The sequence below is a fragment of the Panthera onca genome, chromosome B2, assembly GCF_046562875.1.
Source record: "Panthera onca isolate mPanOnc1 chromosome B2, mPanOnc1 haplotype 2, whole genome shotgun sequence".
NCBI lineage: Eukaryota > Metazoa > Chordata > Mammalia > Carnivora > Felidae > Panthera > Panthera onca.
The window spans coordinates 17832937-17894326 of NC_138343.1; the positions used below are offsets into that span (position 1 = coordinate 17832937).

General features: G+C 43.0%; 3 protein-coding genes across 4 annotated transcripts; 1 reads left to right on the top strand and 2 right to left on the bottom strand.

Moving 5' to 3' along the window:
- Window positions 1-4731: 4731 nt before the first annotated feature.
- TMEM14C (transmembrane protein 14C) lies at window positions 4732-11840 on the bottom strand. Of its 2 annotated transcripts, none has more exons than XM_060614811.2 (6): window positions 11733-11840; window positions 10673-10735; window positions 10278-10354; window positions 9333-9434; window positions 6156-6243; window positions 4732-5229 (listed from the first exon to the last, which is right to left on the bottom strand). In XM_060614811.2, exons 2-6 carry the CDS (start codon window positions 10693-10695, stop codon window positions 5175-5177), a joined length of 345 nt encoding a protein of 114 aa, XP_060470794.1. In that variant the 5' UTR covers window positions 10696-10735; window positions 11733-11840; the 3' UTR covers window positions 4732-5174. The 2 variants fall into 2 exon arrangements, with proteins under 2 accessions (XP_060470794.1, XP_060470795.1); XM_060614812.2 differs by having other exon boundaries at window positions 11728-11822.
- A 7131-nt stretch (window positions 11841-18971) lies between these two features.
- PAK1IP1 (PAK1 interacting protein 1) lies at window positions 18972-31589 on the bottom strand. Its single transcript, XM_078446642.1, has 10 exons — window positions 31436-31589; window positions 29017-29182; window positions 25383-25503; window positions 25233-25307; window positions 24645-24697; window positions 24102-24247; window positions 23910-24007; window positions 21664-21763; window positions 20308-20428; window positions 18972-19938 (listed from the first exon to the last, which is right to left on the bottom strand). Exons 1-10 carry the CDS (start codon window positions 31517-31519, stop codon window positions 19739-19741), a joined length of 1164 nt encoding a protein of 387 aa, XP_078302768.1. The 5' UTR covers window positions 31520-31589; the 3' UTR covers window positions 18972-19738.
- A 5523-nt stretch (window positions 31590-37112) lies between these two features.
- On the top strand, window positions 37113-46424 carry CB2H6orf52 (chromosome B2 C6orf52 homolog). The gene is made up of 4 exons (XM_078446655.1): window positions 37113-37194; window positions 37415-37592; window positions 42794-42839; window positions 46088-46424. Exons 1-4 carry the CDS (start codon window positions 37124-37126, stop codon window positions 46234-46236), a joined length of 444 nt encoding a protein of 147 aa, XP_078302781.1. The 5' UTR covers window positions 37113-37123; the 3' UTR covers window positions 46237-46424.
- The last annotated feature ends 14966 nt before the right edge of the window (window positions 46425-61390 follow it).

Here is a 61390-nt window from a genome sequence, read left to right on the forward strand (position 1 = left end):
ATTCCTCCAAAATTTACCAATAATTTAGTGCAATCATACCAAAAATCCCAAGTAAATTTTAAAAATAAAGAGGTAATTCTAGGGGCACCTGGCTGGCTCAGTCAGAAGAGCATGCGACTCTTGACTATGAGGTCGTGAGTTCGAACCCCATGTTGGGTGTAGAGATTATTCAAAACTAAAATCTTTTTTAAAAAAAGCTAATTCCAGATTTATCTGGAAAAATTATATATTAATATGTCAAAGAAAATCTGAAGAGGAACAAAGACAGACGTGCACTACCAAGTATCAAAATATATATAAATCTATAGTGATGAATATAATTTGGCACTGAGACAGAGATAAGTAAATCTATGAAACATACTAGAAACAGAATCAGTCTCAAATATGGAAATTCAGTACAAGGTAAAGGTGGCATTTCAAAGCAACGAGAGAAGGATATATCACCTGAATAAACAATATTGAGGGTAATGTGTTTTTTTGGAGAACAGAATTCAGAAAGATCCCTAATTTGAAACATCACACAAAAGTAAATTCTAAGGGCAACAAAAATAGAAACCTAAGAAATAAAACTATGGAAGTAACAAATGAAAATAAGAACAAGCTTTTTTTTTCAAAAATGTTTAAACATTTATTCATTTTTGAGAGAAAGAGAGCTTCAGCAGGGGAGGGGCAGAGAGAGAGAGAGACACACACACACACACACACACACACACACAGAATCTGAAGCAGATTCCTGGCTCTAAGCTGTCAACACAGAGCCTGATGCGGGGTTGAACCAACGAACCATGAGATCATGACCTGAGCCAAAGTCGGACGCTTAACCGACTGAGCCACCCGGGTGCTCCGAAAACAAGAACAAGCTTTTTTACTATATAGAGTCACATGCCAAGAGAAAAAGAAACAAAAACAGGAACAAAAAACAGAAAGAGCAGCTCACAGAAAAAATACATTATCACTGGTCAATAAACATGAAAAAATGTTTCATAACTTATTAATAATTTAAATAATTAGATATTTTTGGCTTGGATCAAGGGGTTGGCAAACTATGGCTAGTGAGTCAAATTTGGTCCATTGTGCCCATTTTTATGCAGCCAGCATGCTAACAATATTTTTGTTTTCAATCAAAATAGCATGGCTGAAAAAAATAAGATTACTATTTCATGATATATGAAAATCATATGAAATCCAAATTTCAGGGTCTATAGAGTAAACAGCCATGTTCGTTTACATATGGTTTCTGGCGGGTCTTACTCTACAATGGCAGAACTGGGTAGCTAGGGCAGAGACAGTATGGCCCACAAAGCCTAAAATACTTACTATCTGGCCATTTACAGATTCCTAATTTAACCTGCCAAAGCTTAAAATTCTCACAAGACATGATATTAGCAAATATGGGGAAACAAAATCTTACAACCATTGTTGTTCCAACTCTTCTGAGGACAATTAAAATTTTAAATGCTCATCTGCTTGGACTCAGCTTTTAGAGATGTCACCTATATACATTCATTTGCACGGTGCACTGTGATTTAGATGGTAATGTACCTTGGCTCAGCATGAACAGCAAAAGACTTTTTTAAACAAAGTACTTTTCTATCAGTAGGGGAAAGGTAAACTAGGTAGGTCTCTATGTCCAGATAAGAAAAGCTTTGTTAAACATAGTCCAGTGCAGCAAAGAGTGTAGTATTTCTGCTGTGCGCTGATTTACGTCAACCATAAGCAAAAAAGGATACATTTATATGATAATATAACACAGGAAATAATAATCTATCCAGGGAATTCCTGGGCCAATAAATAAGGCATAACAATGGTTACCCCTTACACTGAGAGATTAAGGGTCTGAGATGAGAAAAAGACAATTTTACAGTTTACCTTTCTGTCCTGAATGCATTTTTTTCAATGTTTATTTATTTTTGAGAGAGACAGAGACAGAGTGCGAGCTGGGGAGGGGCAGAGAGAGAGCCACACACAGAATCCAAAGCAGGCTCCAGGCTCTGAGCTGGGCTCGAACTCACAAACTGCAAGATCATGACTTAAGCCAAAGTCAGCCACTTAACCGACTGAGCCACCCAGGTGCCCTACATCCATTTTTTTATCACAAGCATATCTTGCTTCAATTTTAAGTAACTTTGTTAACTACCTAATACCTAATTTGTATAATTTTGGAGAAAGGGCTTTATAAAGCAAATTAACAGATCTGAATACGCAAAAATGTACAGACACTATAAACAAAGCTAAACAATAAGTAATAGCCTGGGGGGAAAACACAATACACAACAAAGAATTAGTACCCATCAAAAATAGAGAGCTTCCACAAATAAGAAGCAAAACTAAAAGAAAAAAAAAAAAAGAAGACAAAAATGGTTTCCGTCCAAATTATTTGGTCTAGGATACCAAGGTCATCTAGATATGACCTCTGCCTTTCAGTCTCCTGTCCTGCTGTCCTGGTCATAACCACACGACTTGCTGTTGCCCAACTGTGCCAGATAGCGTCATGCCTCTGAGGCACTGTGCATATTTTCCCTTCCTGCAACATTTGTCAGTCCTTGTTTATGAATTCCTCATTTTTCAAGGCGTGGCTCAACCATCAACTCTTCTAGAGTCCTTCAACAGAACTGACCATTCCCTTTTTTTGTGCTCTGGCTGCAGTATCCATCTATCTCTATTAAGCATTTATTCCTATTATTGCCTCTGGTGGTTTAGATTTCAGTCTTCTCCACTAGATTCCAAGAAGGCAAGTCATCGCTTGTTCTTTTCCTTCTAGGACCCAGCACAATCTTAGGACAGTAAGTACTGGGGAAACTCTGCAAGGAAGGGGCAACAGAAACTTGACAAGGGCACTACCTGGGCGGCTAGGCATTGAAGACCATCCCACCCACCCTCTAACCCCAGTCTGTGGACAGCCTTAAACCTTTCGGAGCTGACCACTGGGATCAAACAGTTACACGGGGGATCTACTGTGGACCTAAATAAATTCCCACCTCCAGGGACCCCTGTTTTCAGAGTTTGATGCTAGAACTGAAGGTGACCAAAATTGGTGCCTTTGGAAACACTCCACAACAGATGAACTGAGGCCAACACGGTGATTCAAAATCCTATCTATGAAAGCCTGGATGGATGGCAGCTTTGGGTGGCCCCATGCACATGTCACTGGCGTACGTGCATATGTGGCTGGGCTCGGATGGAGAAGACAGAAAATATAGATGAGGATTACTAAATGGATCTAACCATATTTCAAGAAGCTATTTATCAAAATGATCATAGAAAGGCTAGCTTGGAACCCAAAATGTGTCTGATGAATAAATACAGAATGAGTATTGGGGGTTTTTTTTGTTAGTGGTTTTGTTTTTTTTTTTTTTTTTTTTTAGAATAATCTTTTTTCTGTGCTTCTGCTCTTATACTTCATAGGATTCAAACACCTGGGGAACAAGTCCACCTGGCCCTCACATAGCAGGGTTTTGGGGAAAAAAGCACTGAAGATGAAGGTTAGCTCTATGAACGTATACAATACACACACAGCTCTTTGCTGCTCAAGAGAACACCCAGCTCTGATCTTTGTAACACTAACTACAAACAGTTGTTTCTTTTCTCCCCAACACATTTCCATAAAAATCCATTCTTAAGATATCAAAAACATAATGCAATGTTCTACCTACCTGATTTTATCTGTTTTCCTCTTAGACCATAAAAGACTAATGTTTGAGAACAGTTCATAATAATCTGATCCACCAGGGCATGAAATCCTATCACACACCAATGAACTATTTGTAAATGGATTTGTCTTTATAATTTAAAGCATGAATTTGGTAGCACTACAGGATAAAAGGCAATTACTGACTATGCCAGGAATTAATGGGGCATTGTAATTTAATCAATGTATTTGCAAGTATGTGACATCAAGCAATAACCCCTTCTGATCTGTGAGTAGTTATTAATAGCAGCCTGCAAGAAAAGGGCCTGAAGTCTCAGTAGACCAAAAGCGTAATGAGTCACTGCTGTGATGGGGCTGTCCAAAAATCTTATTTTGATCCCAGCTGCATTAACAGAAATGCAGAGTCTCAGACACAGTACCTTGGTCGCACCCAACTTGTGCAGAGCTCCAGGCATTACGACTGAAGAGCAGGCCCAGGCAGAAATGTCAAAACCATGTTACATAAAACGAGAATGAGAAAACCAGGACTCCTTTCAGAGTTTAAGGAGACACATGATACTGATCAGTAAGTGCCTGAATTACACTATAAATACAACCAACAGCAGTTAGGGAGGAGGGAAGCCGCAAATATCCCTTTTTTTCGAAAGAGGGGGAAGCTAAAGTAAGAAGGACCAGATGGGAGTTAATTCTCAATGCTGAAAAAAGGAAAGTGAAGTGAAAATGTGTCAGTACCCAGTTAATGTGTGTAGAGACCAAATTAGATAACTCAAGTTTCCCACAGGTCTTTTCGTTTCACATTTATAGGTTAGCTAATTAACCACAATTTCATTTTTTTTTTCATTCTGTTGCTGTTGTTACACAGTCCTAACCATAGAAATCCTCACTAAAGATCACCTTTAAAACAAGCTGCGATGCAATGTACAATCAAGTCATACATAGCTTTCCTTGGTTTTTAAATTATTCAAAATACATAATTACTAAATAAAACATTAACAGAACACTTCCACGTTCCCATAGCTTCCTGCCATTCACATCCCAGTCTATGTTCTAGACAACTCTGGCAACGAAGACACCATAGAAAATATTAATGGTAAATTTTATTTTCATTGATATTTCATTTAACATAATTTCAAAGTAGGTCTGTGCTCTAAGATGAGCCAAAAAACAGAAACCCTAAAGCTCATAAGAGACGTTTTTCACACTGTTCTGAGTAGGGCATGGGGTTTGGGGGTCCCCAAAGTTGATACCTAACGTTTTACCCTTTGAGGTTTTACCTATAGACACAAAAAGAAGAGAGAACATCAACACACAAGAATCAAAGTGTAATAAGGAGCTCTTGGGTTACAAACTACCACCTCTTTAAGGCTGTAGTGAAATGAATGATTTCTTCTGCAAAGTTCAATGTCATTTTTTTTTTTTTAAGTAAAATGTCAGAATATGTGAAAATGCTGCACTTGTTTCTCTTAATACACTGATATTGGAGAAGTTTGTAAAATCTTCATGAGTCCAAGCTGGGACATGACTACTACTGATGGGGTCTATTCAACACACTAATTCCAAGTTTGGCGACCATCAGCAAACTGTTCAAAAGAAACACATAAACAAAAACACATCAGGTAAAGAACACAACAGGTACTCGACTGTTTTTTTTTTTTCTTTTTTAAGAAACTAAGACTACAGGCCCTTCGCAACTACATGAGGAGACGCCGAGGCCGAGCAGGCAGAGGTGGAGACTTCATTCTTGGAAACACGAAAGTAGTAACATGCCAAGGGGCAGTCTTGCCCTGCACCCGCCTCAAAATGGTACGTGTGAATTGGGAGTTCCTAATCTCACTGCCAATAATTCAAAGAGATGAGCAAACTGAAGGCTGAAAGACCAAGGTCTCTCCGGGGTCACTGAGCTAGTTAATGGTAGATTTCCAGTCTCCCAGTTTACTGCTCTTGACCTTGGTGTACACGGACTATAAAGCATTATGCCTGACAGCATAACTATGACTGAAGTCAGGTTAGTGATCTTCTTTCGAACAGATTTTTAAAAATCCTGTCCTCAGAGTATCTTTATCACACGTAAGGAAAACTTTTTTAAAAACAATCTGGTCTGAGTTTTGTAACTCAAGTTAGCCAGCAGGATTCAATCAAAACTCCCTTTTAACAAAATGGTCAGTGATAAAGGACACGCACACGTCTAAGAAATCTGGAATGCACGCTGAAAGTCGCAGAAAGAGCCGCTGTCAGGGCTTTGCCTGAAGCTCCTTCTGAAGGAGGCAGGAGCCAGGATGGACCAGACTGCAAACGTGACAGCAAAGCCATGAACTTACTTACTTCATTTTGACATCAAATCAACTACTGTTTTTGCAGCCTCTCCTATTTGTGTGTAAATTAAATCATTTCGGTTGATGTCCAGCATCAGGTGTACCAACACAAGTAAATTCTGGAATATACAGTGTATCTGGGGCCCTAAACTCAACTCCATCCCGGTGACGAACGGCAAGGGAACAGAAAATACCTGGCACCCGCGATTAAGCCCGCAGGCAGAAATTTCCCAGAGTGGTAGAATCTCATCCCCATAATGCCAGCTAAGGTTCCAGATGTAGCTGAGGGGAAAGACAGAAAGAATCGAATATCATTACATCTTCTATACGGGAGAACCAATGTCCCACCCACCTTTCAAGGGCCAGATCCCCTCTCATACCATCTCCTCCACGCTGGGGGAGCGCTGGGGGTGCTCCGTGGCCACCCGCGCCCTGTAGGACTAAGTACAAAGACTGGAATATAAGGCCCTCACCATCTGGGCCAAACCTGCCTTTCCGGCCTCACTACCCACCATTCTTCCACCATAGTTTTCTCCACATTTGCGGTAGGTCTTCTTCTATTCCCTGTTGATGTATTTACCTTAACTGTATGCTCTGCTAGTCAGCATGTGAAGACCTATTACATGTATTCCCATGCACTCACTGCACTAGGTGCTGGAGGGCAAAACTACCATCATAAAAGGCCTCTAAGAGGGTTCCGCCTATTCGGGAAAATGAGGAAAGGATTTGCTGAGGAAACGAAGACCAAAAAGCCAAGATCTGAAAAGGAGTGAAGAGCTAAAAGGGGGAAGAAAGCACATTCCAAGAGAGGGGATAATAATGGTGGGGCCTTGTGGTGAGAGGGAACCGAAGGCTCAACTGTGGCCAGTGAGGAAGAGGGGCCAGAGCACAGAGCCCTGACAGCCCTACTGAGGACTATGTTCTTCGGCCCAAGAGCAATGAGAAGCCATCAAAGCATACCAAGCAGAGGGATACGTGAACATAAGAGGACTGTAAAATCAGAACTCGAGCTGCTCCATGGAGAACAATCCGGAGGGAAACCAGAGCATGTCGGGATACCACTGAAGAACTTCCTCAAGAATGCAGGTCAGATAAGGGGTACTGGGATGAGAACGGTGGCCATGGAGACACAGAAGGAGACACTTCAGGGTATGGGCTGGAGGTAGTGCAAATAGGGACTGACTGCTGAAGGAGACAGAAAGATGGGAGGAGGACAAGATCCAAATGGATGGAAAACACCGGCACCAAACACATCTGTAAGGACATGAGGTTACGTTTGGGCAGATGCCTGGAGACAAGATTTCAAGCACACAACCTTTACTTATGAGTAAAGCTTGGAGGAGTGATGCCTTTCTGAATCAATTTTCCGTTTCAATGGTAATTTAAGGCCTAGACCCCAATAACACTGCCAAGCAAGACGGTATAAAGAAGATACGGGGCGCCTGGGTGGCTCAGTCGGTTAAGTGTCCGACTTCGGCTCAGGTCATGATCTCAAGGTCCCGGAGTTCGAGCCCCGCATCGGGCTCTGTGCTGACAGCTCAGAGCCTGGAGCCTGCTTCGGATTCTGTCTCCCTCTCCCTCTGCCCCTCCCCCGATCATGCTCTATCTCTGTCTTAAAAATAAACATTAAAAAAATTAAAAACAAACAAAAAAAATATACAAAGAGCCAGGTCTTAAGAACTTAAATATTTAATGGCCAAGAAGAAAGATGGGTCAACAAAAGAGAACGAGAAAATAAGAAGGAAAACAGGAGAGTGGAAAATGGCTTGGTCTCCTATGCTGAAAAAGCTAAAAGGCCAACTAGAATGAGGATTAAAAAATGTACAGTCGGGTTGCCTGGGTGGCTCAGCTGGTTAAACATCTGAGTCTTGATTCCAGCTCAGGTCATGATCCCAGGGTCATGGGATTGAACCCCGTGTCGGACTCCACACTGAGCATGGAGCTTGCTTGGGATTCGCTCTCTCGCTCTCTCTCTTGCTCTTCCCCAGCTCAGGCACACGCTCTTTCTAATAAGTAAATAAACATTAAAAGTATATACACTGGATTTTGAAAATCTAGGTCACTGACAGGCTCAAGGAAAGCTATTTCCATGGACAAAGGACACAAAAAGGGGGGTCGAGAATGTGAGAGGTGAAGAAGTAAAAACAGGGAGTAGAACGGATTGTTTTAGGGAAGTTGCTGAAGGGGAAGAAGAAGGGCAGGCAACTGGAGAAGGAAGTGGGGTCACGAGAGGTCCTTTCTTTTTTAATGGGTAAGAGAGGACACCTTTGAACATGAGTGGGAGGGATTCACCCGCAGGGCAGAACACAAATAAGAGATGACATCTCTGGCAGCGTAACACCCCAAGAAGGTGGGGAGAAGAGACCCAAAGCATGGGTGGAGGGATTGGCCTTTGAGAGAGAAACAGCACAGTGCAAGGCCTGGGTGATGATGGCATGCTGGAGCCTCCGTGTGATGACTGCTGTTTTCCTTTACGTAGGCAGTGAGGGCAGTTGCTGAGAGCAGGAGTAGAATCAGACATGAGGATAAAGGAAGCCTAAAAGTCATTCAGGAGCTTGAGCGAGGGAGCTGGGAGGCAGAGCTGAGAGCGGGGCGCCTCCTCCTTCCACGGGCATGCCCCAAATCAGCCGCCACGACCTCCCTTCCCAACCCGTGCCAGCTTGCACGAGCCACTCGGTCAACACACTTGTTCTCCCCACCACTCTTCTAAGGGCCGGCACTGCACGTGTTCCCACTCTGCGTATCTGGGGAGACGGCGAGATGTCCACGCTCCCGGCAGAATGGCTGATGTGTGGGGAGAGCTCAGTGAAAATGCACCCCAGGCCACGCTGATAAGAAGTGATCTTCCTCCCCGGTGCTGCTGTTTGGGCTGCTCACGGGGCACTTCAGCAGCCCCGCAGTCACCCCAACAGCATCAGTTAATGTAAAGGCTCCTCGAAGGCAAGGCCTATGCCAGACATTCAGCTTAGTTTTAAAGGGCTAACACGTGATTTGCAAAGGCAAACAAACGCACTATTGAGGCAAACCTCACCCAGGCACGTGATCCTCCGGTAACGGTCAAGCACATGCTCTTCAGTGGGCAGACATAATGATTACGAGACGTCTACTTGCCTCGTACAAGCTTAACACTAATTCCATTGGCTATACCTAAATTGTGAGGCATGAAAACCTTTCCGTATTCTGTACGTAGAAAGTAAACAGAAATCAGCACCACTCTCCCCACTCCCAATTTTAAAACTTCCCCAGCACTTGGGCAGAAGTAGTAAAACTGTCTTCATGTGAAGATCCTGCCACATGCCACCGAACCAGAGCCTTTGGGTAGAATGTTCTGGATACATAACTGTACCAGAGAGACAGGGAAGCGGACGTACCTAGGAAAACCCAAATGTTCCTCGGATCCTGAGACAGCTGATAGGCACCCAGGCCTGCTAAACTTCCGAAAAGAAGGCCAGCAGCCAGTGACGGGACGCTACCTGCAGAGAAGCAAACACAGTCCTGCATTATAATGTCAGACACTCATCAACAGAAGTCACCAGATTTCCTTTCCCTCCAGGGGAAAACAGCCAAGAGAATTTCTCTCAACACAGCTCATAACCAAGGAGCTCTCAAGCAGGCAAATGTGTGCGGCATTTGCTATTTTACGGAGAAGTCGGGGTTACGTCACATTATTCCTCTCCTTTTTAATATTCAGACACTTGCATCTGGGGAGCAAAGAAGGGCTCCTAACCAGGCCTGATGAACCTGTCAAGCGTTGGAACTGTCCACAGGCAGAACCTCAGGCAAATCCCCAAAGGAGAAGGAAGTAGGGGCAGTGAATTAAAACAAAACAAAACCTGGAGAGTAAGAATTCTGGGGTGTGTGTGTGTGTGTGTGTGTGTGTGTGTGTGTGTGTGTTGGGGTGGGGTGGGGAATGCAGGCTAGGAAAGAGGTAGAAACAGCAGGTTTGCTGATAGAACTATGCCTGATGAGAAAAGAGGTTTCTGCCTACTCCAAAGAGCAGAGAGATAATAACACCCTGGGGTCAAGGCAGATGTGTGGTAGTCGATGATAATAACAATCTACTACCACTCCTGCCCGGCATCTTAGATAAAGACACCAAGAACAAGGGAGTAGACAAGAAGCTTGACTTAGGTCAGCCAGATAATGGGAAAGCAAGTGCAGGGGCAGCTACGGGACTGAAAAGGAGCCTGTACCCCAGCTAGAGGGCTTCAAACAAACCTGACTCAAACAAGACTGAACTCTGGGGACCCCGGGGACTCACTCTTTACCAGCAACAACGTGAAGATCTTAAGAGGTCAGGTAGCTACAAACCATACCTGCTTTCGCATAGCCAATGATCCCACCAGAAGCGACCAGTGCTGCATAGCCAAAGCCAATCCAGTGTAAAGGCACTCTGAAAATGAAAGAGTAAGAAACCAGTGCCAACCATGTCTAAAAAATAAAAACCACAATCACAGGATGGGACTAAAACGTCATCATTCCAGAACAGTCATATCACTGTACAAATGAAAATAAAGCCTAGAGGTTAGAGGACTTGCCTGGAGACAGTGACGGAGCCGGGACTCAAACTCAGGTTCCCGGCCTACATGGCCAATGCTCCGATACCCCAGGCTGTCCGGCACTCTACGCTTAGTGCACTTTTCAGATCAGGAAAGAAGCTCTGGTTTTGAGAAGTTCTTGGCTATTCTACTCCCATTCACTGTGTACTTACAGCGGGCCAGAGTCCTTCTGCATTGTTCTCTTTCACTCCAACAGAAGAGTACACCTGCTGCACCTGGGAACGAGGGACTGGATCAGAGGTGGTAAACAGCACGTCTCTCTAGCAGTCAGAAAGAAGTGGATCCTAGTTCCAGCTCCACTCCTTAGCAGCTAAGAAGTAATGGACAAACTCCCAACCTCTCTAAGCCTCAGTTTCCTTCATTGTACCATGAGGATAAGAATGGTACAAATTTCCTACAGCTGCTGTGGGCATTAAACAAAATAATAAGTAAACGTGCTCAGCCGCTAGTAAATGCTGAGCAGATACCAACCATTTTGGTAATAACCTCCATTCCAATAGCACAGGACTACAGGAAACAGCAAAATTCAGGGACCAGCTCTGTCCAGGTGATAAGTTTACCTTTTCACCAGCTAACCAAATTATTACTGAATCGGAAACTAAGTATCTCCTGTAACCTTAATTCAACTATTTCAGTTACCCCTTTCCACTCCTGCCCAAAGAACTGAATTCTTTCAAAACTCAACACGTGCAAAACTTTCAGACAGCTATTTAATTTTGCATCCAATTCCTAACTCTTGTTAGACTGGGGACGGTGAGGGGGGGTAAAATACAGGAAAGTCCAAATCATAATTAACGTGGAACACTTCGCTCTTGGCAAAGAAATGCATCTGGTATGGTTTAACTTGAAAGCAATACAACCTTTTGTTTAAATTTTTAATTGTCGGGCAGGGGCTACTTGGAATTGTGCCAGTCATTAATTGCAAATAGCACTCAGCGAGATTTTCAAGCAGCAAGAGCAATAAAACCCCCAGGAAACTAATCACCGCTACGCTACACTGGTAAGCACTGGCCTCCAGAGCTCAGGGGTTCTGCAAGATTCACGACTACCTTAAGGAAAGCAGAAAATGCACGACTAGAAAGGAAACTGTGACGCAGCCTAAAGCCCCTGCCTGGATCTGGGGGACAACGAGTAGGCGGCAGCAAAGCCTCTTATATAACCCCAAACAAGTCAAAATGATATAAAATAGTAATTAATTCCCAAGCACCGAACCTCTTTCCCCTACGACTGCACCGGTCGACCGCGGGGTACCAGCGGCGAGGCGTGGGAGTCCGGGCCCCGCCGGAAACGTCGCGACGCGCTCTGCGTCCCGAGGGCAAGGCGGAACGAGGGGTGGGGCGGAGCATGGGGCGGGGCTTGAGGGGGAGGTGTCGCGGCGCGCGCATGCGTTCCAGGCACGGGAGGCGCCTGGGGCGGGGCTTGAGAGGAAGCGTCCAGGCTAGCGCTCTGCGTCCGGGAGGTGGGGCGGAGAGTCGCGGCTCGAGCCCGGAGTCCCTACGCCGGTGTTCCAATCGCCGATCCGGCCGTGCTGACCGGCCTTCGAAGCTCGGCTCGCCAGCAGCCCGCCTGAAACCCAGAATTTGAGTCGGGTCTTTCCAAGTGGCTTCGCGAGCTGGGCCAGGTTAACCTGGTGTAAACCAAAGGCATGCCATCCGGGAGGATTCTCACTTGCCGAATCACGGTTTTTGCCTGCCATGGTTAAGAACTACTTTCTTCCTGCAGAGCTGGTGGCCACAAGCCAGACAATAATGTGGCTTTATTGTTATCTGAGAAGCAACTTAAAGGAAGGGAGAGGATAAGTGAAATATAATTTCCTACTACCGCAGTATGCGCCAGTGTCCACGAAACATCATCTCCACTCCCTCTCCAGATTGCGTCTCTTCCCTGCGTTTCCTGCGCGACCACTCAATCGCTGTAAACCAGAATTTGGATGTTATCCTTGACGTCTCTCTCCCCCTCATCCCCTGTAAGGATCAACGTAGATAAATCTTATAAATACAGTCTTCAGTGAAAAAAAGGAGATCGCAGCTCCCGCATCTTCCAAAACAAAAACTTGTCACTTGCAACATCTCTTAACCTTTCAGATACCCAAACTGAACCCTGTGGTTACCATCGCTGATTCTTACCAGCCAAAGCAGATAAGGACTAAGAAGAACCATTGGTAATTCTAGTAGGCCAGATCCTCACCAAATTACTGGAAGACTCCGCTTAACAACCAACAACGGGACCTATCTTAACCACCTCGGAATGGACTTACGGATGCACGCCTCCCGATACAGGTGTATACGTAAACCTTAGTTATCACCACCATGATCTTACCCCTGCCCTTTAGACTTAAATTGAACCACAGAGGATTAAGTTAATTACCTACAACTGTAGTACTTGGTAGAGCTGTTATTTGAAGTAAGGTCTTTCAAAACCTACACCCTCACCTTTATGTTGTATTGCCTCTGTCATTCCTCAACCCGTAGCACACCCCATTTCTCTGTGTGTAGTCCCAAAATTTATTGTCAAATACATTGGCTCTCTGCTCTGTTTCAGTTAGTTACAGAGTAAACCAAATTAACGATTTGTGTTCAGTAATGTTTCTCATTGGCATTAACATATTTTAGGAGATAGCTCAGTTCTCAGCTAGGAACCCCTGAGCCACAAATGTGTCAATGGAGTGTGACCAAGATCGTGTGAGGGAGAAGTTTTTAGTCCTCTGGTCACTGGGGCTTCTTAACAGGTTGTTTCTGTTTGTTTCTTTCACAGAGGCCTAGGGTCCAGACCATGTTCGGTAGACAGACAAACGTAGCCACGCACATAACCAGAGCAGTAAAGTCCGTCGGCCAAAACGGAAGAGCTTGTGAAGAAGAAGGAATAGTGCCTCAGTTTCAGCATTATTTGACCCTTTTTGGAACCTCATTCATGTGTGACTTCACACATTAAGAAATCCCAAAACAAAAATGTCAAAAACAAATTCCCGGTTGCAGTGTTTCACCTGACGTCTACTGAGGATCTACAATGCCAGTTTCTAGGTGTTCAGGATGTATTTTGTAGCTTTGAAGAGGACCATCATCCATCAATAAAACCTTTCCCCAGGAAATTGATGAGTGAGGTTATGAAAAAATATTGCCTGCGTTCTCAACCCACCCTATCTGCCACATGCTTCTGGGACCTCATTTATCAGAAAGAAAACATGCGGCGTGTTAATTGTAAGCCAGACACTGCATGAAGTGCTTTCCGTAGATGAACTCGTCTAATCTTCATACTAACCCTTGGACTAGAGACTCTTATTATCTCTTGCTTTCAAACACAAGAGGAGAAAGAGGTTACCTAATAGGGACATGGCCACTGGCCTTAATAAATGGCAGAGCTGCCCTAACTCCTTTCGTCTGTTCTCAATACAGTGACCAGAGCACTCCTGTTATGAGTCAGTTGTGGATACATATGCTCAAATCCCTCCAATGGCCCCCTTTCTCGCGCCCACCTCTGAGCACCTGCACGTGCTGCTTCATCAGCCCAGAGCTTCTCCCCAGATCATCTCCCAGCTCACTTCCTCACCTCCTTTGTCTTCATTCGAAGGTCACCCGCTCAGTGAGGCCTTCCCGGATTATCTGGGTTAAAACTGCAATCCCTCCGCAGTTCCCTCCACGGCTTATTTTTCTCCATGACGCTTACCTCCATACACAGTATGCTGTAAAACTTACTGACTGCACAATCATCCTCCCACCCAGCACGTAAGTTCCTTGAGAAGGATGTTTATGCGGCGCTTGGAACGGTGCTTGGCACACAACGGCTGCTCAGTGAGCATGGACTGAGTGAGAACAGATGTGGAGTAAGAGAGGCTGGTCTGCAGAGAGAAGCGTGAAGACAACGCGTGGAGTTGGAGACAAGGTGGAGAGACCGCCCTGACTGCACCCTCTCCCTTTCTGAGCTCTGGTTCTCTTCTGTCCGACGCACCTGTGTCTTTGTTAAAACTCCAGCCCCGTGCCCTCTGTTTAGAATAGCCAGAGCAGCTTTTTTGTGTCTCGCAGCTAAGTCTCTCTTAGCTGAGACAGCACCCCATTTCCTCTGCCAGAAATGCCCTTTTATCCTTGTCTAAAAACTCACATCTCCTTTTTTTTATTAAAGTCCTCAGTCAAGCGGCCCCTGACCATCCCAGGCCATTACAGGTGTTCTGCGAAAGGGAGGTGAATGTCAAAAGACCTCCAAAGACCAAAGGAGCCGCTAGACCAAACAGAAAGGCCGACGAGTCTAGCTTGACAAGAAATGGCCCCTTAGTAGGGGGCTTGTGGACGGAGTGTTCCTTTGGCTGCCACAAGACAAGTAGGTCTCTTGGATCCCACTCGCCCTAAGACTTGCTTTTCGAGTGCCAGGGGCAGGGAGTATGATAGGAAAAGATAGGATTCAGTAGGCAGAGAGGGAAAGGTGAGGACCGGAGGTCCCTGGGTGTGGAAACACATATTTTGGGACAATGCTGGGAGCATCTGACCACAGAAAAACTCCCTCCGGGGTACGGTTCCTCTTAAGAATGTAATAGTCACCACCTCCTCCCTCTCAGGTTCCCCTCAGGAATTTCACAAAAGGTCTTTTGTGACAGACAGACCATAAAAGGTATGACCCACAAGGAATGATATGGCCACATAGCACCCACAATGGAATCGAGCCAATAAGGAATGGACAACCCAGCACCTAGAGTTCTCTCACCGATAAGAGGAGGACCTAAGAAGGAACCCGGGGGAAGGGAAGGGAGGGCTGACCAGAATTATAAAACAAAGATCCTTACCTAGTGTTGTGGGTATTCACCTCCAAATGCCCCCGTCTATAAAGAGACATTTCATACTATTTTTTTTAACTTTTTTTAACTTTTATTTTTGAGGGACAGAGCGTGAGCAGGGGAGGGGCAGAAAGAGAGGGAGACACAGAATCTGAAGCAGGCTCCAGGCTCCGAGCCGTCAGTAGCCGTCAGCAGAGAGAGACCGACGCGGGGCTCAAATTCACAAACTGCGAGATCATGACCTGAGCCACCCAGGCGCCCCCTAGTCTTACTTTCTAATCTTCTACGCGAATAAACTTTTGCCTGCTGCTCATTTTGTGTCCACTTCTTCATTCTTCAAAGCGCCGAGACAACAAACCCCGGGGTATTGAGGCCAAAAAAAAAAAAAAAAAAAAAAAAAAAAAAATCCTGCAACAGAGTATGTGCTGAGGGACCACCCAAGAGGAGGATGTTAAAGACTAGGTATGTTTCTTAAATTCCACATATGAGTGAAATCATATCTTTGCCTTTCTGACTTATTTCACTTACAAACATAGGCGAAAGGAAGGAAAAAAATAAAAACAGAGGGAGGCAAACCGTAAGACACTTTTAAATACGGAGAACAAACAGGGTTGCTTGGGGATGTTGGGAAGATGGGCTAAATGGGCGATGGACAAGAAGGAGGGCACTTGTGATGAGCACTGGGTGTTATTGTAAGTGATGAATCACTAAATCCTACTCCTGAAACCATTATTATACTGTATATTAACTTGGATTTAAATTTTAAGTAACTGGGTGCCTGGGCAGCTCAGTCAGTTAAACATCCAACTCTTGATTTAGGCTCAGGTCATAATCTCACGATTCATGGATTCGAGCCCCACGCTGGGCTCTGCGCTGACCCTGTTTGGGATTCTCTCTCTCTGCCCTTGCCCTGCTCGCACACTCTCTCTCTTAAAATCAGTAAACTTAAGCTTAAAAAAAAAAAAAGAATAGGTATGTGTCAGTCATATTTGCAGGGCAGATCAAGGATGTTATGCACCGAGGGTATACTTAAGGGTGTGGTTCAACAAAAGGAAAGAAGGGAGGGGTGCTCAAAAAGGCTTCAGGCTATAGGAGAGTCATCCAGGCAGATCTGTTCACGTAATGTGTAATTATTTACCAACTTTCGTCCTTTAGGCTGGGATCACACTTTTCCTTTCAGCACCCAGAATCTAGGGTAGCGCCTGGCACAGGGCTAGTGAACAAAGGAGGGGGAGATATAGGTGACATGGTGCATTCTGAATTGGGAAAGAGTGAATCTGGGAAAAGAATCTGCTCAGACACCAGTATCAAAGTGGATAATTCGACATGTACATGGCCAAGACTATGTGCAGACTGTACATAGAGGGGAAGGACAAGTAGATCAACAGAACAGAATAGAGGGCCCAGAAATAGACCACCACAAATATAGATGACTTTTGAACAGCTCAGTTATGGGCCCTGACCCTTCAGGCAGTCAAAAAATCTGCATATTAACTTTTGTCTCTCCTCAAAGTTAATTAAAAGTCTACTGCTGACCAGAAGCCTTACTGATAACACAGTTGATTAACACATATTTTGTATGTTATATGTGAATTATATATGTGTTCTTACAATAAAGCTAGAGAAAAGAACATGCTAAGAAAACACAAGAGAAAATGCATTTACAATACTGTATTTATTGAAAAAAAAATCGGTAAATGGACCCATACAGTTCAAACCCACATTGTCCAAGAGTCAACTGTACAACCAACTGATTTTTGACAAAGGAGCAGAGACAATACTACAAAACAAAAATAGTCTCTTCAACAAATGGTGAACTGAACATCTATGTGTAAAAAAAAAAAAAAAAAATCTAGACACAGACCTAACATCTTTCACAAAACTTAACTCAGGATGGATCACAGACCTAAATGGAAAATGCAAAACTGTAAAACTCCCATAAAGAAACTTAAGAGAAAACTTAGATGACATTCGAGGATGGTGAAGCCTTTTTAGATACATCAAAAATATGACCCGTGAAAGAAATAATTGATTAGCTAGGCTTCATTAACATTAAAAACTTCTGCAAAATATTATCAAGAGAATGAGAAGACAAGCTACTGACAAGGAAAAAAATATTTCCAAAGACACATCTGATAAAGGATTGCTATCCAAAATACAAAGAACTCGTGCGTGTGTGTGTGTACATACATATGCACAATTTTTATTTATTTTTGAGACAGAAACAGAGCATAAGTGGAGGAGGGCCAGAGAGAGAGGGAGACACAGAATCTGAAGCAGGCTCTAGGCTGTCAGCACAGAGCCTGATGCGGGACTAGAACCCACGAACTGTGAGACCATGACCTGAGCTGAAGTCGGACACTTAACCAACTGAGCCATCCAGGCGCCCCTAAAGTACAAAGAACTCTTAAAACTCAATAGTAAGGAAACTATTTAACTAAAAAATAGGCCAAGTAGCTTGACGCTTTACCAAAGATATCCAGATGGCACACAAGCATAGGAAAAGCTCCACGTAGGTCCTCAGGGAAATGCAAATTAAAATAACGAGATCCCACTAGACACAAGATTGGCCAAGATCCAGAACACTGACAAATGTTCTGGACTGAAAAATGGTACAGCTACTTTGGAAGGCAGGATGGCCGTTCCTCACAAACCTACACATACACTCACCATACAGTCCATCAGTCACACTACTTAGTATTTACCCAAAGGAGTTGAAAACACATCCACCCCAAAACTTGCAGATGTTTACGGCAAGTTCGTAACTGCCAAAACTTGGGAGGCAACCAAGATGTCCTCCAGCAGTGAATGAGTGGTAATGTGTGACACATACGATGGAATACTATTGAGCATTAAAAAGAAATGAGCTATCAAGCTATGAAAAGACACAGAAGAGACTTAAATGCATATTCCTAAGTGAAAGAAGCCAATCTGAAAAGGATACAGTACTGTAGGATTCTAAGTACGTGCCATTCTGGACAAGGCGAAACTATGGAGGCAATAAAAAGATCAGTGATCGTGGAAGGTTGGGTAGGGGAGAGATGAACAGGCAGAACACAAGAGTTGTTGCAGAGCAGTGGAAATGCTCTGTGCATTATAATAGGTCATTCTTCCAAACCCATCCAGTGTTCAGCACCAAGAGTGATCCCTAAGGTAAGCCATGAACTTTGGGTGAATCGATCGCGTCAGTGTAGGTTCATCCCTGGTAAAAAGTGTACCATTCTGATGAGTGATGTGGATATCGGGTGTGGCTGTGCATGGTAGAGGCAGTGGGTACATGGGAAATCTCTGCACCTTCTCCCTTTTGTTATAAACCTCAAACTGCTCTAAAAAATATTAAATATTTAAACAAGAACATTAACAAAAAACCCAAATCTATATTCATCTTTGTTTGTAGGTCTGAAGTTAACGAGGAGGTAGCCTGAAATGTCAGACACGGATTCTGGCTCACTTCCTAGATGATTTCCTCCTGTGAAGTGAGTGGCAATTCCAGTGTCCAAATGCTTGATGTTTTAATTAGCCTGAACAGGAGGGATTCCCCTGTCAGCTTTAGGTATTTGACATCTGGTCAGCTAATTCACATCTATGAATCCTCTATTAATGTGTCTTTTCAAAATACCCAGGAATCTACTGGGGGGGGGGAGGGGTGGGCAAGGAAGAGAGAGATGACAAGATTATAATTAACAGGCTGAATTTAAGATTATCTTTATTGGATTAACTAAATGACTGTTTTTGTTGGCCTGAAACAGATGGGGGAAAAAAAATAACATACCCTGAAAATGTCATTTTCCAAACCTTCAATTATCTTCTCATCCACAGCGTGGAAGCAGAGTAGTCTGATAAGGTTTGGCAATCTAAGAACCTTAAGGACATAGCCCTGAATTTAAGCATACACTTTATGCATACATATTTTACGTGTCCATGAGTTTTGAGTTGGTCTTAATAATATATACTTACTGGTATGAAAATCTTTTTATACCTTGGTTACGAAAAGGATCAAAATCTGCATTAAAAGTACTAGAACCATCTGAAGAAGCCAAAGGAAGGCTAAGTTTTATTCTTCCCCCATTTAGGAGAAAAAATCTGAAAAACAACTTTTTTATCCATCTCTGGTAAAGAACGTGTTCAAAACTGTGCATATTTTAAACTAAATATTTTAAGATCTTTATTTGCTTTATACAATGGTAAAAATTATATATTACACATTAACATACTGTATATCACGATATATAATATATAATAGAACACTGCCTACCAAAAATTGTTTTACCATTGTTAAAAATAAAAAACAAAAATAGAAAACATCTAAATGTGTTTGTTTTTTTAAGCTGTACATCTTCTCCAAAAGAAGAAATTTCTAGCTTTTACTCGTGGAGGGGAGGCAGGCACATTTGAAAAGAATGCTTCCATCTAGTAAGTTTTTCTCATAGAAGGAATGTGGGATTGACTGTATCACTTATATTTTCTTTTTTCTCTTCTTTTTTTCCAACATTTCTACCATTTTCCTCTTCTTGGTTGACACCAGGCTATTTCCTTTCGTTGGCTTATTACTGTCATCAGTTAAACCACATTTCTTCGTATTAGGTTTGGACTGCCTTTCTTCTTCCTGCACTACATTGCCAGCTTCCTTTTTGATTTTGGACTCTTCTTTACTTACTAAAACACAAGAGACAGTGCATTTATTTTATTTTTAATATTTTATTTACGTTTGAGAGACAGAGAGAAACAGAGCACAAGCAAGGGAGGGGCAGAGAAGAGGGACACAGAATCCGAAGCAAGCTCCAGGCTCTGAGCTGTCAGCACACAGCCCGACGCGGGGCTCGAACTCATGAATCGTGAGATCATGACCTGAGCCAAAGTCGGATGCTTAACCGACTGAGCCACCCAGGTGCCCCGAGACAGTGCATTTAAAGACTGCTTTTTCCTTCTTGAAATAAACACAACCTGATGATAAAGTGAAGTTATCTGAATGTCCTCCACCTCAACAATTCAAGAGCTAATTAAAAAACAATCACTTTCACTTACCAGAAGGCTCTGCAGCCGGAGGAAGGCTTTCTTTTGTGTCTGTCACTCTGTCTAGCCACACTCCAAGGCATGTCAGCCTGGCATTAGTTTTTACTTCACAGAGTAAAGATGGAGGAACTTTCTAAAACAGAAGAAAGAAGAATTCTTAACATGGGGGAATTTTAAATACTTTTCTTTTTCCATAATCAAGTGAACTTTTTTTCAAAGGTTTTATTTTACATTTTTAAGTAATCTCTACACCCAACGTGAGGCTCAAACTTACAACCCCAAGACCAAGAGTCACATTCTGTACTGACTGAGTCAGTCAGGCACCCCTGAGTGAACTTAATTCAAAACTTACTATATTTTCTTGAGAATAAAATACACTGTTTAGAAGAATTCTATTATCTTGATCCATGTTTGGTCTGACTATGCCCTTCGCAAGGCACTTTCTGAATATTCAGAAATTGTAAATTCACCAAGGAAAAGGATCATGTCTCGTTCATTTCTAGGTTTTAACAAAGAATCTTGCACAAAGCACACACTCGACAAACCACATTTGTAGAATGGGTTTATAAGAGAACCAAGCAAAACAAGTAAAAACAAGAAAATCTGTTAAGAGTGAGACCACTAAAGGGATTTAATTTTCCACTTATCTGGTTCAAAACTATTCTAAGATTACTGATCAGGAATTTTCGAGTTTTTAGTAATGGCAGTATTTTTTTTTTAAATAGGCTCCACACCCAATATGCGGCTTAAACTCACAACCCTGAGATCAAGAGTCACGTGTTTTACCGACCAGCCAGGCACCCCAGTAATGGCAGCATTTTTATCTAACAAAATCTTACAGAGAACACCAATCTATACACAAAAGAGAAGAAAGCAGCATTTCTCTGATTGAAAAAGCACGAGTTCTCGTATCCTGCCAGCTGAGACTCACAACACCAACCCCCACCGTGGCTCTTGGAACCCTAACTTTAAAACTATGAGTATCCGGGGGCGCCTGGGTGGCTCAGTCGGTTAAGCGTCCGACTTCGGCTCAGGTCATGATCTCGCAGTCCGTGAGTTCAAGCCCCGCGTCGGGCTCTGTGCTGATGGCTCAGAGCCTGGGACCTGCTTCACATTTTGTGTCTCCCTCTCTCTCTGACCCTCCCCTGTTCATGCTCTGTCTCTCTCTGTCTCTAAAATAAATAAACGTTAAAAAAAAATTTTTTTTTTTAAACTATGAGTATCAATCACGCGTGGAAGAGATTTCAGGTTTTTTTAAAGATCTCTGCCTTATGACCTTTGGAAAATATTCCACCTCACTTCACTCAAAACAATACCGATAGTAAAGACTTGCATTAAAGCACATTCACATTGTGCTGAGACACCAACCTTATTCTGCTTAAGCTTCCACATTTTGACGAAACCATCACTTGATGCTGTAACAATAACATGATGCTCTGGAATTTCAAAACTGAACATGTCCTTTATCCTAAAATAGAAATATTAACACCATAAAGGATCCTTTCTTCCAGATAGTACAATACCATTGTAGAGCTTCTACGCACACAATCTCTCGATTTTTCAATGTTTCAAGTGCTTCCAAACTGCTCAAGGAACGGTGCTAAAATAGAACTGTGCTTCACACCCCCATCAGTCAGTGCGCCATTTTCAGGGTCTAAGTTCTAAGATAAAGTGGATTATTAACGATATGTTAAGAAAAAGTGGAAAAGATGATCACGATAACCATAAGTAATTAGGTTATCACAAATGACATAAAGATACTGAAAGTCCTTCACCTCAAGATACTCCAAGATCAGTATGAAGAGCCAAGTAAGACAACGAAGACGAACCACGGGCTTCCTCCTACGCACCTGTTTCTACCCCCCCTCCAATGCCACCACCCTAGTCTAAGCCACTACCCCTGTTCTTCTGGATTACTAGCGAGCCTAACTCGTCTCTCTGCTTCCATTTTTGCTAACAATTTTTTAAAACTATCAATCAAATCATGTTACTCCCAGGCTTAAAATCCTACAAAACTAGGATCTTTTTTAAAATAACACAGGATAAGGGTGTCTGGGTGGATCTCGCGGTTTGTGGTTTCAAGCCCCGTGTCGGGCTCTGTGCTGACACCTCGCAGCCTGGAGCCTGCTTCGGATTCTGTGTCTCCCTCTCTCTGCCCCTCCCCCACTCATGGCTTTGGTTCTTTCTCTCTCTCTCAAAAATAAATAGACATTAAAAAAAATTTTTTTTTAAACAACACAGGAGAGGAGGAAGGGTCTGGGGGTATATATAAAGCATGTCTGGCCATAAACTGACAACTGCTGAAGCTGGGTGGTGGGTCTATGGGGGTTGCTTCCTTAAACTGGTCTATTGGCCTTTACATTTTTCCACAGTAAGAAACAAAAAATCTACAAAGGCCCTTAGCTAAAATCTAAACTCTTCACCAGTCTACAAGGCCATGTACCATTTGGCTCACTCTGATCTAGTCACAAAGTTCTTCCATCTCTTGTTAAAATATATCCAGCTCTTTCCTCCCTCAGGTGACTGCGTGTCATCGCTTGTCTCTTCAGAAACGGCTCCCTTTTACCCCTCTCAAGTCCTACCCCCTCCCCGTTTCTGGATCAAACTGTGCAAGTTATGTCTGTTATTCTTACAGCACACATTTCTATTCCTGTTCTAATTACCTGCTTACTTGTTCATCGTCTGTCTGTTGCTCTACGACTAGAGCCACTAAATGCAACTTCTTGTCTTTTCCATTCATCATTAAATACTAAGTGCAGTTCTTAATGGATGCTCAATGAATACTTGTTAAATGAATAAACAGCCAAATATCCTAAGTGTTAGCTTAAGTGTACTAGTGTTATTAAGTACCTTTGACATGGCCTTGAATGAACACTTCCTAATGCAGGGGAAAACCAGGGCCGGTACACTGCAGTCTTTGAGTATTGCCAAGAGATTTCTTAAAAACTGTTATTTGGAAAGTAAAAACTAGGACTTACTTAAGACATAAAAGGACAAGTAAATGAAGCACATTAAAGTAGAACAGTGCATTATCACCCTTCCCAAAATTGTAGTAGAAAAAGCAGAGGCAGACAGGACTGGGTTTGGATCCCAGCTCCAGCACCCAACAGTGGGGTAACCTTGGCCAAGTCACTTAGCCTTTACTCTGAACGGCAGTGTCTACCCACAAAGATACAGTGAGCAGTGACAGGTAAGAAAGACTGGCATAAAACAGAAGTCATTGCTGTCACATATTTCTCCTGCAGGAAAAACAAGTAGTGTGCACAGGGAGAAGTGGAAAAGAGGAATAAAATAAAAGGACAAGAGAGATCTTGGCAAAGCTCAAGATCGTTTTTTTTTTTTTTTTTGCTCCTCTTCAAATATGACTGATTTTAGGCCCCAAGCCTAATATTATTGGAAAAACATCTTGTGCAAATCACTAGTCCTGATGACAACTTCCCTACTTTTGCACTAAGGCCAAGACATTTCTACCATCCTCTCAGACTCCAGAAATCATATATATGTAGGAATGTACCCTACCTTATGAAACTGTTGCATACGTGACACTTACTGGAGACTCTACACTTACATACACACATACACATAGAGACTGGCAGGGAAAAAAAAAAAAATACCTGTTATCATGAGCTTTAAATTCACAGAGACACATTAGTGAATCACAGTCAAAAAACCTTACAACTTCTTCATCTCCAGCCACTGCAAGGACAGACTCCTAGAAGAGAGAAAAAGAATATCTGGAATGTCATCAACAATTGCAACCATCATCATATACATTAAGATTCCACCACTGATTTCTCATCACTTACTGAAAGAAACGTAACAGAAGATATTCTCTTTTCATTTGTGATCGTGCCACTAACGGATGCAGTGTCAAGTTGATAGATATCTATTTTGTTCAGCATAACAACTACGTATTTCTCTCCTCTTGGGGACCATTCTACTATGTGAGCATCTGCAAGTTAAAAAAAAAGCTTTTTTTATTTCATAAACAATGACCAGAGTAATAACAAAAATAGCAAACAGCTGTACCATGCATTTCACATCCACTGTCCTATTTACCCTTCATAAGAAATTTTTGATGCATATTTTGCAAGTTAAGTTTTAGAAAATAAACTGGATTAAAGAATCATCAAATGTCAGAGACCTGGTAGGTGACAGAGTCACAACAAGAATCCCAATCTAAAATGGGAAAAAAAAGAAAATGGGAAAAGTAACCCAAAGCATTGCTCTAGGAGGTAACCACCATCATGCAGGGGAAACAAAGGTGAGCACACACACACACAAGAATGTGTGTGTCTACATTCATATTCCATCAAGTTATAAAAAACATTCCAAATAAAAGTACTCACTTTGCTTTATGTTTTTTATGAATGCTGATCTTCCTTCCACAAGATTCCATGTTCTGCAAAACAGGAAGCGCACTTATGGCATGGTAACTTTTACTAGGTGTAAAGGTAAGCGTAATGAACACTTACTCGAATGACAATTTACTACAGATGCCGCTATTTGGAACTGTCATGTTTCTTACAACAACACTGGAAATATTTACCATTAAGCAAGATTAATGCATCCATTCCCACACCCCTTTCACCTACTTAAAATGTTTAATATATTTTCAAAAGGTTTCACCTCTTAAAACATTGCTTTTTAGGACCATCCTCTTTGCTTCCCAACTCCGAATGAATGACTGGGATGTAATGTGTATGTCTGAACACAGAGTCTGTCCTTTTTTTTCCTCTACCGTCATGAAAAGGTTCACTGGCTTTCAGCTTTTCCTTGTACTGCAGTATCTCTAAGTAGCTGACAGCCAGGACACAAGACAGAAGTGTATCTAATTATTGTAGTAAAAAATACCCTGATGGTTAGGTTCCTGCTATTGTACTTGGAGAACAAAGACCACAACTGAGAAAAGATGCTCTTGGCATTAATGACCTTACCTCAATGTCTTATCCGTACCCACAGACAGGGCCAACTTGCCAGATGGGTGAATAGAAAGGAAGGTCACGTGTCCTCTACAAGGAAACCAACAGTTAGCCCCCAACTTGACTGGTACCTGGAGACCACCAATGGGAAAGGACTAGACTCACTTGTGAGCTTTAATGGACTTCAGGCACTCCCATTTCTTTGCATCCCAGACACAAATGACTCCATCTTCTGCCCCACTGATTAAGTGCCTGTTGCCATAGAATTTCAGGCAAGTTATTGTGCCTGTGGAAAAACCGAAATAGACCAACTTAATGTTCATTTTGAATGCAAACTCCATTTCTGGTTTGAAGGCTATGCTGTGGTAAGTAAAAATCTAACGTCAGCATTAGTGAAATAAACCTTAAAGTCTTAGGTGAAGAAATTAATTTTTTCATATCAGAACATACAATTTCAAGGCTGTGCAAATACTTTCAACAGAATTTCTCTAGTTGTAGATACAGACTAGAGCTAATCAGTTCATTTACTTGCTCTATGGGTCCAGAATCATAAATTTAGGAGACGGCTGGCTAGGATTGTTTGAGCAGAAGTCAAAAAAAACCAACTAATAAACCAGCTAATCTGGGGAACAAACCAAGATATACAACCATATAACTTCTTCCTTTCCTTTCCCTTTTCTTTGTTTTGGTTTTTGTTTTTGCTTTGTGTGGGTTTTTTTTTGTTTTTGTTTTTGTTTTTGTTTTGAGAGAGAGAGAGAGAGAAAACACAAGTGGGAAAGAGGGGCATCAAGCAGGCTCCACGCTCAATGCAGCTGGATCCCAGGACCTGGGATCTTGACCTGAGCCAAAATCAAGAGTTGGAGGCCACCCAGGCACCCTGGCTCCCTCCCTTTCTTTCTTTATTGAAAGAGAAGAGAGGAATGAATGATTATTACTTTCTAATCAGTTAGTTAGCTACCCAATCATCCACAATCCAATTATTATCACTCCGGAGCTGTTTTCTATTTGATTTCTACAGTTTTCATTCACTGTCCTAAGAATTTATTACAGGGGCACCCGGCTGGCTCAGTTGGCAGAGCAGATGACTCTTGATCTCGGGGTTGTAAGTTTGAGCCCCCACAATGGGTTTAGAGATTACTTAAAAATAAAATCTTTAAAAAAATAACTAAAAATTTTTTTAAATCTTAAAACACAAAGAATTTATGAAAACAATTTTATAAACTGTCCTACTGTTCAACTATGCCTTCTGTAATCTCCTTTGTATGGTTCACAAATTTTCCTACAGCTTTTCAACTTCTTCACAAACAACTCCACTCCCCTCTGCCCAAAAATTAAAACCTGAATCTCCCATGAATTTCTTCTACAGCTCTTGAGATAGAGAGACAAACATGTTCTATACCCTCAAATATTAACCTCGCTGGAAGGAGGTTAAGGTGATAGAGGAACCCAGCATTCTTCTGACCCCCAAAAGCAGTCCCTGTATATGGACAATGCATGATACCCTGACCCTCAAATAAAACTCCCTATCCTTTAAAGCTTGTGTCCGTCAGCTTACTCTTCCTATAGCTCAGTGGTCAACAAACTACTGTCTCTAAGCTAAATCTGGCTGGTGGCCTGTTTTAATAAATGCAGTTTTCCAGAACACAGACTTGCTTGTTCAGTTCCCAAATGTCTATGGCTGTTTTCTGCACTGCAACAGCAGAGCTGAGTAATCAAAACAGAGACCATATGGCTGCAGAGCCTAAATATTTACTATCTTGTCCTTTTCAAATAAGAATATGAACCCTTGGGTCACTGTTGTTCACCTGCCACCTCCTGGTCAGTCCTTTACATTGTCCTTTATATGGAAAGAGTAAAAGATCTCTGATAAATATAATTTTGCACACTGCCCAGCCCCATCCCCAAATATATGGGGTAATATACAACCTTATCAAAGTGGGAGTCTTTAGCCACCTTTGTCCATTTTCCTTTCTATCAACTTATTTCCTACCTTGGTAAAGATCTTATCTATTACCAACTGTTAGATAAACAGGAGTTATACAAAGAATGAAGGAAGTTAGGAACCGTACTTCATCCCCATCCAAACTCCTTCTAAGTCAGTCTCATCCTTATTGTGCAACACCTGTACCAATGGCTTTAGGCAGACCAGATTGATTTAAATTATTTCTTCCACACCTAAGGGAGAGAGGACTTTCTTGAAGGAACTGGGAATAGGAGGCAGAAGGGAAAAAGAACATATGTTGAACTCACTCAAAGTCTAGCTTCTGTTGAAAAGCAAAAACTTGTCAAAGTAGCTAAGGACCATCTGAGAAAGACACTGAACACTCCAAATTACTGCTAGAAACCAGTGCGTAGCTGTCTTATCTCCCTTTAATTGCAGGAAATCAACAACCTGAGCAGAGCTTCCCCAAACTAAGCACATATCTAACTGATTCTACTATTTTGAGTTCTTCCTTTCCATTTCCCTTCTCCTGGAACACGTGTTAAACCTCATTCTTTGTGCCTTGGGAAAATACAATAAAAACAGAATAATGTTCAATACTGGAAAAACACACACCTATTCAGTCTTCTTATCCCTAAATCCTACCACTATCCTGGACAACTTCACCATCAGTGCGGAAAACCCAAGCATGACTGGAGAATCACCAGGCCCTGACCTCCACTCCAGTGACCTTTGCTTCCTCTCTAGTTCAGTCCCTCGCACCCACACCCAGGACATGTTACCACCTAGAGCTGCTCCACATTACAACTCTTGAAGAATCTCTTCCCTGCCTGCAACCTCACCTTTCACCAGCCCCTTCTTGCCCCCTTCATTCACTCCACCTGCTTTTTTATTTCAGAGATCTGCAGGCCCTTAACACCCCATTTTCTCTAGACTGACAACTTAAACCATCTTTCATCAAAATCCTTTGTAAATCAATCCTTCTGTTGCATGGGTACCGGGTAACTTTCTGCTCCCCACAAAAATGCCTGGAGCTTAATGCAAACGGATGTTACTCGGGCCACAGCCTCCAACTTCAATCAGGCAGACTCTCACTAGTCCTTCTGCTTGTCCTTGGTCAGCATCTCTCGTATGCCAGGTGCCAGCACTTTCCTCAAGCCCACACCGCCCCTCCCTACCATTCAATCCCTAACCTCTTCTTCTCAAGGACCATCCAGGACGTGGCCTGTCTAATTCCCCAATCACCTTAACCTCCGTTCTAACCTTCTCGTAATACTGACTTGCTTACAGGTCCCCATGCACCCAGTGGTTAACGACTGGGCTTAACAGTATGGACTCCACACCTAGGTCTGAGTTCCAGTTCCACTGTTTTGTGACTATGGGCAACTTACAAAACATCTCTGAGTCTTGGTTTTCTCTTCTAGGAAGCCGAAGATGCAACTGTACCTTACTGGCAAACTGCTGGGTACGTGGTACTCCCTCAACGAAGTCAGCCATCAGCGTGAGGCTGCTACTGTGCTCCGTGCACTTCCCGTGCTGCCTGGGATGCCCTCTCTCCCACCTTGGAAACTTCACCTGGCTAACAACTGGCATTTCTCTTCTAAGATAATTCAGTCAGATGTCATTTTAGGGAACTTTCTGCTTCCTCCCACTCCCTCCAGATGCAGTTAAGTGCCCCCCTTCTGTCTCTCAATATGGACCGTGAAGAACTTGAAAACAAAAGACATGTTTTTTTTCATTTCTGTATTTCCTAGCACAGAATCTACTATGTAATAGGCACTTAATGAATTGTTCAACTCAAGTCAAACTGTCAAGTAATGACGCCTCACCACTGTTTTCAGGATATAATTTTCTTACCGTTGTGATGCACTAGAGCCCCATGGTCTACCTTCTTTTTCATGTCATATATGTGAATTGTTTCATCTTTGCTCCCAGTGACTACAAAACGACTATTTACAGCCACCGCTGACAAGGAGGCAGTGTGGGCATGGTGAGTGAAGTCAGCCACAGGAGTCCATTTTTGCTGAAGAGTAAAACACGCAATCAGTGTCACAATCACATCACAGTTCTCCAGAAACACGTTAAGTGGTTCCACAATCCATGAAAACTACCAGTGGATACTTACAAATTGAGAAAAAACTATGCAAGGATAGCAGACTAAGAAAAACAAAGACCCTGAGAATTAAAAAAGGCAGGCAGCAAGGAGACAGGACGGCAATCAAGACTCCAAAACAATTATGGAGACCGGATTACTTTAAGGTCCTATTCCAATCCTTAACTCCCTCATATATGTACTTATATGTGAGACTTCACTATTCATTCATTCAAATGTTCAGATTTGATTTGAATTTATTCGTTCAAATACTAAATGACTACTATGTGCTTGGCATCATTTTGGACAGTTGATACGTAACAGTGAAGAAAAGAAAGCCGTAATTCTAATGTAACTGCCATCCCTGTGGGAGAGACAAACTGTAAATAAATATGGTATCACATAGAGAGGAGTATAAATGACAAGTCTTATAAAGAAAAATAAACAGGATAAACACTGTGTCTCCCTTAGTACTAAAATAAGCCCTAGAGAATGACCAATGATGAGATCTCAAGAACTCTACGCTTACTGATATGCAACTTTTGGACAAAATAAGTGAGACTGGTTGAGTGCGAGGAATAAGAGAGCTGAATACATACACACACCTCAAACTGAGGGAGACACATCAAGAAGTATTAGCAAATTGGGGCACCTGGGTGGCTCAGTCAGTTAACTGTCCGACTTTGGCTCAGGTCATATCTCGCGGTTCGTGGGTTTGAGTCCCACATCGGGCTTTGTGCTGACAGCTCAGAGCCTGGAGCCTGCTTGGGATTCTTGTCTCCCTCTCTCTCTGCCCCTCCCCCACTCGCACTCTGTCTCTCTCAAAAATAAACATTAAAAGTTATTTTAAAAAAGGAGTATTAGCAAATCAAACAAACCACGGAAGAAGAATCCATCAGATTTCTTTGAACACACTTAAGATGTGTCATTGCAAATTAATTTCTAAATAACTACAGCATCAGACAGTCCTTCCATCAATCAGGACCAAGGGAGGCTCTTTTGAGTAAAGGCACAATATTCCTGAGGGGCTGCTATGACCACAAATCAAAGACAATCTTTGCTTGTGACTTTACAGAAGGAATGTTGATTATCTGAGCTCTGGTCTGTCTCGGTTTAGAAGCAGCAGCGGGTAGTATAAGAGCTTCATGTTTCAGAGACATCTAGGGACTTGAGTCCCAGGTCTCCCAATATTAGTTGTGTGGCACTGCGCAGGTCACTTAACCTATCTCAACTTCAGGCTCCTTATCTGTAACATGGGGATAACTGTATTTGCCTCAGGAGGCTGCTGGGAAGACCACTACGTGTCTGGAACAATGTAGTGACTTTATTACAAAGAGAACACAATGGCATCATCTTTAAGATACAAGAGATGGCACCTTCCAGCCAAAAAGATTAATAAGCAGGAGGAGACAAAGTAATTATTCAAGTTATATCCCTCCAGTTTTCTGGTTAATTCAAGACTGACACCTTGACTTTTTCACAAAGAAGTACTGAAAAGAATGGGTTTCTAGGAGATACTTAGGTTTGCTTAGGAAAAAATACTACTGGATTAAAAGTTAAGAGATCTTATTTCTAATCCTGGGTATGTCCTATCTGTTTGACTAACGGCAATTTACTTAACCTTTCTGCTCACACATCCAGTAAAAATACTTCTATTTTGTTCTAATTTGCCTCCACGCATTTGTCTCCTTTGCCCTTATGTCGGCAAGCTCTCTAGCGCTGTACCCATTCCTTTGGCTTCTTTGCACCTCCACTGCCAATTAACGGCTCCGTGGTAAGGGTTCAAAAACACTGAATGAACTGGAGACACTTTATCAACGAGAGGTTTACCCGACCCAGATCTAACATTGTGTCAAATTCAAGGACAAAAACTCAGTAAAAGCGAACTGTTCTTTCTTTAAATCCTGAACGCGTACACCGGCTGTCAACGGACTCACTTGCCAGCTTCCTTCCCGCACCGTGGCCAGAATGTCTACTAAACCCAACAAACATGATCTCGTTTTACGAAAATGCCTACTCCAGGTTTTAAAAAGCTAAATTATACGTTTGAGTTTGATTCATCAATTAATCCCTAAGAGATCAGTGTGTTTACCTGTGATGATGTGCTTACCACGGCCGTGCGGGAACCCGACCAGACCTTCCCGCGCCCCTCCTCCCGCAGTCCCTCCCGGCGCGCGCTCTTACCTCGTGGTCGTCGCCTGCAGCTGGCTCGGGGCGTACTGCGAACCCAAAAAGGACCTGTTCGTAGCAACCAGCGACCAGCTCCATTCAGCAGCGCACGTGCCCCTTCAACCAGCGCCGCTCAGCTGAGACAGTGACGAAAGCGGATGCCAGAGCAAGTGGGGTCCTTCCTGCGTCGGCGCTCAAATTACGTCATGGGCGCAGGGCTGCCTTTAGGGCGCCTGTCTCCGTGGAAGCGGTTTCAGCGCTCGAAGATCACGCGGAACTTCCAAAAGGAAAAAAAGAAAGGATGTCACACGAGGAAGTTCTCACGGCGAGGAGAAAAATGTTGGGGGCAAGGAGGCATATTCTAGGTGGCTGTGAGGTAGGCCGGTCTAAAGGGGAATGGGGCGGGACATCCTCTGCGGAAGCCCCTCATTTCCGTGACGTCACGAAGAGGGCGGGACCTCTTCCGGTCTGGGCGGGGCCCCTGGCGGTGTCGCGTGCTGAGTGCCGAGCCCGGTGTGCTGTGGGCTGTCAGATGGTGGACAGGAATTGGGTTTCCTTTTTGCGCAGGCAGCATAAGCAAGCGTTTGTCTCTCACGTTCTCTCGTAACAGGGCAGAGAGGGGTCGGCATTCATGGTTAGCGGCTTCTAAAGCAGGCCGCACACCTTTCCTTCTAGCTTGATTGGTTTGTCTGACTTCGGGGTCACATTGGCCAACGTCGCCGCACATCCCGGGGGGGGAGGAGGACGCTTTACCTGAAGTGATAACACGGGCTGCTTGAGGACGAAGTCCGCAGTCATCGTAGGTGAATGTACCGAAAGGAGATCTCCCATTTATTTCACTTTGACCACCCCCCGCCCCGCAGTTTAGGGACCACATGAAACACGCATGAAAGCCAAGATCGCCTTAATTAGCATTTGCAATTCTCATAACGTGTGGAGATTCAGAGGTCTGTTGAAATGACAGCTTTGCACAAATCGGAGTAAATCCTGAAGCGTCATAATTAGTCTCATAAAGGCGACAGCAGGTGTATTTGACAAGCAGAAATTCGGATGGCATCCTCGGTGTCAGTTCTTCAACCCCCGCTTTAGTGCTGATCCTACAGGATCCTACAGGATCAGCATTTTGACCCTTTTGTTTTCAAGACTATGTGTTTCTCTGGTATTCTGAACTGTCGCTACGTGTCTAACTCGTGTTTGTTTTAATTTCCGCTGGTTTGGGTCTTGTAGAAATGATTACTCTTTGAATGCTTTGGGTGTCATTGCAATTCAGGGAAGGCTTTGTCTTCTGCAGGCTTTAGCGACTCCACGTGTAAGCGCTCCCCAGGTACTGAAAATGCTGTAGTCAAACTAACCCTCTGTCTCGGAAACACGTGTAGTCATTCACTGTTTTAAACTAATTCCTTCGCTTCGTGCTGGTTATCTTTATTATGTTAAAAAAAAAAAAAAGTCAAGTTATCTTACTATTTATTTTCCTATTCACCATCTCTTTCCTGTGTCCACCAGAGACCTACCAAAGTGAGAGGGGTGTGAATAGGTGCAGTGGATGTTGGCTGGGCATGGGACAAAGAATGAGTGAATAGGACATTTCTTTGAAGTCTCATGTTTTATCTTGAAAACTGTTAGAATGGGGCGCCTGGGTGGCTCAGTCGGTTAAGCGTCCGACTTCAGCTCAGGTCACGATCTCGCGGTCGGTGAGTTCGAGCCCTGCGTCGGGCTCTGGGCTGATGGCTCAGAGCCTGGAGCCTGCTTCCGATTCTGTGTCTCCCTCTCTCTCTGCCCCTCCCCCATTCATGCTCTGTCTCTCTCTCTCTGTATCAAAAATAAATAAACGTTAAAAAAAATTTAAAAAAAAAGAAAAAAAAGAAAACTGTTAGAAATCGTTGGAACCAATTCTAGAGCTCAGAAGACCTTAGAGAAGCATTTATCCAGGTGATCCCACTCTAGGGCAGTTTATGGATAAGTTCCGAGGGCTCTCCAGCCCTTGAAATTAGATGCACAATTGTTTCTGTACATTTTTGAAGGAGAGCATTGATAAAATTTCATTACATTTTCAAAAGGATTAGTGCCTCTAAAGTTAAAATGCACTAATCCTGGGGCGCCTTGGTGGCTCAGTTGAGCAGTTGAGCTTCCGACCGGCTCAGGTCATGATCTCGTAGTCTGTGGGTTCGAACCCCGCTTCGGGCACTGTGCTAACAGCTCGGAGCCTGGAGCCTGCTTTGGATCCTGTGTCTCGCTCTCTCTCTGCCCCTCCCCTGCTCATGCTCTGTCTCTCTCTGTCAAAAATAAACATTAAAAAAAAATTGTTTTAATGCACTAATCCAGTCTGAGGTTATAAATGTGAAATAGGTCTAGAAAAGTAACTCAAAACCACCCAGCTAAGGGACAGTAGACCTATAATGCTGCTACTTTTTACATTTCCTTGGGCTCAAACTTTCTCTTTAACAAAGAAGAAAGAAAAGCAGTTTTTCACTGTCTAAAGAAAAACAATACAAAATTACAAACTTGTTCAACTAGATTGGAGCTGAGCATACTTCCTGCAAACCTCCTGGTCTCTTTCCAAACACAGGATGCAAAAAACCATTTAATCCTCTTCTTGTGAAAACTGCAGTTGCCAAGAAACAACCGTTAAGAGTTCATTAACACCAGAGCACAACAGGATTTTTTTTTTTAGTTTTGCTTTTAAATTATTGATCAAAAAGCTTTTTACACTTGAGCTGTGTGTTGATTTATTCATTCATTCAACAAATATTTATGGAGTGCCTGGCTTTGTTTGGTTTGCTGAAGAAAAAACAGTTTTTTTGGTGGGGGGGGTGGGTAGTAAGGTGGATATGCTGTGCTAAAAAGCAGGATACAGCAGAGAAAAATCAGCCATGTTAGAAATATGAGAGTCTCATATTTTTGCTCAATTACCCCTCCCCACCACCCCACTTTCTCACTGTGGCAGGTAGCAAGTCTTAACTTTTAGGACTACAGAGGTACATGTGCATATTCCCAGAGGACTTTTTGTCTCCTTTGCACGTAGAAGCCGAGAGTGGGCTACTTCCCCCTGGACACTGGCCAATTGTCTGTCCTGGTATAAATTTGCTTCAACTGCTTCACGGGAATAAGACAGGTGAAATGAGGAGTTGGCCTTTGGGGCTTTTAAAGAGCAAAACAGCATTTGTGAACCCTTCCTTGTCGCTGTCATCAACAAAGCCCCTGAGTGTCCATCTTCTCTGGAGCTTTGCTCCTGGTCCTCTGTCCCCAGCTCCTGCCACGCTGCTGGGGGATTCAGACACACGACATTAACTTCCTTCCCCAGCCTCTGTAACCACCTTATTATAAACGTCTAACTTCTGCTTTCTTTTCCAGCGATGGCTTTATCTCTCACCCATTTATAGGCAACATTCTGATTTTCCTTTTACAAAATCCAGCTCTAAAGAGAAGGAACAAAACACTGATGAAAGTTTTACAAAAAGAATCCTCAACTGATAGGTTTTATTTGAAGGCTAAGCTGCTCTAGCAGTTAGGAATTGTGTTTAACTTCATACAGTAACCTAAATCAGCCGTGGCTTAAACAAGACATTTATCTCGTAAGTAAAAGAAATCTGGAGGGAGTCAATCTAGTGCTGGTACAAGGAGTCATCAGGCACGCAGACACATTCTCTCTTTCAGATCCTATATTCCGGTGTATGGCTTCCCCTTTGATGTCACCTCATAGGCCAAAATAGGTGCAGCGTTTGGGTTCCAGCCATCATATCTCTAATCCTAGCCCTAGGTCCGGAGAAAGGGTGGAGTACCACAGGCCTCCTTCCAGTTAAGCAAACACCCTTGGCCCACACAGCTGTCCTCAATCCTCTTATAATAGTCCTATTTACATCTTATTAGCCAGACTTTGGCCGCTCGGCCACATCTACCTGCACTTGGGGAACTAGGAAATGTCTTTTAGTGTGGCCTATCTCTGCCCCCAAATAAAATCAGGGTGCTGTTATTTCCCCCCTTAAATTTTTATTTAACGTTTATTCATTTTTGAGAGACAGGGAGACACAGAATCCGAAGCAGGCTCCAGGCTGTAAGCACTCAGCACAGAGTTTGATGCGGGGCTCGAACCCACAAACCATGAGACCATGACCTGAGCCGAAGTCGGACGCTTAACTGACTGAGCCCCCCAGGTGCCCCTGAGATTTGTTATTAAGGAAGAAAAGGAAACTGAATAGTGGCTGGCACCCAGCAAGGTGAGGCAGAGCTGCTAATCAGTAACCTCTCCCAGGAAGCATGGGGACATCTGGAGTGTAGGCCCCACTCTATCACCCTGCTTTGCACAAGTAGCTGTTCAATAAATAATGGGTGAATAACTGAATGATTTGAATTCATGATTATTATTCTTTACAACACCGGCAAATATAGACTACATCAAGCACTTATTAACAAGCTGCAGGGAAATGGCCAGACCCGAAGTGCCCCTATTTGGACTCAAAAGTTACCTTCTCACATTTGGACACTGTGTAGGCTGGCTACTTAGGCGGAATCTGAGTGAGGCTCTAATCCAAACCTATGGAATCAGAACCTACGTTTTAAACAACGTGCTGAGGTGATTCATATGCACGTTGAAATTTGGGAAGGCATGCTGTATTTGGTGTTTTTAAATAATTTTGAGCCACAGTATTATTTCTTTAAAATGTTTTCCTGTAAACCAAAGTATAGTAAAAAGAATGGTGATTTTTTTTAAATCCTCCATTTGAAGTAGTTTCATGCACATAAGAAATACATTTGACATTTATTTGGAAAGCTATAATTTACAGAATTCTTTAGAGCTTTACCATAATCCTTAAAGGCAGGCAGAGAAGATTCTATTATCCTCACCTTAAAAATCATGGAAGAACCACGACTCATTAGGGATATTTGTTTCTGCCATAATCACAGTTATGAAGAGGTAGAGTCAGGATTTGAACCTTGGTCTTCTGACTCCTGGATCCTATATACTTTCTACTCTATTTGATCCTTGTTTCTCATATAAAAGAAATGTTCAGTCAATGGCAAGTGAATGTATGCAATGTATGAATAAATCAGATCTCACCAAAAATAAAAAATAAAAAATAAATAAAATGTTTTCCTGTACCCACATTAAGAGGGTAGGTTAGTGTGTGTGTGTGTGTGTGTTCCTTCTAGGACTTCTTTCCACTGGTTGGTCGGGGTAATGATTTCAACCTGCAAGAGCTATTAAAAAAAAAAGTCCACTAATTGCTGCTTCCAATAGTTAGCAGATAAGTGAACTGAGGAGGGAAACATCAACAGTGCGGTACTTCTTTTACGGTTTTCGTTGTTACAAATGACTCAATAATTATAGAGGGTGGGATGGAGACTTCAGTGGGTTTCACAGTTGCTCAACACGCACTCCTCTGTGCCCCCGCTGGCTTTCGGCTGCCTTCCCCTGGGCCTGGAGCTGGGAGAGGCCGCTGGCAAGCTTAGAGCCAGCTGCTAGCGTGCAGAAGGTCCCCCCAGGTGACCCCTATAGACTCCTACCCCACCCATGCCTTAACCCCATTGTAACAAAAGTCAAGCAATTCATCACCCAGCAGGAACTGCTTCTATGTTAATTGCTCTCTCTGGCAGTCGGGAGAGAGATTTGCTGGGTGAGAGGCTTTAGCCCCCAGAGCTGGAGTTATTGCCTCCCGGAATAAAAACTGTGGATACCTGGTCTCTTTTTGCGAAGTTTCTGGATAAATGGCTGGGCAGGAGAGTTTTGCAGGCTGTGGCATAGCTCAACCAAGTACTTATTACTGGCACTGGCAAAGGTGAGCTGGTCTGTCCTACTCCCAGTGAAAATGAAGGGCGTCCATGCTCTGTTTCTTCCGTGCTTTTTGGCAATTTCCAAACCATCGCTTTGGAAATTGGTGTCCTTAAACAGTTAACACAGAAATCATCTTTACCACAGCCTCCTGGGAAAGAAGAAAGGGTTTTGAGTGATTCTACCTTGCTTGGTGATGTCATTCTTGTCTCCCCTCCACTCATTAGGGGGAAGCCCGTGTTCCAGCCCTGCCTGGGTTACCAATCGGGCAGCTGGTTTGAGCAGCAGCACAGCGGTTACTCCCTCTCTGGCTATGACTACGGCTGTGCAGCAGAGAGACATGGACACAACCTTTCTGCGCGTGAGACCTCCGGACGCCCAGCTGCAAGTCTGGTCACACCTAAGGTACCCCTCCCTGAAATGAATCCTGTGTCGTCCGTGAGCCCAGCATGGAGGTATCTTTTTCCTACCTTCACACCTCCAGATGCTCTCATTCAAATTCCCACAGCCATGGCTTTTGCTCCCCATTTCAATGCCAGAGAGGAAAAGCTGATGATTTGCCCACAATTTAAGTCATCACTGTCTTCCAAAAACAAAATTATAGGCTGATGAAGTCCGTGCTTAAATTCTTACTGCTAAATTTTAGATTACCACTCATTTGATTTTACTCTTTTTAGAAAAAAAAAATGTTTATTTTTGAGAGAGAGAGAAGAGAAACAGAGTGTGAGTTGGGGGAGGGGCAGAGAGAGAGGGAGACACAGAATCCGAAGCAGGCTCCAGGCTCTGTGGGCATATAGCCGGACGTGGGGCTCGAACTCATGAACTATGAGACCATGAGCTGAACCAAAGTCAGAGGCTTAACCCACCGAGCCACCCAGGTGCCCCTTGATTTTACTCTTAAACACTTGAAATAGGACTAGAGGTAGTTTTTTGTTTTGTAATAGCAGAAAACATGAACATACTTTTAAGAGCTGTTCCAGGGGCATCTGTGTGGCTCAGTCGGTTAAACGCCTGACTTCGGTTCAGGTCATGGTCTCACAGCTCATGAATTAGGGGCTCTGTGCTGACAGCCCCGTGCCTGGGGCCTGCTTCAGATTCTCTCTCTCTCTCTCTCTCTCTCTCTCTCTCTCTCTCCCTCCCTCCCTCCCTCCCTCCCTCTCTCTCTCTCTCTCTCTCTCTCTCCCTCCCTCTCTCTCTCTCTCCCTCCCTCTCTCTCTCTCTCTCCCTCCCTCCCTCCCTCTCTCCCTCCCTCCCTCTCTCTCTCTCTCTCTCCCTCCCTCTCTCTCTCTCTCTCCCTCCCTCTCTCTCTCTCTACCCTTTCCCCACTCATACTCTGCCTCTCTCTCTCAAGATTAAATAAGCATTTTTAAAAAATTAAAAAGAACTGTTCTAATGTTTTGGTTACTAATGCGAGCTATTTCTGAAATTGCACAGATTTCTGTGTTAGAATAAGAGAAAGCTTCCCCCGTCCTTGTCCCTTTCCTCTTCCCCATTTCCTCCCCAGTTAGAAGAAACCCCTGTTCAAGGACACCCATGTCCTCTAGATTTTTCCCTTCTACTCTTGCTAAATCAGGGTGATTGGGCTTTATTTCTATTTGCGGAGAATTGAACAAGAATGAACTTGTGTAGTACATACTGGTTTACTCCTTGCTTGCTTCTGCTGACAGGTGGCATTAGCAGATGTTCCCCTTTAACTTTTTTTTTTTTTTAATGTTTATTTTTGAGAGAGAGAGAGCGCGCACGCGCACAAGCGCACAAATGCGCGCAAGCAGGGGAGGAACAGAGAGAGAGGGACAGAGGCGCACTGATAGCACAGAGCCCGGTGGGGGTCTCGAACTCAAGAACCATGAGATTGTGATGTGAGTGGAAGTCAAGACTCAGACATTTAACCAACTGAGCCACCCCGCCTCCCCGAGACGTACCCCCTTTGAAAGAGCTTTCTTTAAAAGTTGCCCATTTGGACGAGCTGTGATATTAGCTCATCCCTTGGGGGCTAACATTTTAAATGTTCTTAGCACTTCAACAAACGTTTACTGATCTCCAAGCATTTGTCAGAGTGTTCTTTGCCTAAGAATAGATTGCCGGAAGTAGAAGGTCGGGATTAAAGGATGTAACGTTGAAAATTTCGGATCGCGAATTACTCACCAAAAAGCCTGTCTACGTTTACACTTCTCATTGCTGTTGTGAGTGTGCTTGCCTCTCCGTGTGCAATTTACCAACATGACAGGTGTGGAAGGCGTTTGCTTATCATTGAGGGCAAATACCTTTTAAGGCGTTGCCTGATGATACCTGCGTTCTGTGACCTCATCGATGTTCTTTGTCTACCTCTCTTTCTGTTAGTTATACCCCCTTTTATCTGACTGTGCAGATGCTTGCCTATTATGGAAATTAGCACTGAGCAAAGTGTTAGTGTTCTCTCCAGTTTGCTTCCTAGTGTTCCTCATGGGATGGCCTGTACCTTAAACCCAGAGTTGGATTTAATATTTCAACCCTCAGTTTTTAGAACTTACATTTGCTTGGTATCTTCTTTTTTTTTTTTTTTTTTGCCCAAACTTTCATTTTCAATTTTTCAAGTATGTTTTAGGCGTGCCTTCTTTTATATAAAATATCTTGTTATATTTCTTGTTTTTTTTTTTCTTTTTAAACCCAGATCGGGTTTTACCCTGTTAGCAGATGTTTGATGTTGCATCACTTAAAAAAGAAAATTTTGCTATATTACCTGAGGTTTTAGCACATTTTTTTCTTCTACCCCTTCTCTTTTTCACTAGTTTGGGAGATAGTCTATGTGTCTTCCTGTGGTTACCCTTATCTTTAAATAGAGAAGTATAGGTTTGACTGCATTATCAACTTCAAAAATGAAAGTATTTCTTGATTTCTGCCCACTCACGAGAAAACAAAATTAACACCAAAGAAAGAAAAGACAGTAAGAAACAACACCACCAAAGGAACAAAGAAACATAAATAAATAAAAACGTTTTTAATGTTTATTTATTTATTTTGAGAGACAGAAATCAGGTGAGCAGAAGAGAAGAAGAGCTATTTATTTATTTTGAGAGCAGAAATCAGGTGTCCCTCAGAGAGAGAGGGACAGAGAGAATTCCAGGTAGGTGCTGTGCTGTTAGCACAGAGCTCGACCCGGGGCTCAAATCCCCGAACCCTGAGATCATGACCCAAGCTGAAATCAAGAGTCAGATGCTTAACCCACTGAGCCACCCAGGTGCCCCATAAATAAATAAAATTTTTAAAAGAAATTAACCATTTTTTGTCTCCTTGTCCCCTGCCTCTTTCTTCTCGTTTTTGTTGATACCTGCTGGGATTTTCATCCCACTCTCCTGTCAAATTATTACCGTAACATGCAGTTTCTTTCTTTCTTTCCTTCTTCTTTCCTTCTTTCCTTCTTCTTTCCTTCTTTCTTCCTTTCCTTCTTTCTTTCTTCTTTCTTTCCTTTCTTTCTTTTCTTCTTTCCTTTCTTTCTTTCCTTTTCTTTCCTTCTTTCTTTCTTCTTTCTTTCCTTTTCTTCTTTCTTTCCTTCTTTCTTTTTTCTTTCTTTCTATCCTTTTATTTCCTTCTTTTTTTTCTTTCTTTCTTTTCTTTCCTTCTTTCTTTCTTTCCTTTCCTTCTTTCTTTCTTTCTTTCTTTTCTTTCTTTCTTTCCTTTTCGTCCTTTCTTTCTTCCTTTTCTTTCTTCTTTCCTTCTTTCTTTATATCCTTTTCTTTCCTTCCTTCTTTCTTTCTCTTTCTTTCTTTCTTTCTTCCCTCCTTCCTTTTTTTTTATTTTTATTTTTTTTAATTTTTTTTTTCAATGTTTTTTATTTATTTTTGGGACAGAGAGAGACAGAGCATGAAAGGGGGAGGGGCAGAGAGAGAGGGAGACACAGAATCGGAAACAGGCTCCAGGCTCTGAGCCATCAGCCCAGAGCCCGACGCGGGGCTCGAACTCACCGACCGCGAGATCGTGACCTGGCTGAAGTCGGAGGCTTAACCGACTGCGCCACCCAGGCGCCCCTCCTTCCTTCCTTTCTTAACACACGGTGTCAAGAATTAGAAATCTATCCACTTTCGTGGCTGTGGTTAGCACACTTGTGCCACCTGCCTGCTTTCCTGGCGGGAGTCCCCAGTTATGAAGCTGTTCAGCAGTATTCACAACGGTGAGGCTTTGCCGTGGGCCTCTTTTACTCCCGAGTGCCCTCGCTTTATTCTTGCCTAAGAAAGGATGACCTCTGCCAGATGTCCCAGCTCTATTGTCCATTTCCCCCTCTGGGGCACGCTGGTGTTCTTAACGCTTGTGTCTCCAGGATAAGAGGTTAGCCTCCCAAGAGCCCTGTGCGTTTTGACATTGTATCTTTAGATCAGAGGGAGTGGATGTGTTCAAAATGATTCTCAGGTCTTTGGGCTCCTTCAGCACAATGGTCCCACACTCTCACCAGCAGAGTTAGCACTCTGCTAGCAGAACATTAGCAAAACCACTAGCGAAATTTAGTAGATGTGCCCTTCTTCAAGAACAGCAGGTACTGCCCAGGTGACCCTCACACCAGAGAGAATGCTCTGTCTCCATAGAGCACCTGCTCCCTGCATCCTGGTCAGGTGAGATCCACAGTTACCTGAGCACACATTGCAAAGGAGGAAATGTGAGGTTACTCGGGCATTGTGTTATGAGAAAGGCCTCCTTTAAGCCCAGATTCTGGCTGTCTTAGCTGTTTCTAAACAGGAAAAAATACACCAATGGTGAGATTAAACTTATGGTAACTACATAATTTATTTTCCAAACCAGGACCTATTTCAGAGTGAAAGGGAGGGATGCTTTCTGACAGATTGAAAAGAAGAGACAGTGGCTCTTTGGTTTTCAGTATAAACTTGTTCTTCTTAGCAAGGGAGGCTTCATGAAGTTCATTGGGTCCCAAGAGCTACCTGGGCTATTCCTGGATGGCTTGGTTCCTCGGAACAGCTGTACATGTTTAACAGAAACACTTCCCAGCAGGTGCCTATGGAGAGGAGTCATAGAAACTTAGCCTGTCCCAGGAGAGCCAATAGGGTCTGGGTTAACCAAACAAGATTTATTTGGGGAGTGCTTCTCGAATTCACTTCTCTCATTGACTGGTTAGCTCTTCTATAGTCTCTGTTATCTGCTTAAGCACCTATTGTCCTGGTCCTTAGCTGAGCTGTGGGGTCCGGATGTGATTAGAAGGCTCTAGGGAGAATGTGCTCGTGAAGATTTTACAAGTCGTCATCTGGAAATAGGGGCAGAGGTCCAGACAGAGAGTTGGGCATTTAGTGCAGGGACCGTGGAGTCTGGATGCCAGGGTCCCTGGTGTCTAGTTCCTAGCCCAGGCCCTAGGATGCCAGTTAGTTCCAGAAGCTTCAGGGAGGCCAGAGGCCTTGGTTAGGCATGCTCCTCCTTTGTGACTTTTCATCTGTTGACCCAGATTACCTATTTCATAACTGTGGTCATTATTACTTAAAGATTCTTCAAATCAAAATTCAAAACAAATTTGATCTAAAGGGAGTTCAGTGTCTTAGATATTATTTTTGACAGAGAGTGTTTTCTTTAAAAGCATGTGTTGATAGTAAATCTTTATTTTTTTTCCTAACATACTGATTTCCTTGTAGGAAAGCACGGCTCTGGCAGAAAAGCAAGATGAAAACCCACTGGAAGGTAACGTAAACCCTGTGTTGCCATGGTTGAAAACAAAACTAATTCATTCCCAAGGTTACTCATTACTCAACTGGCTCGAAACTGAGAGATTCTACTGGAAAATTCCTACGTAGGTTGCGTAAGCCATTTTCTTCAGCAGTTCATCTGGTTTTTGGAAATTGTTTTTGTGGGAAGCTTGAGCTAAGCCACCTGTTTGGGTCTTTCTGAAGGACTAGGAAATAGGGACATTTCCAAACAATAAAAAGACAATAAATTGTTTTTAAGATCAGTTTCCTCCATAAATTTAAACTTTGGGATTAGTAATGCTTTAATTTTGATTTTTAAGGGGAGAAGTAGGAGGTGATCACTGTGACTTTGGCTTCCTAACTTCCCTCAGGGTTATTGTTTCCTGGGGGACCTCACAGGCCCAGTCTGTAGGGTTAGGCAGTGCTGCTTGTAGTTCCTGATCTATTTTGAAAGAAAGAAAGTGCATGGGCACGAAATGCCCAGAGCAGGACCCTATTATTAATCGAGGAAGGGGAGAAAATGTGTGGCTTGTTTTACTTAAGTTACAGGCAAGAAAAATAGAAGAGACTCTCAGAGAGAACACCTTTGCCAGTTTCTTACCACCTGCCTGTGTTATCACATGGCCATCTGGTGGTTTCCTCCACCCCCAGGGGACCCCCAGCAGACCAACCCCCCCCCCCCCCCACTGCCTCGTGACTGCATCAAAGGTGAGAACAGCTGTCTTTGTAGTCCCAGTGACTAATACAAAGTCAGCAAGTCAACAGGTGCTCAGTGTTCAAATGAAATGAAACTGATGTTTAAAAGAAATCTTTAAATGCTATGGGGGAGTTCTAGTTTTATCCAAATACATTTGATTGAAATGTGAAGAAAAGGTACGCATTCCATCTCTCAGGGGAATTTCATTCTGGTTAAAGCCTGAGTCCATTCTCCCTGCCTTCTCCAGTCCTGCGGACGGTATAAAAATTACAGAGAAAGACCCACAATAAGTGTGCTTTCTGGATGCAGACCGCCTGGGTTCAAATCACCCTGACAAGCTCTGTGATTCCAGGCAAATTCCCCTCTAGGACATCAGTGCCCCATCTGTGGAATGGGATGTGAAAACGAACCTCCTACAAAGTGTGACAATAGCTCTAAACTGTTTTTAAGTGTCTTAACTTCATCTGGCAGGTAATAGCAATTTTGGTGGTTAGTATAAGCTCTTCATAGAGCGGGGGGAGTTCTGTCCAGGGCAAATGTGATTTAAACACAAATCCAACCACATAGAGAGTTTTAAATTTTCTAGTAGCCAAATTAAAAAAAAAAAAAAAACTAAAAACTAAAAAGGAACAGATGAAATTAATTTCAATGCTTGAAATATTTCTGTCGGCACAGAGCCTGATGCAGGGCTCGAGCTCACGGACTGTGAGATTATGACCTGAGCCAAAGTCGGATGCTCAACCGACTGAGCCACCCAGGCGCCCCAGGAATTTAAAAAGCTTAATACCAAGTTTTTTCAATGCAGTGTATATTTACATCACCTCTCTGATAAGGACTAACCTCATTTCCAGTGCTCAATAACCACATGTGGATAGGGGCTGCTGGATTAGCTTGGTCTAGAGGTCCACCAGGCTTAGGGAAGATGTATTCGTTTGTCTTTTATGGGCTTCTTCTACCACTAGGGTCAATGTCACTGGAAGGGCCTAAATCGTTAATCTGGGGTTCATAGCTGACCACACTGTGTCTGTTTCTAGGCCACAGGTTAGAGGACAGGCAGTACTTATATGGATGTGGTCCTGACACCTTTCCTGTGACCAGGAACCTAAGTCAGGAGCCTTTTCACAAATACCTGCCCATAACGGTGAAGGAAAGAACCCTGGGGCATGACCTTAAGAAAGAGAATTTCAGAAAGCTCAGAAAAAAAAAAAAATCTAATTTTATGACCAGATGCTCTCAAAGGAAAGATAAAAAGGGAGGGGAAGCTCTAAACAATAAAAATCAGACAACACAGTCACGAATGACTCCAGGGAAGAAAAGTGGGAAGTAGCTCATGAAACTTATATGATGCTTTAGGCCTATGATGACGGTTGATAATCTTGGTTCTAAAATAAGCACAGAAGGATGTTAGTCAGCTCAGGCTGCTGTAACAAAATACCACAGACAGGGTGGCTTGAATAACAAATTTATTTTTCATAGTTCTGGACACTGAGAAGTCCAATATCAAGGCACTGGCTGCTTCAGTGCCTGGTGAGGGCTCTCTTCCTGGCTTGCAGACGGCCACCTTCCTTCTCATTATGTCCTCATATGGTGGGGGAAACACAGAACACCATCACTGGTGTCCTTTCTTATAAGGGCACTAATCCCATCAGACTAGGGCCCAACCCTTATGACCTCATCCAACCCTGATTGTCTCCCAAAGGCCTCGTCTCCAAAATGCCATTGCATTGGAAGTAAGTGTCTCAATGAATTTTAGGGGGCACAAATATTTAGTCCAGGACAGGCATACAAATACAAATGAATAGTGTGGTCCCTTATGAGTATTAGGAAGTAAAAATTATGGTCCTGAGTGAGCTAAGGCTTGCAAACATTACAGAGGAACACAGCAAGGGCTGCTTCAATTACATTCAGTACAAGGAGAGGAAAAAACGGATGGCATTCAGCACCTTGGAAACCTGACAAGTTGGAATGAATATCTAGGTCTGATGCTTTCATGGTAACTTAACACCACCTCACCATAGGGTTCCAGGTTTCAGAGAAGGAAGCCTGTGCCCCCCTCTGTTTCTGAATGGGCTGCTATAAACAATTTATTCACTTACGTCAATCTGTTAATTAAGCAAATAAAGCAACATGTTTATTGTTTCAAAGCCCCATTCTGCGGATTTAGTCCTGGCTCGCTGGTGTCCTGTCCACCCAGGGCTCGTGCTGGAAACTTAGGGCTCATCCTTGACCCTCCCTTTCTCTTTTGCCCCAAATTGAACCCATTTCCAAATACTGTCCATCCATCTCCAAAACATCTCTTTATCCGTCCATTTTCTCCATCTCTTCCACCACAGGAACGCTGGTTGAGCCTGGTCATGCTACTTTCCCAGCTCCCATTTGTATTTTCAAATCTTCTTGAAAGGAAACACGCAGTTTAAAAACTCTAATGTGAAACGTCTGCAATATTTTCCTGCTGATGTTTTTATGAAACTCTCGTTTCAAGCCATTTCTAATATGTGTCCTGTAACACTTTTTTTTTTTTCCATATGCGTTATTGGCTTCTGCAGATCCAGATCTTCATTTGAATATTGAAGAACTGAACAAGGAGTTTATGGTGAAAAGTGAGGAACTCTATGACTCTCTCATGAGTTGCCACTGGCAGCCTTTGGATACGGTTCATTCTAAAATCCCAGATGAGACCCCCAAAGAAGCATGATGCTCACTAAGCTACCCAACTGTCAGATCAATTGCATCTTGTTTTGTTGGGGTTTTTTGTTTGTTTCTTTGCTTTTGTTTTTGTTTTGCTAAGACAAAAAGAATTCTGCCAGGAATGTACTCTATGCTATATGTAAATACAAATCTCCAGGACTTAAATGTGACTGACATGATAGAATGTAATGTAAATAAACTTTACCAGCATATCCATTTCTGGAAGTGTGTTATATTAAATAAATGCCAGAAGAGGTCACATAACTATCATGGTAGAGTAAGCTGCACTGTAAGACATTTGAAAATAGGTTTGGAGCCCCTGGGTGGCTCAGTTAAGAAACTGACTCTTGAATTCAGCTCAGGTCACAGTCTCACAGTTCATAAGTTCGAGTCCCACATTGGGCTCTGCACTGACAGCGTGGAGCCTACTTAGGATTCTCTCTTCCCTCTCTCTCGCTCTCTCTCCCAAAACAAATAAACTTTTTTTTTTTAAATGACATTTGAAAATAGGTTTAATAAGAAGTGAGCCTGACCTGAACTGGTTGGGGCATTGGTGGATAGATGTGTAAATGGGTAAAGAGTGTGGAATCACATAATCTGGCTTGATGGCAATTGATGGCCAGAAGTTAGCAGGAGAATGATTATGCTTGAAAATTTGGGGGTCGCTCTGTAATTGAAGCTCAGTTTGGTGGGGCAATATATATTATGACATGCAGAAGTTGGTGACATTTGATTCAGAAGATCTAGATTTAGAAGAAGATAAGTGAGTGAAAGATAAAGCGAAAGCATCAGCATAAATGCATATGGTGAACAGTCTCCGGTCCTGTGGCTGGAATAGTCCAGACTGCTGCTGCTTTCCTTCTGCTGGTCACTATTAATCCTGTGAAAGGATAAACATCCAGCCCAAGCACGAGGATGTCTTTACATTCTCTAATACCAAGTGGAACGAGGGTAACTTGGGAGGTAGCAAATGCTGGGTCGTGGGGCAGAGAAAGCAAGAACGGCCTGATACCTCCGTTGGAGATGAACGGATTCTTCCGAATTTTCAAATTAGCAATGATGGGGACAAAGTGTAGCGTGAGCAGCAAAGGACCCCTCTCGTGATTGTAACCAGACAGTGGCAAAGGGAGTGTGAAAAGCAACGATTGCTGCCAATTGGAACAAATTCCAACCTCAAAAAGGGGCAGGAGCTCTAATTCTAAAAGAAAGAGGAACAAAAAGCTCTTCACAGGGCGTCAACATTGTTTACCAGAGGTATTGGTAAATGGTATTACCAATGGTATTGTTTACCATTGTATTTACCAGAGATTGGTGTAGTTAGATGCGTCTACTAAAGTTCTGGGTAAACAGTGATCATCAGTCACTGGTTGGTGTGATCAGACCTGTTCAGTCCTTCTGCTGAGGGTTAACAGTCAGTCATCTAACTGGTTGTGATAACCCCCATTGGGCCTATTTTGTGGATCAGTGCGGGCCATAGGTAATCAACAGTGGACTTTGCAGTTCTGTTTGTGGTTATCGTATCCAAGCAGACGAGCCCCTGAGAGCAAGGGTAGGCAATATTTCCGTGCTGCAAGTAGAGAGATAAGAAAGCCGAAGATGGAAACTTGTGCTCCATTCTTAGAGATGACTGCTTGGAAAAATGTCTTAATTTCTGGTGCTGCTATGTTTTGCTCTAGGAAGAACAAGAAAACCAGGGGGCCGGTGGGATGGAATCCCCAGTGTCTGATGAGGCAAGGTTAGGATTGTGTGGACCTACGGACCCTTGCCTCTCATTAAGTAGCCTTCATGGAGATGGGGACTGGGAAGATTAGGCTCCTTCTTGTGATGCAAGAGGGAGGAGGTGCTGAGAGCTGACTAGGGGGTGGGCATCTGGCGGTATACACTGATCATTGTGGGGTGCTTTGAGACCCAATGGAATGCTTCGGCTTTCCCTAAGTGAACTCCGTTAGGGTTTCAGCAGCAGAAGCCACAGCCCAGCAGGAGTCCCGTAGTTACCGAGATGTGATCTGTCTTCAAAACCTGAGGGAGAGGGGATGTGACTGGCCTCACTACCTCCTTTCTCCACTGTACCTTCTATAAACAGGCTTCAGCCTCAAGAATCTGCATGTTGTATAGTCGGCACTTGGTTTTGTCAGTCACCTTATCTTTTCTAGGAAATCTTTTTCTGACTCAAATCTTGGGATTCTGGTGATGTCTTTCCTGTCCTTGGTGACCCTTCCTTTTGATCACAACTGATGAGTGTTCTATCCCTGGGCTCCAATGCAGCCTAAGCCACAGTACCTGCCTCAGCTGATTGGCCAGAGTGATCTCACGACCCTGTTCAATCCATCAGACCTTTCCTCGAATTTTTGAAGACACTCAGTCCTTCTCTGGTGGTGAAGCTAGGAGAGATGGGGTCCAGGAGCTGCTGTAGCAATGTCTCCTCCTGTGGGATACGGTGAATTTACAGAGAGAATCAGATAGAAGGGCTAGCAGGAGAGAGTCAGGTGCTGTGTATTCTCTCACTTTTCTTTTTTGCACACTATTGTTTTCAGGAATCCCTACATTTCCGACGCAATTCCCTTGTTGGTTCAGCTTCCTTCATTGCAACCCAAAGTGTCTGAATTTAATCAAGTTCTTAATTTGGTCATCCCATGGGGGCAGGTTAGAAAGACTTGGGTGGCGCTCTCTATTTCCATTCTGCTAGTTAACAACCTCCCAGGACACATGTTCTGTCTACATTTTTCTCAGGGTGTGTTCATCCACTTCCTGTACCAGAAGCCCACACATATGTTTGCAGCACAGACCTTTCTTTCGAGCTTCACATTAAGTGCATCTTACCGCTTACTTGATTACTCACCTCGTGTGCCGACAGGCGTGCTGAAATGACCAGATGTGTAAAGGATTGTTCTTTTACCCATGTTAAGAAACATCACATTCAATCAAATGGTGCTTACACTCATGCACTTCCCATGGAGGGATTTAGACATGGGAGAGGGGAGATGGATGGCTTCATGAATTTACTGCTGTTACTGGAGGGTAAGTTTCGGGCTTTCAGCTCTAGAGAAAGGTAGAGACTGGGGTTATGGGGTGGCAAAGTTCCCACCCGCTCTAGTGAAGATCTGGCCCAGGTTGGGGGGTGGGAACTGACCTCTCTGCAGTGGCTGCCCTCACAGGTGCTGGAACAGAACACTTTTTGCAACAGGTTTAATTTTCTTCTTTTTTTGGGGGGGGCGGTAAAATACACATAACATAAAATTTACTGTCATACCCATTTTTAACTGTGCAATTAGGTGATATTAAGTACACTCACCTTGACACACTACCATTACCACCATTGGTCTCCAGAACTCTTTTCAACCTGCAAAACTTAAAACTCAGTACGTCAATACTACGTCCACAATTCTTGCTTCTCCACTCCTGGCAACCACCATTCTACTTTGTGTCTCTATGGATTTGCCTATTCTGGCTATTTCATATAAATGGAATCATATAATACGTGACCTTTTGTATCTGGCTTATTTTCCTTAGCATAATGCCCTCGAGGTTCATCCACGTTGCTGCAAATGGCAAGAACTCATCCTTTTTTATGGCTGTGCAATATTCCATTATGCGTATACACCACAGTTTGTTTCTTCCTTCATCCATCAGTGGACGTTCTTGGTTTGCTTCCACCTTTCAGCCATTGCAAATACTGCTGATATGAATGTCCCAGGTTTTGAAGGCAAAGCAGTGTCTGGGAATTACATTCTCTTATGACGGCACCTGGGAGAAATAGGCCTGAGCCCCGAGTAATAGGGCTCTTGGCCATCAGTGTTCTCAGCTCACTATCACACTCCCCAAGTGCCATCTGGCCATGGAAGGACCCAGAGGATCACCACCTCAAGGGCCGGTTCCACTGTCTTCTTTCTTCCTGGTGACCAATTCTTCTGCTAAGAAGTAAGACCAATTTTCACAAAGCTCTCAAAATTCTCCTAGGACCTTTCTCCTAGGATAACAAGGCTCTTGGCCTATACTTCTTTTTTAAATTTTTTTTTTATGTTTATTTATTTCTGAGACAGAGAGAGACAGAGCATGAGTGGGGAAGGGGCAGAGAGAGAGGGAGACACAGAATCGGAAGCAGGCTCCAGGCTCTGAGCTGTCAGCACAGAGCCCGACACGGGGCTCGAACCCACGCCCCGTGAGATTATGCCCTGAGCCCAGGTCAGACGCTCGACCGACTGAGCCACCCAGGCGCCCCATCTTGGCCTGTACTTCTATGACTATCCAGTCACCTAGTGATTTTTGACACAACCAGAAAGATCTGCTTTGCTTTACGATGACTTTCTATCCATGTATGAAATAGTTGGACCCTCCTCTCATGAAGATGGGGAAAGGCACCCAATTTTATCTCCTTCATTGGGACAACCCACAAAATACACAGTGACTTTGGTTAAATGGGTTAGATTTATAGTTAAACACTAGGAAGAAGCCACTTGTGACTAGGTACCAAGTGCAGAAGATTGAAATTTGTTGTAATGTTATCTGCCTTGGGAGTGACCTTGAGGATATTGTTACTGCAAGTTCACAGGCTGGCCACAGGTCTGCAATGTGTCGTAGGCAAGATCTATGATGAAAATAGAGCACATATTCCAAAATGAGAGTTACTGTTTCTAATTGTAATATAGTAAAACCTTGGTTTGCGAGCATAATTCATTCGGGAAACATGCTTGTAATCTAAAGCACTTGTATATCAAAGCGAATTTCAAGAAACATTGTGATCATGTGACACCCGGCATCATGTACTACTCATATAGCAAGAATCGCTCATTTATCAAGTTAAAATTTGTTAGAAATGTTTGTCTTGCAGAGTGCTCACAGAACAAGTTACTCACAATTCAAGGTTTTACTGTATATTATTATTTGTAGCATGTTCTTTAAGAAACAAAACAGATGCGGGGCACCTGGGTGGCTCAGTCAGTTGGGCGTCCAACTTCGGCCTAAGTCATGATCTCGCGGTTCGTGGGTTTGAGCCCCAAGTCGGGCTCTATGCTGACAGCTCGGAGCCTGGAGCCTGCTTCAGATTCTGTGTCTCCTTCTGTCTCTGCCCCTCCCCTGCTAATGCTCTCTCTCTGTCTCTGAAAAAATAAATAAACGTTAAAAAATTAAAAAAAAAAAGAAACAAAACAGATGAACCTAGGGGAAGGGAAGGAAAAAATAAGATAAAAAGCGAGAGGGAAGCAAACCATAAAAGGCTCTTAAATACAGAGAAAAAACTGAGGGTTGCTGGAGGGGAGGTTCGTGGGGGGATGGGCTAAATGGGTGGTGGGCATTAAGGAGGGCACTTGCTGGGCTGAGCACTGAGTGTTATACGTAAGTGATGAATCACTGGGTTCTACTCCTGAAACCAATGCTACACTGTATGTTAACCAACTGGAATTTAAAGAAATACATTTTTGAAAAAGTAGCTCATAATTTGGGAGCAAATACCAATCTGGCTCCACTGGGACTTCAACTTGATTTAGGGCTCTCTCTTGAATCCTCACTTCTAGGCATTCCTATGGATATGACTCCAATCCAAACTTGTTAGCAAACTTGCTAGAAGATTTACAGATCCACTTTAAGTCACCAGGTCCATAGACACTCATATCTTGGTAACAGTGACCATGCATGAACACAAAATCAAGACACACGCAGTAAAATGATAACCAAAACAAAAACATCTTACATTTCTGAAAAAGAAGGCCTTTTAGATTCTTTGGACTTGCTAAAATGAGTAAATTTATTATACACGATCTGCTTTTTCTTCATTTTCAATGAACAGGTCATTGCAAGTGAATCTATCAACTGCATTTGTTTGCGTGAGCAGCAGGGGTGAATCTCAAATAGAATTCTGTGGAGAACGGAAGTTTCAAATTGAGAAGTCGCAGAAATTTATAGCACTAATTTATTCAATAAACACCTATTATTATACATTACACTTTAGATTTGCAAGATGAATCAGGCATCTGATCATACCTGGAAAGGCTCATCAGCTGAGGAAACTTCCCAAACGGCTAAAATATAAGATGAAATGTAATGCATGCCCCAGAGATGTACAGAGTGCTGTGGGAGTTCTAATGGGATCAAGGTGTAGAAATAAATCTCGATGGGAGGTAGTCGATCTTATTTCGTTTTCTATTGTCTTAGATTGTACCTTAGTTTCAACTAACCATCTTTGTATAGTTCAGGAAGCAAGGGTTTGGGTGATTCGATGTTCACTGTGAGGGGACTTCCTTAAAGTTATCAGTGGCTTTGTGGCCCCTACGACCGTGCTTTATGATGGCACAATAGTTATGCTGTGTGTACAGTTGGAAGTTTTGGAAGTGAAGGGCTTCCCTTCTCCCAGTGGATCTGAGGTCATTACATCCTTTCCAAAGAAGCTACTCTTCTTGTAGTCCCTTCTTGTCAAGTACCTCCTCTGTCCAAGGTAGAACTTTGGAAGAACTTTAGAAGGCCATACATTGCTCTCTTCCTCCCCACAACTGTCCGCCTTGGCAGAAACCCAGGGTATCCCAGAGGTGATGCTGCTAGCCCCTTGGGAAGTCTGATCTCAAAATGTCCTGTGCTCCTCTAGCCTTTTTTCATCTCTCTTACTCCTTTAGCTGCCATCCTACCCTGCGGTGAAACTCACCTGAAGGGCTCCCAGGTTCTGACCACACAATGGCAGGCGGAGATAGTCCAGAGTTGGGAGGCATGGGGCTCAGATGCTCTTGTCCCTTGTCAAAGGACTCTAACGAGAAGGTAGGGAAGCACTGGAAGCAGAGGCATGCCATGCTTGGATTTGGGGCTTTTAAAAAGACTCTGGCAACAGCGTAAAGGAAGAATTTAAAGGCTAAAGATGGCTTCGCCTGATAACCAAGTGGGGAATTCACGGGCCCAACAGAAAAGCATGAGAGAAAATGGCTACGGGAAGGAACTGGTTGGGCTAAGAGAAAGGGGAAAGGTTCTCAAGGCTCAGGAGTTTCACTGGAACAGCAGGTGTAGTAATAGAAGTGAAGCAAGGTTCACAGGTGATATCAGTTGGCACAGGGAGTGGAAAGCACTGGATTAATTTTGCTTCTTAATGAGGTGCAGTCATGGGAAGAAGTGTGGGCACACCAAAACATCCACACGTTTCCGGTACGGCTCGTTTCGGAGCCCCAAATGGAAAGTTAGCATGAGGAAGGTGACATGAGTTGTCTCCTCCAAGTGACAGGCACATGCTATGTTCCAGAGCGCCATTTCCCAAACTGCGATCTATGGAACGCCAGAGTTCAGAGAAAGACATTAGAAAGTTACTTGAGGCATCTGGCTGGCTCAGTTGGTGGAGCACGTGGTTCTGGATCTCAGGGTTGTGAGTCGAGCCCCACGTTAGGTGTAGACTGCTTAAAAATAAAACCTTAAAAGAAAAAAAAAAAAAAAAGATGAACTACCAAAGAAGGGAGTGGTAGTTCTGTGGCCAGATAAGTTCAAGAAATACTGTAATATTACTCCGCGTATCAGCAGGTGAAAGGCTCTGAGCGTTTCCTGAATGGATTGGACCGTAGAACCCCTTCACCCATCACACCTTTGCAGGGCCTGGTGTTGTAAAGAGTGTTATGCTGAAAATTAAACATTTAGTGTACTGAAAATGTGTTCTGCCGACCTGTGCTGGTCCTCCGACTCCTTGCCGATCTGCAGCAAGATTAACCCAGAAACTGAGCAGGTATAGAAACTTTTATAGCAATCTAATATTACTGCAGCATTTCTAATAACTTATTCATTATCTTTTACAAAGACATCGCTCCACAACTGATCAGAGCGAAAAAAACTGGCTTTTCATCACAGATTATTTTACTTTATTTATTTTATTTTATTTTATTTTATTTTATTTTATTTTTTAATTTAATTTAATTTAATTTAATTTAATTTAATTTTTAAATTAAATTTAATTTAATTTTATTTTATTTTATTTTATAAGAAGTACTTTCAAAGGAGCAATGGCTGGAGATGTCGTTCTCACAGACATTTTGATTTCATGGATCAGAACAAAAATTTTTAAGTGAAATCTGTATATAATGGCCAACCCTTGGTTTTATTATTTCAGTGATTTCCATCATCCACTCCCATCATTTCGTTTTTAAATATGGCATCTGAATGTCAAAACAAAAGAGGAAGAACTTACTTTCAAAGAAAGGACAGCACTTTAAACCTAAGAAATCCAGCTTTAGAAAAAACTAGCTACGCTTTGTTTTTCTTCTTATTTTGCCAAGGACCAGTGAGACTTTGTCACCCAGCTGTGAAAACCACTGACTGAGAAAAATGAGTTATTGGGTTCTGGCACAGAGAGGAAGGGGAAGGGTGTAGGGAGGAAGGGCTTTCCACAGACTGTTCCTTTGAACGTGACTGAGAACAAAACCAGAGAGGACGTCTATTGTGTTTCACAAATAGGAGGTCATTTTCCTATTTGTATAGCCATTAAGGGGGATGCCCGAGCAGAGAAGACTATATATACCAAAGAATTTTATAAATGGTCCTGCATCAAACAAATAAGTACACGAGTGGAGAAGGCTCATCAAATGTTAGCATTTACAGCGACCTCCTAGTGCAAGGGATTTCTGGGGTTTATGTAGTTACTACTACAAAAAAACCGTAGATTTTAGGGGAAGCACGTTATAGTGACAAAATCCTACACTCCAAGTTAGGATGGCCACGTTCTGTTCCTGGTTCTGCCTCTCACCGGCGAGTCATTTAGTCTCTTGGTTTCCAAATAGATAAAATGAGGAAGATTAGAGGATTTCCAAAGATCCCAAGAGTCCTAAAACTCTAAAGCTCCAAGATAAGAGAGGGGAAAATGGGGGATGGGCACTTGTTGGGATGAGCCCTGGGTGTTGTATGTAAGTGATGAATCACGAGAATCTACCCCCCAAACCAAGAGCCCACTGTACTCGATGTTGGTTAGCCAATTTGACAATAAATTATATTGAAAAAAACAGAAATAAATCTCTAAGATGAAATAGTTACTGCGGATCTGCTGGCATGTTTTCAGAGCTGTTCATTCTTGACCACTTGCTCTGTGACCCAGACACAATTATTCTAGCTAGAGTCTATCATTCTAAACGCCTTTACATCCCCTGTGGGGCGCCTGTGTGGCTCAGTTGCTTAAGCGTCCAACTCTTGGTTTCAGATCAGGTCATGATCTCACGGTTCATGGGATCGAGCCCGAAGTCAAGCTCTGCACCGACAGCCCAGGACCTGCTTGGGATTCTCTCTCTCCCCCTCCCTCTCTGCCCCTCTGCCCTCTAGCATGTGTGCTCTCTCAAAATAAATAAATAAACCTTAGGGGCACCTGGGTGGCTCAGTCAGTTGAGCGTCCAACTCTGGCTCAGGTCGTGATCTCACAGTTCGTGAGTTCAAGCCCTGCGTCGGGCTCTGTGCTGACGGCTCGGAGCCTGGAGCCTGCTTCTGATTCTGTGTCTCTCTCTCTCTCTCTGCCCCATCCCCACTCATGCTCTCTCTCTCTCTGTCTTAAAAATAAATAAAACATTAAAGAAAAATTTAAAATAAAATAAAATAAAATAAACTTTAAAAGAAAAAAAAAAGCAGACAAACCAACTAACCCAGAACCACTCTCTTCCTGGTCCACCTCTGTTCATCTTTTACTTAATGAGATATGGAAATTTAATACATTAGAGATTTCATTTTTTATTATTTTTTAAAGTTTATTTATTTATTTTGAGAGAGAGACAGAGTGTACATGCATGAGTGCAAGTGAGGGTGGGGCAGAGACAGAGGGAGAGAGAGAATCCCAAGCAGGCATGGAGCCTGATGCAGGGCTTGAACTCATGAACTGTGAGATCATGACCTGAGCCGAAATCAAAGGGCAGATGCTTAACCAACAGAATCACCCAGGTGCCCCGAGATTTCATTTTTTAAATGTAATATGTCATTAGCATTTTAATAAATATGACTTAATATATACAACAGGGATTCAAACACATAAGCCACTTAGTTGGATTTCTCATGAAACAATAAAGGAAGATTTTAGCAATGACAGCAGTTCTCGAAGGTGAACATGCATCAGACTATCACCTGGCCAGTGAATTAAACACACATGACTTTCCTCATACCCCTTAGGGCTTCTGATTGTATAAATCTAGGCTCGAACCTGAGAATTTGCATTTCCAGCAAGTTCCCAGGTGGTGCTGATGCTTCTCCAGGGACCATACATAATCTAAGAATCGCTGAGGTACCAAAAACCCTACATCTCGATGAATTCTTATAATACATGTCGTACACGCTTATTCTGTAGAGGAAAAGAAATGATCCCAACAATACTCCCCCCACCCAAACTGGAAACACATCATCTTTCGAAGACAAAGAAGGAGTTGGGGAGATTGGGTCCTGTCAGGTTCCCTTTTAACTAGAGAGTTTCACACATAAATACTAAATCTGTCACTTGACCGTCTCCTTCCTCACTCCTGGTTATTTCCATGGAAACATCTGTGGAGTGGTCTGGACTCAACTCCCCTCACACCCTCCTCTTCTTTCGGAAACTGCCTGTTGATGTCATTTGTGCAATTTTCCATGGATATAGTCCTCTCGTTGATTCATAACTGCCCTCTTCATATAAACAGAGAATATTAAATCTTTGTCAGTCACATATGCTGAAACTACTTTTCCCACTTTGCCTTTTTTTTAAAGTTTATTCATTTATTTTTGGCGGGGGGGGGGGGGAGAAATAGAGAGTGAGGGAGAGAGAGAATCCCAAGCAGGATCTGCACTGTCAGCAGGGAACTGGATGCGGGGCTCAATCCCACGAACCCGTGGGTTCAGCTCATGACCTGAGCTGAAATCAAGAGTCAGATGCTTAATGACTGAGCCACCCAGGTGGCCCTCCCACCTTGCCTTTTATAGTGAATATTTCGTGTTCCGATTATTTATGGATACTTCATGTTAGGAAGACCTTCCCCCATTATGTTTCTTAGAAATAGTCCAAGAAAGCAAGTGAATTTCTTATGTTTCTGTTTGCTAATTTGGCCAACTTTGCAAACTCTCTTTTTATTTCGAAGGCAGTTCACTTAGCCAAGTAAGATGTACTAATGTCCATCTTTTTAGGAAGTCACATAAAGTTGGGATGGAATCAGTAGGTTCCCGGTAACTCAGAGATTGCCCAGCCCTCTGATCAGTTCCAAGATAACCATTTGGTCGGCCTCTGCTCTGATTGAAAAAAAAAAAAAAAAAAAAATGAGTATTCAGCGGATGATGTGTAAGGGAGTCCAAGACCTTGAAGAAGAGGGAATTTGTATCATGGTATCTGGTGTGTTGTGATAGTTTACTAACGTTTGACTAGAAGGAAGGCTATTGACAGCATTTCTACATTTAGTCCCTGCATGTTACCACTGTTGGTGAAGGAATTCCTGGTCTTTCTGAAAGCTCCCTAGGCTACATAGCCCCCAGGTCTAGGGAAGATGAAATTAGTTTGTCTCTTATTGGCTCCTCCATTTGTGGTCACCATTTGTGTCCACCATTACCAGAATGGAAGGGCCTAGATCTGGGCTTCATAACCGACTGTCCTGTGTCTGTTTTCTAGGCCACGGGTTACAGGAGAGAGAATTCTCATAAGCATGACCAGGAACATGCAGAGTCAGGGGCCTTTTAGCAAACAGCGGCCCATGACAATGAAGGAAAGAACCCTGGGGCACGACTTCAGGATAGAAAATTTCAGAAAGTTCAGGAAAAAAAAAAAAAAATAGAAGCATCTAATTTTATCACCGGAAGCTCTCCAAGGAAAGATGATTCAAAAGGAGAGGGGAAGTTGTAAAGAACAAAAATCGGACAACACAGCCATGAAACGCTCCCGTGAAGAAAAGTGAGAAGTAGCTTATTAAACTTATATGAAGACCATTTGATGATCCTGGTTCTAAAATTATAGATATAGGGGTGCCTGAGTGGCTCACTCAGTTAAGTGTCCAACTCTGGATTTCGGCTCAGGTCATGATCTCACAGTTTCGTGAGTTTGAGCCCCACGTTGCTCTGCTGCACAGAGCCTGCTTGGGATTCTCTGTCTCCCTCTCTCTCTGGCCCTCCCCCACTCATGTTCTCTCCGTCTCAAAATGAATAAATAAGCGTACAAATATTTTTAAAAAATGATAGCTATAGAAGGACATGCAAATAAAAATGAATTGTGTGAGCCCATGTAAGCACTGGGAAAACAAATTGTGATCCTGAATGAACTAAGGTTTGTAAACATTTGAAAAAAAACCAGAAAGGTCTTTAATTATGTTTAGTTCAAGGACAGAAATAAAGGAGTAGATTGAGCCTAAGAAGCCAATGACTTCAGAACAGCCAACGCAATCTTGAAAAAAAGTTAGAGGACTTATACTTCCTATTTCAAAAGTTACTACAAAGTGATAGTAATCAAGACTATGTGGCAGTGTCCCAGAGTAGACAGATCAACAGAAAAGAATCGCCAGTCTGGAAATCAACCCTTATAATTGTGGTCATTTAATTTCCAACGAGGTTGCCATGAAAACTTGATAGGAAGCAATAATCTTGTTTTATTTATTTTTTAAAAATGTTCTTTTAATAGTTATTTATTATTGAGAGACAGAGAGAGACAGAGCATGAGCAGGGGAGGGGCAGAGAGAGAGGGGGAGACACAGAATCCGAAGCAGGCGCCGGGATCCGAGCTGTCGGCACAGAGCCCGACGCGGGGCTCGAACCCACAAACCACGAGACTATGGCCTGAGCCAGAGTCAGACGCTTAACCAACTGTGCCACCCAGACACCCTGTAATAATCTTTTTTTTTTTTTTACAAATGATACTAGAATAACCTAATATCTACATGTAAAAAATTGAATTCAGACTCTCGCCTCACATCATTAACACAAATGACGTCATTTCCTAACGATATTTTATACCTTCCTGGTCAAAGGCAAAATCCAAAAGATTCTTTTTTTTTTTTTTAATGTTTATTTATTTTTGAGAGAGAGAGAGAGAAAGAAACAGACAGAGCACGAGCCGGCAAGGAGCAGAGAGAGAGGGAGACACAGAATCGGAAGCAGGCTCCAGGCTCTGAGCTGTCAGCATGGAGCCCGACGCCAGGCTCGAACCCACGAACCATGAGATCATGACTTGAGCTGAAGTTGAACGCTCAGCTGACTCAGCCACCCAGGTGCCCCCAAATCCTAAAAGATCCTATATAGAGAAGGAGAGAGGATAGATTACCTATAAAGATAAAGGTCTCATTGGTAACACATTCCTCTTTATTGACACTTGCTGCTGAAGGTGATCAAAGCAAAGCTCCAAGGGAAATTATTTTAAATTCAGAATTATCTATGCAACTAATCTATCATTCAAGAGTGAAATCAGCCCAGTAACTCAGATAGTTTATACCACTTTCAGAACCTTTATTTAAAAGTTATCCAAGGATATACTCCAATTCAATAAAACATTAATCTAAGACAAAAATGGGGGCCCTGGCTGGCCCAGCCAGAGGAGCGTGCAATTCTTGGTCTCAGGGTCGTGAGTTCAAGCCCCAGCTTGGGCGTAGAGATTACTAAAAGTAAAGAAATTAATCCACTTGAAAAAATAAGAGAGAAATAGCCTATAAGGAAAAATAGCAGAGAAATTAGTTACACTCACAGTTAAGTCTAAGTCGCTGTTGAGGACACTGCTTTGAGGCTCGGGGCAATTGGGAAGAAAATGTTCCTAGAAAATAGTAGAGATTGGATAAACATTGCGGACACTCCCCTCCCGCCCTGAATCCTACCCATGACAGAAAAGATCTCTCTCTTTCTTAGAAAAGACCCATACTTTTAGACTTAATCAGTTATTGACAACACTGGAAAACAATAGGAGTAACATCAGGGCGTCCTCTGGAAGACAGAGAGCAGTAAATCGTGTTCAAAGCTTATAGAAGCCATGCGTTCTGGTCGGGGTAGGAAGGGTCCTGGGACGGCCAGGCACAGAAACAGCAGGAGTGCCCGAGAGGAAGAAGGTAGGGCTCTGGGCAAATGTCAGTGTCACTGGCTGGAAACCTAAATTATGAGGAAACTGAGAAGTAAGTCCTCTCTTTCACCTTCCACCTATGCTAAGCAACGGGAAAGAGGCATTTGCCTCAGGTTGGAGGAACGAGGGGCAATCGGAGAAAGAGTCGGCAAACCATGGTCCATGACCAAACTCTCCTGTGGCTATCTTGGCTAGCTGTGAGCTCGCTATGGTGGTTTTGTTTTTTTGGTTTTTTTGGTTTTTTGTTTTTTTTTTACATTTTACGTTTTTATATTTAAAACATTTTTTTTTTTTTTTTAAAAGCAAAGAATACATGGCAGAGACCATATCCAGCCTGCAAAGCCTAAAATATTTACTACCGGCAACTTTACAGAAAAAGTTTGTTGGCCTTTGGTGTAAATGTCCGGGAAAAGGAAGTTGTGCTGTCTCTGAATAACCTGTGGTGCTTAGGGAGAGTACGAGGCAGGAGAACAAGAAATCTTAAAAATAAAGAAGCAAACATACTAACGAATGTCAAAAAAAATTAAAGAAAACAGACACACGAAGGAGAATCCCCAGATTGAATAAACAGAAGCACTAACACCTAAGAAAAGCAGTTAGTAAAGAAAAGACAACTAAAATAGAACTAAAATACAGACATCCAGTTTGGGGTTCTTCTAGTTGCAAATTAATACTAGGGGCAGCTTTAAAGTTCTGTTAAGAATGCCACTGTGGGGCGTCTAGGTGGCTCAGTGGGTTAAGCGTCTGACTTCAGCTCGGGTCTTGATCTCGCAGTTTGTGAGTTTGAGCCCCGCATCTGGCTTTGTGCTGACAGCTCAGAGCCTGGAGCCTGCTTCGGATTCTGTGTCTGCCCCTCCCTGCTCACACTCTGACTCTCTCTTTCAATAATAAATAAATGTTTAAAAAATTTTAAAAAAGAATCCTGCTGTGGTTTTTATTGGAACTGCATAGAATTTAGAAATTAATCGGGGAGAGTTGCCATCCTTAAAATATGGAGTCTTTCAATCCATGAAAATTGTATATCACTCCATTTTAAAGTTTTTAATAAAATGTGGCGCACCTGGGTGGCTCAGTTGTTTGAGCGTCCGACTCTTGGTTTTGGCTCAGGTCATGATCTTGCAGCTTGTGAGTTTGAGCCCCGCTTGGGTTCTCTCTCTCTCCCTCTCTCTGCCCCTCCCCTAATCCCTCT

Excerpts from the sequence above, each read along its gene's own strand:
- CB2H6orf52 (XM_078446655.1), top strand. The coding sequence starts at position 37,124 with ATGGCTGGGCAGGAGAGTTTTGCAGGCTGTGGCATAGCTCAACCAAGT. Across the intron at positions 37,593-42,793 it reads CAAGTCTGGTCACACCTAAG|GAAAGCACGGCTCTGGCAGA; the intron begins GTACCCCTCCCT and ends ATTTCCTTGTAG. Across the intron at positions 42,840-46,087 it reads AGATGAAAACCCACTGGAAG|ATCCAGATCTTCATTTGAAT; the intron begins GTAACGTAAACC and ends TGGCTTCTGCAG.
- PAK1IP1 (XM_078446642.1), bottom strand. The coding sequence starts at position 31,519 with ATGGAGCTGGTCGCTGGTTGCTACGAACAGGTCCTTTTTGGGTTCGCA. Across the intron at positions 29,183-31,435 it reads CTGCAGGCGACGACCACGAG|CAAAAATGGACTCCTGTGGC; the intron begins GTAAGAGCGCGC and ends TTTACTCTTCAG. Across the intron at positions 24,248-24,644 it reads CATAAAAAACATAAAGCAAA|ATGCTCACATAGTAGAATGG; the intron begins GTGAGTACTTTT and ends TTTAACTTGCAG.
- TMEM14C (XM_060614811.2), bottom strand. The coding sequence starts at position 10,695 with ATGCAGAAGGACTCTGGCCCGCT. Across the intron at positions 10,355-10,672 it reads CAGAAGGACTCTGGCCCGCT|AGTGCCTTTACACTGGATTG; the intron begins GTAAGTACACAG and ends TTTCATTTTCAG. Across the intron at positions 6,244-9,332 it reads GAACATTTGGGTTTTCCTAG|CTACATCTGGAACCTTAGCT; the intron begins GTACGTCCGCTT and ends CTTTCCCCTCAG.